We start from the raw sequence: 72,089 nt of genomic DNA, 5'->3' as shown, positions 1-72,089 counted from the left end.
ACTTGTTGCTGAAAAATCTGCTTCTGTTGTATTTGCATTGTATCCTGCTGGTGCTTATAAAGTTGTAAATAATTCACAGAATCCTGATACGTACCAAAGCAAGTCTGACTGGTTTAGCTTCTCTCTGTCCACATCCTTCTCCATTTCCTTCTGTTGCTTGCTCTTCTCTGGCCTCTTGGGATCTCCCCTTCCACCCTCATTTTGCACTCAGAGATGATTGTTAATGTTTCAAGGAGCACTTCAGCTGATCCCTCACTTACCCTTGGGTGATTGTCATCTGCCTCTCATGGCTTATCTAATTTCTCTAATTTATGCCTCACATTTAAAACCTTTAACTGATTCAAACATTTCAGCACTGAGGAAATTTCCAGGGAAATACCAAATAGTAGTTATTATGCATTGATTTATCAGTCTGCTGACTCAGGAGAAATATTGTGTATTTTAAACCCCATACTTTCAAAGATACTTTCAAATGCATATAAACATGAGATTTATTTGGTCTAATGATAGCAATTTATAACCCTATTTGGAAGATAACATTTTTGTTGCAAAGAGATAATGAAAGATCAAGTTTCAATTTCCTCTTTATATAAATGTGACTCCTTCAGATGCTACTCTTTATCATTTATAAAGCCAAAATCTGCTGTATTTTGGTTTTAAAATTTTAGGGTTTTATCACAATAGTAATGGAAGATCATAATTTCGTTTCACAAATCACTCAAACTTTTACCATGGAAATAATTCTATATGGAGATGGGTCAAGAGAAAATAATCTCTCAGAGAAGATTGCTACTTGTAAAGCACATAAATTATAATAATTTAATCAAAAGCATAAAGTAGTCAATCTGAAAACCTATGGAAATATAATAATTCAATTGAACTGCCTGATCTTTCTCTCCTGTGCATATCTTCTCCACTATTGTTAAAAATCCATTACTAATTAATCTCTAATATGGTTTTCCAGGACACAGCCCAGTTGGCCACTGAAAGTATTTTGCAAAGGAGATGAGAAGGGGTTGATGCTGGATAAAATAAAGAGCATTGTTCTCACTCCTGCTTGTCACTGCAAGATAAATGTGATTTCTCCTGGATATAGAATCCTTTATCTTTATGCCCTACTGTAGTGCTGTGGGAAGGCTTGCAATGCTTAATCCCTTTCTCAGATGTGGCTGCACATCCACTGTGAGTATTTCAACTCCAGGAACCTCATCTCAAGCTCAGTGAAAAAGTCCCAAAAAACAACAAGGTTCTTTGTAAAGAAAACATTGCTTTTTTGAAGTCCAGCGTGGATGCAGATACCAGCTGAATTGTCAGCTATTTTGGTGTTGAAACTGGGTTTTGTGTTAAAGTAAGGAAATCCCATATTAATGTCACCAAGGAAAGACCTGATGATTTTGGTGTAAAACAAATGCATCGCATAAGTTTCATTTTACTTTACTTTTATTCATCCTATTATTTCCCCTGTGAACACTTGTGGTACATCTGCCACATTGGTGTCCATGAGCTGTACTAGCAGAGAATTTCCTATCTCACTGTCTCTTCCCTGTACAGTGTTTTACCTGGGCCCAGCCACACTTTTATCTGAGATCTCTCCAGTGCCCTTCAACCACGATTGACCAAGGTGTTATGTTTGAAATGAGCTGCAATAAAAGACTGGCAAAAATTCTTCCCTTTTCAAAGACAGCTGAAACTAGATGGATTTATTGAGTGATTTGCTCCTGGCTATTGATCCTACTCTGCCAGAACTGGGTTAAAATCCAAAGCACCCAAATCCAATGTTATCCTTCAATTCAACTTCTAATGCCTTGTCATTTCAGTTTCCAGGGTGACCCATGAATGTATGATACCTATTCTCACCTAAAAACTTTGGAGCAAGGTGAAAGGGGAATAAAACTTCAAGAAACTTACAAAATACAGAAGAAGAAAATTGACAAAAATAAGACCCAGTGTCCCTGGACAGCAGGATTAACCAAAAAGATATGAAAACTTATGATTAATGTCACTAGGAGAGGAGAAGCGATTTTTCCTTGCAGAAATGATACAGGGAAAAAATATAAACTGAAAAAAAAAAGTAATAACAGAGTTATTGGGCCATTGTTTTCAAAGCTCAGAAGTACAGGCTTTTACCTAAAATGGTGAAAAGATATTTAGAGAGAGAAATGCAGAAAAATCAGGAAGTCTGTAAGATAAACCTTTAAATAGCTTGTGAAGGCTTCAAGCCTCTCGGTATTGACAAGGCATTAAGTGCAGACAACATCCGCCCAAGGGTGCAAAGGGAAGTGGGGGTGGGATGGAGACAAGTCCAGCAGATTTTGTTTCCAACGTCACATCTCCCCCACACTGGGGGCAGACCAAGTAAACACAGATGAGTCAAAGGCGCCAGCAGCTGCCAAGATTGTTCAATAGCAGCAGTGGAGAAAATCCCAAAGTTTGCAGAATGTTGGGAAGGGCTGGAGAGGGAGGCTGGTCACTACATGAAAGTAGATCCAGGATTTCTGCATCCTTGCTCAGCAGCTCCCAGCTCTCCCCATTAAAGGTGTAAGGAACACCAGTAAATCACTTCCAGCAGAGATGTCCAAATGTTGGCAGTGTGAATGTGCTTTGGTCAGCGTGAGTCAAAGCTCACAAACATACACTTCAGCTTGGGAAATTTCCAAATTTAGGAAAAACCTCAGGCATTTCTTTCAATCTCATTGAAATCAAAGAAGAAAAAACATATGAAGAAGAGTTTTATATGAATTCCCATATTGGATCCAGATTAATTTAGTTGTTGACTTTTTAATCAAACAAAGCATTTCTGAACTAATCAATGAAGACATTTATTACTAATGTGAATTTACCACAGAGTTTAATTTTTTTTCCAGATGATTACCTATCCTGACATGACAAGTCCGAATACAGATGCTCAGGTTTAATAACAGGTTACCTAAAAGTGTTCCTATTTGCCAATTGCTTTTTGCAGAATAATAATAATAATAATAATAATAATAATAATAATAATAAAGCCCCAATGGTATAGGAAGTGCTATAAGAAATTCAGACCAGTAATGATCTTGTACTAAAATTCTAAAATACTAAACCATCTCTGACCTCTGAATAATTAATTGTTGCCAACAACCAATTTAATAACTCTAAAGAGCAAGTGACGTGGTGGTGATGCATCCTCAAATCATTCATATGTCTAACTGAACTTTGTCACATAAAATTCATCATTTCAGGTAAGAAGGCAGCCTTCCCACAGAGGCCTTGCATTTTCCTTCCTTATTGACCTACCATTGTAAAGTAGTATCACTGTAAAGAGCACTATTGATTTTCAGAAGGTCTTTAGGAAAGCAGTCTCTTGGCTTCATTAAAAATTGAACAGCTTATTATAGTGATATGTCTAGAAGAGAGCTAAGATGGTCTGCATTAACCTCCAACTGACTAGAGAAATAGGGGAAAACCATGACAAAATGTGTTCAAGTCCAGACTTGGAGTTTCAGACCTAGTCTAGGTTTGACCTCCAGCTCTGCAGATATCTCCACAGCTTCTGCCTGTCTGTGGAGGTTCCTGCATTGCATGGGCAACTCAGGATTTTACCATGAATTTTCTGAAGAACCAGAACTTCTTCCTGTAGTGCCTGGATACATCAGTTTAGCTGGGTTCAGTCCACCTTGCAGCCAAACCTGCTGGTGTGACCCTGCCCTCCCAGGCTATGCCAGGGTGCTGGGGCTGCTGCTGCAGCTGACATTTGCCTCATGATCACACCCCCATCTTTGATACCTAAAAGACAATTCTTGGCAATGTCTCATTTTGGTGTCTCTTGGGGCATTTCAAACCCCAATTTAAGGCTCAGCTCTCACATGTATGTGTAAGCTCCCTAAAACTCTTCCAGAACTCAAAGTCAGATGTTGCAGCATATGCCAGCAGTGATGAACAAGCCATCATCAAGGCCTGTTGTTGGATGCTCAGTTTGGTCATTCCTACTGGGTTTTAGCACCTTCAGGAGTTAGGCAGAGCCTGAGGGATAAGTTCTCCATGGCTTTCCAGAGCTCTCTGGTGTTTAAACTGCTCTGGTGCAGCATCTGGTACTTATAAGAGATCAGCTGAGCTTGAGTTGGCAATTTGGTCCCTGTGGGACCTAGAGTTTCTTGATGTTTATTGTCCTGTCTGATGTATAAGGCCATAGAAATGCTACATAAACCTCAGAGGTAAAGAACAAAGTAAAAGCCTCAGATGGGATTTCTGAAAGTTTAAAACTTTTTCCATCAGGCCATTCCCAGCAGGCAGAAAAATCCTGGCTGAAGAGTAAAGGCTCCTGAAATGAATAGCATAAAAAGACATCTTTTATTATCTTGCTTCAAAGTACAGATCATGACCATTAAGTTATTTGAGGCTACAAGTTCCAGACCTCCTTCTTCCCTCCCCTTTCATCTAACCAGCAGAGGAAAAGGCTGTAACACAGCCTTTAGCACAGCATTTAGCACAAGGTAATGCATCTCTCCCTAGAACTAATCAGAACCCCTCCAACCCCCCCAGCAGACCCCCAGGCAGATTATTTCAGCATCTGTGTGATGTGCACAGTGACAGGCTGAAGACAGAGGTATTTGTCAGCTGTCTCCTTGCTGACCTTTAGATAAGAGCAGTCTTCCCTTCTTCAGGCCACCGGAAAGGAAAAGGTCTGCACTCAAGACATGCCCAAACTGGGAGCAAGCTGCAGCCTTCAGCTTCCCTTTCCCTGTGTGCTGGGCTTCTTCAGCAGCAGTGCTGTGGAGGGTGGGATCCAGCCTCCACCCTGTCTGGACAAAGTCATACTGATGTCATTCCTTGGGTGTCTGATGTATAAAGCTAAAAAATGCAAGTGTCTGCTGTCCCTGGTCACCTGGGAGGCTCAGCTGAGGTGTCCCAGGCTGCTGGAAACACTCCTATCTGCCAGGAGTGGGGGGAAACAACTCTCATCACCCAAAAAGCAGCATCTCAGTATCTCTCTGCCATCCCCACAGGCACCTGGGACAATCCTGGTGGACATCCCTCCTGGCATTCCCAGGGGCCAGACCCTGGAGTGATGACATGTACCCTACTGGACAGAGCATGGCTGTTGGACCCTGCTGGATGCCAGGAGGCACACATACATACACAGCTACTGTGGGTGTCTGTGCCCCAGACCCCAGCCTGCCTTCTGGTGTGCCTGCAACCTGAAACACCCATTGGTTCTCCCTCTCCAGAGGGTTGCTCTCTCTCTCTCTCTCTCTCTCCTGCTGCTTTGCAGTCATGGAATTTGTTGGAAGTTAGCACCTTCAGTGCCTCTGCATCAAATTTGGCTGAAGGTGCTGGGCAAAGGTCTCAGAAAAGGTGGGTCCTGGTCCCACAGGAAGAAAGAGAAAAATAATAACAGGTATACTGATGCTGCCCAGGAAAAAATATCCTGACCTGTATGGCACACAGTAATGTGCCTGGGCAAAGCAGCAAGTTGAGGAGCCAGAAGAGGTCATGTCAATGCTGACATCCAGGTCATGAGGGTCCTTCTCCCTTTCCTCTACCTCCCTTCACCCCAGCTTTGGGGTACATTGGAATTCTCAGCACCCTCATGCAGAAAAGCAAATGAGTGGCGTTCATGGCATTAGCATCCAAGATGGCTCAGGCAGACTGTGGTGAAAGCTGGAGTGTGACTCTATGGGAGCAGATGGTGCTGAGTTATTGAGGCAGAGTAGAGGGCAGGCCCAGAGAACAGGCAATTAAAGGGTTAGGGCGCACCACAGCAACTGTGAGAAGCAGGAGGGTACCAAAGTGCCAGCAGGTTTCTCATGGATGTACACACAAGCATCCCCACTGGTCCCAAAACCAGTGCTGCTTGCCAAGAAGAACCAAAAAAGTGTTAGACTTTTGGCAGCAGCCAACTCTCCCCTTTAAATGAGTTGAATCAATTCCTTGCTTCAGGTAAGTACAGTCTGCTGGGCTCAATAGCAGGAGGGAGGTTACTTATGGAAATACAGAGGAGCATAGATGAAATATAAATTACCCAATCTAATATATTAGCATATTTTTGAGTGATGACTGATCATTGCCTTGCAAACAGCTTGCTACTACATCAGCCTTCCTCAGCAGCAAACATAAAACATGAGCTGTTTGCTAACATCATGTTCAGGTGTTTTTGACTCATGTTTGGAAGCAAGTCATGGATCACCTCCACACCTGCACGAGGCTGAGTTGAACTGGTGGCCATGTGAGGTGACAGCCATCCTCTGAATGCCTCCAGCTGTCCTGCAAGTGAGCAGAGAGGATTCTGTAGGCCCTGGATGTGTCAGTGCAGGACACAACCAGCACAGGCTGGTCGCCAGCTGGTGCTGCCTCTCTCGGCAGGGCACAGAGGGCCACGAGGCAGCTCCTTGACTCCCTGCCTGCTGCCTCCAGCCTTGGCTGGGCTGGGGCTCAGGCAGGTGAGGCTGATCCAGCAGCACAGCCAACTCCCTGCCACCCTCAGGGCCCAGGGAGAGCAGGTGGAGCTGGGAGCACACAGAGAGCCCGAAGCCGTCCTGCTGGCAGCGGTGACTGCTGAGCACCAGCTGCTGTGCCACTCTCCAGCCACTTGTCATCAGGAGGTGACAGGGACAGGAATGCCAGACAGATGGCCTTGTGCTGGGCCTGGTGGCTCTGCAGCCTCCATGGCACTCTTAAGGAAACTAAATGGTGATAAATGTGTCTGTGTGTGCCAGCAGTGACACCACAACCCTAAAGCCATCAGCCAGCACCAATGGCTGCTGACATGAGCCTACCTGGGTGGTGGTGTGCTCAAAAGCCTTTCCTGGCCCTGCTGCTGCTGGAAAGACTGTGAGGCAGGATGGAGCAGGAGATACCCCCAGCTTTCTTTAATAAATGTGTGGGATTGCTTGAGGCACATGTTAGGTGAGATCAGGGCCACAGGCCCCACATCCCATGGCTGTGCCCCCACACTGCACAGCCAGGCCTATGTATGCAGCATGGGCATCTTTGTAGTCCAAGATTGTGGAGGGAGGAATGCTGCCAGTGTCTAGGAGGAGAAAGAAAAGGATGCTTACTGGTTTAGGCTTCTGCACTGCCCTTTGCCTTGGATCTTCAGAACTGGTGTGTTTGGGATCCCTCTGGCCAGAGCAATGGCAAGAGCAGAGGGGGCTCTAGTGACTTCTGAGCTGCCACAGCCTACAGGCTGAAACAGTGTCTGTTTTGCCAGGGTAATCCCCCAAAATAAAGAAGTTAGAAATAGGAGAAAAGATAAAATGTCATGGGGGGGGTTAAGTGTGGGAGTGGAGCTTTATGTGGGGATGTGGAAGTGCAGCTCCTTTGTGGCTGTGCTGGTGCTCCCCAAAAGATCTTCAGGTACACTGCTAAATGTGAGATGTTTAGAGGCCATTTTTCCCTAAAGCTTTCCCAAACATGCCTCTGGTAAGCCCCAAGGCCAGTGATGGCCACACGTGCAGGCTGGTAGGTGCAGACAGCGATTTGCTGTGGCTGCACCCTTGTCTTTACAACACAAAGGAGGGGAACAGCCCTTGCAGGAAAAGAAAGCAGCATTTCCATTGAAAGGTGGGACCAAAGGACGGGAGACAATTTGTGTGTGGCCACAGGCAGCACATTTGAGACAAAAAAGGAAAGCTCTATCAGTGCAACTTTCCCAGACAGACAAGCCATAAATCAGAGCGCCCTTTCCCGTCTCCTGCATCGAGCTTCTCTTTAGCTGCTGCAGTCTCTGCTCATCCATTTCCTCCCCTCCCTCTCCACTGCTTCTTTCATTACCCACTACAAGACCTATTCATGGACATCCCCTGAAACGTCCCATTTGTCGAGGGAATTGCAGTGCTTGCTTTCACTTCCAGCTACTGGACATTCTGAGCCAGGGGCCCAGTTTTTGGTAATAAACATTCTCTTTGTCAAAAAAAAAAAAAAAGGAGAATTAAAGTGCCAGCAAGCAGTGTCTGTCTGCTAGACAGGGGGCTGGTCTGGCCTTAGCCAGCTATTGAGATGTCTTTGTGCCATGTTGCCATAGCTACCCTCCAGCTAAATAGGAAAGAGCTCCTTTGTCCCAGATTAAGACCAGCAGACTTTTGGATCAGAGCCTGATGGAGACTGGGGAAGGAGCTTGTCTGCAGCTGGTGGGACTCTCCTGCATTATTCCTGTGTGTGCATCAGACTGGGCAAAAAAAGAGACAGGGAATTGTTGGAAATACATTGATTTCATATGCATAGATAGATATACACATATGTTCATATACTTTATTTTGATATGTATTTATGTACACAAAGGAGGCTATGGAAAGATACTGATTGAGGGACAGGTTTGCCAGGGAAGAGCTGTAACATGAGTAAAAAAGACTTGAAATAAATACCCTAGGAGCACTTGCAGCACTTGTCACAGTCACTAGGGATAGCAACCAAATCCCTTAAAAGGGGACCACAAGTCCTGACCAAACTGTGTTCTGAGATGAGTGTTCCAGAAAATTCACATCAAACTAGCTGGGCCTTGTGCTATGCAGTGTCAGTGCTGGCCCTGCAGGTCCTTGTACATCTGTTTTTGCAAACTCAGATGTGAATGGATTGGGGCAGCGAAGCATTGACAGACTGGTCAGTAGGGCAGGCACAGAGCTGCAAAACCCCCTTGGAGAAACAAGGGGCATTGGCCTAAATGTTAATTATGATGGGGATTAGTATGCAAGTGATTTTTTTCTGCCATGACTGGATATTTAGCTTGGCACAAGTGAGGCTGGGTGTTCCCACACTGCACTGAGGTAGCTCTAGCTCTGAGTTTTCTTTCTGCCCCTCATCTTAAAATAGCCCCATTTCTTGAGGGTCCTCACACAGCAGGGAGAATTTCAGACCTCCTGAGGCTGTGATATGTGACACAGACTACTTAGGGACTGAATTTACATTAATTCAGAGAAAAAGGGCTGAACCCCCTGAAAAGGGTTGTTTGGATGCTTAGATGTTTGGATGTTTGGACAACATGCAAACAAATCTGGAAGGAACACCTGAAGGCATGGTAGTAAAAGACAAAATATGATAAAAATAAATCCAGGATTTACCAAGGTCACTTGAGTCAGACTGACTTGATAAGAAAATAAAAAAAAAAAAAAAGCAAACAAAGTTCTCCATGGGCTTTTTTAGACAAGGGAAATGCTTTAGATCTAATCTGTCTGGACTTCAGCAACACTTCTGATAAAAGAGCCACATGGGAAATCATTGTTTGTGTTGGAAGAAGCAGGGACTGGTCTTTTAGCTGAAGGTCTGTCAGGAAACAGCAAAGAACAAACACAACAGGTTCTTCTGAAAGGAAAATGATAGGACCAGGGGGACATAATGGATGAAATTACTTGGAGACAGTTTTAGATAGTTCTCTTCTGGAACAAAAACTAAGAAAGAGCTAATGATATTTGCAGACAAACACGGTTGGGAGGCACCGGTGAATCGGGAATAGCAGAAAGGAAAAACACATTGTGTTGGAGAGCTGGATCAGCAGACCTGGAGTGAAGAGTTCAAAGTGCCTGGCATGCACTGAGGCTCCCTCTACACTAATTAATTAAACTGAGCCAGGGCAGGTTTATGAACTGCCCCATGATCACCAGTGAGGATAAATGTTTATGTGCTTCCTGGCACTGTTTGACGGGGCTGAGCAATTCCCTGCTAGACAATGCCCAGGCATGGTTTGGGGATTAGCAGCGGCCAGGGACAGCTTCCAAGGAGCTGTGGGGATGAGGTCACTCTGGTTTGCAGATTAAGAGAGTCATGGATGTGAGCCATGCCTCACCATCAGGCCCTGGCTCACTGTACTGGCTTGCCATAAATGTGGCCTAAGAAACAGCAGTGTTTCTGATCAAACACGAAATGTGCACCAGACAGCAAATACGGTCACAGCTTGCATCAGGAGAGAGGCTTCTGAAAGCATCCTTTTGCTCCTTTACAATGTTTTCTGCGGGAAAAAAGTGTTTAATCATGGGCTCCTCTAGCCCAGAGTCATCCCAAATGGATGGCATGCAAGGAAGAAATATTGGGGGGAACAGCAAACATGTCCAGTGAGAAGAAATTGAGTGAATTTGGCCAGTTTAGTCTGACAAAACAAAAGCTAAGAAGCAATTAACTTGTGCTGTCTACTAATACATCAAGCAGATACACACCAGAGGATGAAAAAAACCATGTAAGCTAAAGCCACTGTTGGCACCAGTACAAATGATATCAGCCAGCCACAGAAAACTTTAGACTTGAAATTAAAAGTCATTCTAATCACTGGAGGAGAGTGCTTCAGATACCACAGGAGAAGCAGGAAGAGCACTGGATGCAGGAGTGAATCTTGGTTTCATCACCTTTTGGGAGGTGATGGCCGCACATCTGGGGATATGTGTGACAGGGTGGCTTGTGACAGCAGAGGCTGGTGCCTTCTGAGAGACTGCCCTCACTGACCCACAAGGACCTCCTGTCCAGCTTCTTCTCCTCCTAAATAACTCACAGGAAAGTGTGGCAATAATGACCACCAGAAGTGATGCTGAGCCTAATAATTCCTACCTTCCACTGAGCTCTTTTATTGACCACACTGACCCTGTGCACATCAGATGAGGTACAGCTGCTCAGGGAAACAAGTGCCAATTGCTGTGCCTTTCCCTGGATTGCTGTGTAAGCATGTGGCTTCCTGAGAGACTTGGCCTCATACACATTGTTAGAAATTAAAACATGGGGGAAAAAATATAAATTAAAATAAGGGGTTCCACAGCATGTGTTATGAACTGCAGCCTGAGGATGGTTTAGAAGGCAAGAAATTGTGGTAATTGCTCTGGCTAATAACTATGCAGAGCCAATTTACTTCTTTCTGCCTTTTCCATGCTTGTGTGTCTCAACTATTAGTAATGTTTTGTTTTTTAAACCAGTACTTTTCAACTGTGGTCTGCAGGTCCTGGAAGGTTTCTGGGCTACTTGGAAGCAGTTGTGCAAAAAATTAATTAAGAAAAGGAAATCTGTGGTGGGAGACCTAAAATTGCTAGACAGAAAGTTGCTGTTGCAGAGCAGTCCAGATCCCTAACCCCCAGAGCTCAGCTGTCCCCAAACCCTGTCTGAACATTTACACTTTGTCCAGCACAATCAGACTGTGACTCACCCAGCCTCTGTGGATACATCCATGGGTACATCCTCTCTAAGGTAGCCCAGAGGTGTAGGGCCCACCCTCAGTATTTCCACAAAACAAGAAGTCCCCGCTCATTGCAGAGGGGTTAAAATGTCCTTTTCAACCCAAACTATTCTCTGATTCTATGATTCCATTTATATGCAACACACAAAGCCTGCAGATGGATACAAAATACATATCCATGTGAGAGAACTTGGAGAAGGGCCTTTGCATGCCAAAAGGCAGAAAAAAACTGAATTATTGTGCCTAGCAGTATCTCCTGTGCTCTCACAGCTTTTCATGGATTTGGGGAGCAGTTGAGAAGCTCCAACTGTTGCAGAGAAGCAAGAGGAGGAGGAGGAGGTGAATGAGGAGGAGGAGGAGGAAAGGCAGCAGTACAGCAGCTGCTCTGTTTCAGTGCTCCTTCGGACACTTGCCTTTTGGCCAAGTCATTCAGCCCCCACATGAAACAGTCATAACTTTGCATAGTTTAGTTTTTATCTGTTACTTAGTCATGACCTGATAACAAAATCAGCAGCACAATTCAAATCCTCCACTAAGAGTATCAGTAGCTCTGAGGTGTCTCCTGAGACACAATTTACAAATCCTTCCCACTTCTTAGGCATCAGCTGTGAGGTTTGCATGCAGATCCAGGGTTATTTAGATCCAAGAGCTTGAATCCATTTCTAATATTTGCAGTTTGAAGCCCTGTGCATGTGCATGTGCCACTTCCCTTTCTCTAAAGCTGCCAATTTGTAGAGTGCTACTGGAATGGATGAACTGAGGGAAGACAAACTGAGGTCCCAGGTCTGGGGCTCAGGTGAAGCAAGTTGCTATCCTTGTCACTGATGTGTCTCTGACAGGGACAAATAGTTTAAATCCTTCTTTACATATCCTGGGCCACTATAAGGAAAAATGTTCTTAAGAACACAGGACATTTAGGCTACAATGATTGGAGCCTTACAAATAGTCCCCACAACTATGAAGGTCTTTTAGGCCTGAAGCATTTCAAAAGCATAAAGACTCCAAAATACTTTGATAGCTTTGGAGGTGAGAACTATGTTCATATATGTGTAGATTTCTTCAGCAGTGTATTTGCATCACAAAAGTTGCTCCCTTCACTGGAGGACAGCAGAGAGGCAGCACATTGTCCTGGCCATCTACAGTGCTGGAATGGTTTGCAGAGGCCATGAAGCTTGCATTGAAGCCCTGGCTTCATGCTTTGCCACCACAATTGGATGCCCAGAGAAGCTGTGGAGCTTCAGCCTTAGGAGACATTCTAAACTTCACAGGAGATGGCCCTGAATCACCTGCTGTAGCTGGCCTTGATTTGAGCAGGGGATTGAACTAGATCATCTCCAGACATCCCTTCCAACCTCAGCTCCTTGGTGACTTTGTGATAGACACTTCCACACGCATATATTTACATCATATATATATATATATATATATATATATACACACACATACATATATGCAACCCCTCAGTGCTAGGACACATAGCTGAGTTGCAGAAAGAAGCTCAATGAACTACATTCCATCAGCTGATGCCAGTGAAGCTCATGTACTCATCTGCTGAGTCTTCATGTGCAACACAGTGTAAACCTCTTTTATTGAGGTCTAAGATCAGTCACTTTACTTCTCAGCTGATGGGGTGAAAGGTACCCCAGCAGTCTCTGCTCCAGAGATGGGCTGGAAGGGCAAACCTGGCCAGCAGCAGCACAGCCACCATGGCTCAGCTGGCATCAACAAGCTGGCAGTATTAGGCTGGATTGTCACTATTGCCCAGGCTCTGAGCCTTTCATATATAGAATCAACTACAGCAATCTGTGTTCATTGGAGCTCTGAGGAGAGGAGGTGAAGGTTTGTTTAACTTAACCTGATAAAGATTCAAACCCATGTAAGGAAACAAGATGTAGGCTGTTCTGCCCCTTGCTGGAGCTGCTGAAGCATGTTTCACCAGTACTTGTTGTGATGCTTCTCCCTAGGACTTTATGTGACAAATTAGCTATAAAACTTTGATGAATAAATAAAACTTTTTAACATATTAAAAAAAAAAATTAGAAATTTTGCACTATGTACAAAATACTGTTGTTTATGGTAAAAGCTCCTAATCTGGATTGGCTGCTGATTTTAAGCAAAACAGGAAACAGCTCTTCAAGAAGGTTGCTCTGCAGCAGTGTGATTATCTGGGAGTCAGACTTGTCACTGAGCTCTATCTGCTTTGTATCACACTGAGACTCAAGCCCAGACCTGAACATCACCAGAACTGCAGAGTAGCTGGAGTGGATGGCTAAGGCTGGGCCAACAAGCCCATCAGTTCTCAAGAGTTTTACTCATTTGGATGTGGTGATCTTACAGCTGCATTTCAGACACCACAGCAACTCTCCTGAATTGGCTGAGCTGTGGGATGGTACAGTGGCTGGCCTGACCTCTGTGATGAGGAAGTTTTCTGCTTACAGGATAGTGAAAGGAGACTCTAAGATGGGGTTTCTGTCCTCATCCAGGAGCCATATGCCCTCTCCTACTGCTTGTCTCCCCAAGCAGACAAAATTCACTTCATCCCTGACTACTTTTACTCTGTCCTAGTGACCAGAAGATGTCTGAGGTCAGCGTATATCTTGCCAGGCTCATACAGTGCCCAGACCCCACAGAATTTGTACTGCAAAAGCAAAGGAAGGTGCTAGCTAGGAATTTGAGCAATATTGCCTGCCTCTAACAAGAAATTTGGCTGGTGCTGTCTGCTGAAAGCCTGTACACATAACCTTCTAGGAGGAGACATTTAGTCAATACACTTGGTGTGGAAAGCAAAATGTAGGTAGGAGCAAGGGATGAAAGCTCTCTTAATCATTGTCATTGATTTTCTGAAATGGCTCCATGTCTGTTCATAAGGATGCGGTGACATTCTATGTTTATTCAGTGTCTGCTCTGGGTGGGAGGAGATGGCCATGCCAATTAAAGAGTTTAATTAAAGCTGCAACCTTTCTGTTCCAGAGATGGCGGCCTGTCATCTGCCAATTTACTTTCATGAATAAGTCATTAAAGCTGGAGCTGCTGAGGACTTATTCAAACAGCTCATGTTTGCAATGCATCTCCCCTGCTTGCTGGAAATCATTGCAGGTGCAATATCAAGGCCTTGAGGTGAAACCCAGGAATACAAGCCTAAATAGATCAGAATTACATCTGTGATGTTTTACTGCAGTGCTGGAATCTCCCAAAAGCAGGCATGTGCTGTTATAGTCCATAGCAAGATTAATATAACTGCATTTCATGGACATGTCACACCCAATAAATCTTCAGGGGCACCCAATTCCATTTTCTGCCTAGTTGCTCACTGTGGCTCTGTATCAGAGTGAAGAGGTGCCCATCACCTCTGAGCCACGGCTGCCTGGGATGCACCAGGTTCCTCAGTGACCAAACTCAGATGGTCCTATGAGAGAGAAAGTGGAAATGACAGCTTATAACCTTGTTTTTACTACCTCATAAATTACTTTGTGTTCAGATGAGTAAGTTCAACTCTGAGTTCAGGCGGCTTTGAACTACTTCACATGATCCACGTGACTCTTCTCACAGTTGGTAGAGGAACTCTAATCTGCAATTTAAAGTATTACTATTTAGATACAGGGAGCCACAAGCCATAAAAAATATCCTCATTTGTTAGAGATTTCTTAGCTCTTGATGGCTATACTGCTGCTTTCCAAAGTAACTGAGTCATCTGTGTTGAAAGACAAGGCTCTTTCATCTGGACCAGGTGAGACCTGAGTCAGCATTTGGGTGCTGCTCATCATCTTTGTGGGTTCCTCCAAGCAATCTGTTTCCTTCACTAACAGGAAGGAACATCCATGGCTCTTCCAAACCAGCCTACAGATGAGGAGAGACTGGCATTAAATGGGGAGTAATGACACAAGAAGTGAAGATGATCTGCTTCCAGGCCAGTCTGGCTTTGTGGGGATTTGCCATAAGCAAATTAGGCAGATATATCACCACTCCAGTGCTGTTGGCTTTTCAGCCTGCTGAATGTCTACTACACTCTGCAGATGCAAAAACCCAGTCATTTTGTGGAATTGAACAGACCCCAGCCCCCTAAAATGTTAGTCCAAAGAAATTCAACATGCTTGTAGATGCAGATAAGACCAACCCCATGGGTTTGTGCCACTATAGATTTGTGCACATATATGTCTGTGCATATAACTACTTAAGCAAACTGCATAATATATTAGGAGACAAAATTCAGTAATGTGGAAGTTGGCCTAGTAATTTCATTGATAGTGATGTTAAAGAAATATTTAAACATTAGAATTATTAAAACTTAAAAACCTTAGGAAAATCAAGTTGGAGGCTGGGAAGGATGTCCACTTCGGCATGACAGAAAGAACCAGACAGGTGAGGTTTTCAAAGCTAATTTTGGGCAGCAACTACATGATGCCCACAAAAAATAAGTGAAAAGTTATATGGCTGAATCTTCTGATCTGTTCCTGTTTTTCTCCTTTACAGCTGTATCTGGATCCTTGAGCCTGCTTTGAAAAACTTATCCAAGCACCCAGGCTCTTCAGAGAACAGCAGAAAGGCTCTGTGTTAGAGGTTGTGCAACACCCGGGCTGGAGAGCCAAAATTCAAGCTGATTCAAGCAGGTACAACTGGAAGCAGTGAGGTGAAACTGAAAAAGAGAAGCTGCAGATTAAATGTCAGAGCTGCTTTTTCCAAAGCCAAGGTCTATTAGCCTGGGGGACAACATCCAAAAAGAGTTACGGAATTCCCATTAGTTGGCCCTTTGAAAGCTTTGCTATACCAATAACACTCAATAATACATTTTTTTGGAACAAACTTATGCTGGCAGAGAATCAGGAGGTGAATTAATAGATCCTTTTTGGCTCTGATTTTTATAACTGCTTGCATTAAATCCTAATACAAAAGGTTATCTTTACAGCAGGCAAGGAAAGGTTTTTCCTGTAGGTCACTACCTGAAAAGTACATGCTGCACATCTTCAAAGTACAGGACATTTTATAATTTCATTTGATTTCAAGTGGCTGGAGTATCCTATATCCAGCTTCAAGTTAATATTTTAGCAAGAATCAATGGCATAATTAAAATTTATGGCTGTCCCTCATCAACAGTTCCATGTGACCAAGTTTACAGCATAGTCGTACTTGGATAAATCATTTGGTATTTATGGATAGCTCATAAAAAGTTGTGAGGAGGACTTATCCACAAGGGATGATGGAGTAATTACATACTGGTATGGTTTTAAACATAAATGTAATTTGTTATTAACGCTGTGAACTGAAACAGGCTTGACTTAAAGGGACAGTGCTATGTCAATAAAAACCTCATGATAGGGCCTAGTGTGTTCTCAGAAGGACATTCCCTCCCAGCTTTCTGACTACTGGTACAAAATGTCAACATGTGTAGAAAGCCCTAACTGTCAGAACTGTTCTGGAATGGTTTCTTTGTCCCAGTGGAAAATGCCAGTGGACATGGATCTCAGATTTAAGTGCCAACAGATGGCAACAGCCAACAGATGGCTGTTTTCCCCTCTGGAAGGCTGGTTGCCTCCGAGCAAACCTGACTGCTCATGGGTAAGATCAGGACTGTCTGGTCAACCCTCTTCAATCCCACAGCTAACTTTGGGACCTTTTTCTGAGTCAGTCAGAGGAGAAGGATGTGTTTTGTCACGCCTTTCCCAGGAGGCTGGACTCTCCTTTCCCCAGCTCATTTCCTGCTGTTGAGTAGCACATGCCTTAGCCTGGATTAATCAGGTGAGAACTACATGGGATGGAGAAAATCCACACTACACCCACCCACGCCAAAGTATGTCCTCCAAAGAGAGACAGCTTTCATTGCAACTACCCCTGCCAGTGCTTGGAAAAGCAGGTGGATTTGAGGAATGCAGTCTTGGTGTTTGCAGAAGAGCGGGACATACTCCCCAGGAGGCACCAATTCCCAAGGAGGTGTGTGGGCTGATTTCCTAGCTCAACTTCCCTCTCTACATGTGAAAACTTGTGTCCCAACCAAAGGCAGAAGTTTGACAGGATGGGGGGAAACAGACTGAAGTTCCACCAGAAGTAGTTTAGTTATTAGGAACAATTTCACCACTGAAGGAAGGAATGGTTGAGTCTTGGAACAGGCTGTCCAGGACAGTGGTGAAATCATCCCTGAAAGTGTTCAAAATGGACATCTGTGTGTGTATGTGAGTGTGTGTGGGTGTGGCACTTGGGGATATGGTTTGGTGAACATGGCAATGCTGGGCTAATTGTCAGACTCAATGATCTTAGAGACCTTTTCCAAACTTAGCAGTTCTGTGATTCTATTACTCAAAATGCAGACTTAGTGCAGCTGGACATTGCACCTCATATTCCAGCCCAGCTTCCCAGGTGTTTTACCAATATCCTGCAGCACAGGCAGATACAGTCTTTGATTCCCAGGAGAAATAATCATCCTGCCATGTAATTGTAGAGCAGCAGCTTATTCCTGATTAATGGCAGTATAAATGAATTCTGATAAATCAATGAGGAGAAATTAAAGATGAGCAAGCTGAACATCACTGACACAACTCATTCATTGTCTTCTACTGAGACAAATGCTGAATGAATCCTGCAAGGCTTTTCTCCACTTTACTCCTACTGCTTTATCATTGCTTCCCTTAAATAGAAGTTTGGGTCTGATAAAATAACAGTTTTGATATCTGCTTATATTCTGATGAGTGTCTTTCTTAAGACACAAGTAAATGAAGATTTTTACTCTGCTTAATATGCAACCCTAACTCCTTTTGTCACAGTGCAAGGATTTTCATGGGGTCACGCTGGCCAAACCGTAATTACAAAGGATTGCAAAACAGGGAGAAGATTATGTTGCTGGTCTTGAAGCAATTGAGGAGAAAAAGAAAGAAACAGGTTGAAATGAAAAAAGCTGGGAGGAGAGAATTAAAGGATGAATAATTAATGTTATAATTTGCTACACTGGAGTAGTCATCTCAATTAATAAAACCTATAATGCAGAACCATCATGTAAAAAATTCCTTGTAAACCTGCTGTGCTCCTTGCCTGTCTGGTTTTGGGGGAGAGGGGCTCTGCTTGTTGGCCAAAGCATGAACAGCTCTAAACTGAACACTTGACAATTTAGTGCTATTGAAAGTGGACAATGCAGGTTTGACACATCAAGTCCTTCCATTTTTTGAAGAAAAAGCATGAAAATGACTGAGCTGTGCAGCCAAGATCTGTGCATGGGCTTTGAAAAGAAAGAGTGCCTTGGAGGTCAGAAGGAGCAGGCACAGGATGCTGAGGCTGAACAGGTCTGATCTCCATCCACAGAGGCTGAGTACAACACTGGTTCCTCTGCAGGCTCCACCAACCACTGACAGAAAACAGTCTGAGAAAATATGGTCATATTTGGGCTACTTGGGACATAACTTGGAAGCACTAGCAGGCCTTATGTTACAAGTGTAAATAATATCATCAATATTCCAGCATTTTTCATTATTGTGAGGCTTCCTCTTTTTGGAAAAGATACTCATTCCAGGTATTTGTACTCCAATAAGACAGCTGTGTCCAGGGCCATGCTGGCCACTGCCTTCACCAGCTGGCCAACTGCCTGCAGCCTTGCTATGGTGCACGTCAGTCTTTTGAAAGCTACAGATAAACTCATTGTATGTTTTATCTGAATTTATTTAAGCGCAAAATAACCTGTCACAAGGAGTTTGAGTTTTCACTGACCTTCGCCTGATACACAGCTCCAAACCTGGCAGTATGTCAGTATATTTAAATCTGGAGTATAAACACAACCAGCCTTGCTGTGCTTCCCTTCCAAAAGACTGTTTAGGTTTCAGAAAGCAGCCATGAGCTGAAAGAATTTGTTCAACCAACTCATTGTGTTCCTTCCCTAATTGCTGCTAATCTGCTCAGAGGAAAGGTGCTTTTTTTCCCCTGTGTGCTGGAGGTTGCTATATCAAGGCTCAAAGCTGCCTGCAGGGAAAACAATCACTTATGAGCTGAAATACACTGAAAGTGGTATTTTGCCAAACAAAATGCATTGCTACTGTCATGCCAGGGACCCTCTCACTTTGCACATATTTAAGCATCCAAGAAGGACTTAATTACAAAGAAGCTCATATTCTTTTGGGGATGTTGAAAGTGTTCTTGGCTGGGTTTTTTTGTTAATGCCCTCATGAAACTGAATCTTCCCTGGCAGCTTTAAAGCACAGGGCTAGTGGCTTTTCTTTCTGTCCCACAAATTCAGTTCAATCTCCAGATATTTCTTGTTCATTTCGAAGCATGTTGAGATTGCAATCTGTTTCCAAGGACAACCAGCTCCCCAGTGGCAGATTTACAGGCTCCTCAAAACAACAATACTCGGTTTCACAAAACACTGAGTATGAGAGAGGAAAATGGAAGCCCAGAAGGAACCCAAAATCTCCAAATTTTACTTCCTCTGGCTTTTTTCAGCAGAGGCAGGGACAGAGTAGTCATGGATCTGAGGCTTCCCTCAGCCAGGTGGAGCTTGGGCTCTCAGCCAGGTGCTTGAGTGTTTCTTAAAGATGGCACAGCAAGATTTGTGCCAGCACTGCTCCCTCTTGACACCTCAGCCCTTGACCAGCATCCCCCAGAACACTGGTTTTGCCACAGTATTATTAGGACAGTGTATCCCATCAGTAGTAAGTTGCTGGTGAAGTTGGGAAAGATGGTGGTGGCTCGATATCTTCCATGCAGTGGTACCTCACCCAAGCTCTGACAGCAAGGAAAGGGTAACTCTCACCTGACTGGTTGCTTGGTGGCTCAAAGTGGGAGTGATGTGGGTAGCCACTGAAGAACCAAGTACATTATTTCCCTGCTGACGAGATGGACTCACTCCAGACTGCTCCCCTGCTGATTCAATATTTAGGCCTTCCTCCTCAGCCATCTTCTTCAGCACTGGCAGGCAGGAGACAGCCCTGTGAGAGGAGCCTGCTGAGCCACCTCCAGGGCAGTGGGAACCTGCGAACATGGAACACCCTGGACAGAAAGGGGAATCCCTTCCCTCATCTGATGTCCATTTGGAGAGAAGGTCAATGGAGAAAATGATCATTTTCAGTTTTGTGGGGTTTTTTGGACATTTTAAAAGAACAAGGCTAATCAAAATAGCCTGCAGCAATAGTTAGTAAAACACTTGCTTGAACCATGGCATTTCCAGAGTATTCTTTGCTCTGAATAACAGAAGCAGAGACCTGAAGCCAATCTCTAATTTTCTGAGTGAAGTGTATTCATTCAGGAGTGACAGACACAAAGCGAACTGTGAAGCTACAACTCTGTATTTCACCAGAAGTAGTATCCTTCCACTAAAAACTTCCATTTCAAAAAGCTGATGTGCAATGGTTGAAAAATGGGAGTTTAAAAATTCTCAAGCAGTTCTATTTTGGATCTTCTCTCTTCCAAACCTTGGGATACTGTGATAAACTTGCGGCCTCTTGGTATCATTTGTAATGTCTTAGAGGCCTCTGGTTTAGAACAAAAAGCATTCCTGGAGATTAACTAGCAGCACTTTGTCAATATTTTGGAGTTTCCACTCAGTGAATACAAGGATTAGTACAATGATCCAGCCAGCTCAGTTCATTGCCAATAAGAACATTATAAATACAATACCAACTAGACATTTTTATTTCAACTTTTGACCTCAAGGTAGCAACTGCAGTAAAGCATGAATACAACTGGCCATGGCTTGTAATGGAGGCCTGAGTTATTTTCCAGCTTAATGGCAGCTGATATATGTGTGTTTGCAATATCTCTTGTGGGAATGCATTAAGCAGAAGAGTTAACTAGTGTCAACTGATGATAATGCCTGGGGCTTCCTCTGGGGAGAGCCCCAGAAATGGGCTGGGTAAACAGCACACAGACTGCAGACACTGTGGCATGTTTGCTGAGGGGACCTTCAGCCAGCAGTGCACAAACAGCCTGGGGAGACTGGGCTCTCCTGAATCAACAGGCCCTCACTCCAGCCAAATGTGAAATTGTTTCTCCTGGATGAGATAAAGGCACTGGCAGAAATGATGAGTTATTAGGTTAGTCGTCAGCAGCAGCTTTGCAAATGCAGCTGAATTCCAGCTGACTCCAGTTAGCCTGGGAAGACTGCACACAGCAGGTAAATGATGTAAAGAGTTGATGAGTCAGGGAAGTATTCTTCATACCTTTTTGAAGAGGTCAAATATGAAGTTTTCACAAGGGGGCCATTCCATTTACTTTGCCATGTACCAGGCATTGTCATCAGTTTATTTTTACCTGACCTTTGTTTTCTTTTATATATTGAAAAGTCTTAAATCTTGGTCTCATTGTGTCTGGAACATAAAGGTCATGTTAACCATTTTCTACCAGGAAAACCTGGGAATAAGCCAGAGAAGCTCCTTGTGCGTGGGCAGGATGGGTGTTTGACACATCTTCATGGGATTCCTGGTTTGCACAAACATCATCAGTGCTCAGCATAGGTCTCAGCTAAGACCAAGGTTCACAAAGATTTATACACCTATATGTAGTAAGATATTACACAATCTCAAAAGAGCTTTGGCCCAAGTCTTCCACATTATTTGGATATTCAGTTCTTGAGTTATATACCAGAGAGATTTAAGGATTTTCCCTGAAGCCTCAGTAGATGATGCACAGTTTGACATGGGAATTATGGCTCAGTTTTGCAGCTTACAAACTGATACAAAGAAATTCAATGGCTTAGGCAAGGTCAAGCAAGAATTCTCCCCAGCCCTGATCCTCAAATCCAAAATATCAGTTGCTGAGTGTGAGTAATGGCTAGGGAAGGGAGATGTCAGAGGCCAGTGTAGGAAAACACAACAAATGAGGATCAGAGCTGTTGAGACTGAGGTGAAAGGAGAAATGGGCTGGGATGAGGGAGATACAGGGAGTAGATGAGGGAGATACAGGGAGTAGCTTGGATAGGATGGGAGCTCCTCAGAAGTGGTAGAAGGGGTTTGTCTCCAGTCCTGAGCCTGCATCCATCAGAGCACCTTGCACATACTTGAGAGCAGTGCAGACTTTGACTAAAGCCAGGCACATCTCAGGGCAGGGAGCTCTAGCCAATATAAACCCAAACCTTTGTTCTGTGAGTTTCTTTAAGCTGTTTATTTATGTATGTAAATGTTTTTATTTTAAAGTTATATATTACTAATTTTATATTTCATTATTTGGTTTCTATGTAAACTTATTATATGTACATTGATGCATTTATTTACATAAACTTTCTTAAGGCAGAAGCAATTTTTAAAGTAGAGGCAATTTGCTGCTGTGTCCCTTCACACTGGGTACCAACTAAGCCATAGAACAGGTGTGGTAAATCCACCCCAAAGGGCAGGTGGATGGAGCTGAGCTTTTCCTGGGCAGACCTGTGATAAGTGTAATCAGCTGGAGCTGACACTGCCTAATCTGGGCTGGCAGGAAGGCCATTTAGCAGCGTGTCTTTGACATGAGTATCTCTCCTCTACAGCTATCACAGAGCCCGGGCTCACTGAGTTTCAGGGTGTGCAATGCAGTTCAGAAGAGGAATCTGAGTCCCTGGGCCTTTCCCTGTGGGAATATGCATGTTCAGAAGGGGGAAGGTGGATCTCCCCCTGCTCAGAACATGAATTATTGATCTTGAGAGGCAGCTTTTCTGTGCTAGGTGGGGGCATGCAAAGCTAAGTAAAGAGGATTTCTTTTATTGTGGTTGTTGCTTTTGCATGGATGTTGTTCTGGCAAAAATATTGCTGTGGGTTTATAAATTATGTGTGTCCAAAAGGAAGGACTGGTAAAACCTCCCTTTGTTCTCATGGCAGTGTTTGCTACAGGAAGATGGATTGGCTGCTCTTTTTGACATGAGCGATGAGGGCAGGATTTTCTCTGGTTATAATTGATCATGGAAGCAGACAATAGGAGACACTTCTCCAGCAGATCTGTATTCACCCTCTGCAGCACTGCATTTGTTACTACCTGGGAGTAGAAGCTCTGAGCTGTGCCTGAAGCTGCCTCCACAGCCTGTGCAGCCCTGTCTGCCCCCTCCCTGGGCTACCCAGACCTCTGGCATGCAGAGGTTAAGTCCACCATTGTATCTCAGGGGTTATTTTTGTGCAGCCTGTTTATCTTCAGTCCCCAGGTCATTAATAAACATCCTTTTTCAAATACTCTGGACATCTGGAATATGGTTTGCTTGTCTTCTGAGACAATGATTTCCTTTTAGGCTGGCAAGGGAAGGGTGAAGACTAAAGCTCCTTCTTTGGAAAAACACCATCTACATTTTTTTCTCTTCTACTCCAATTCATTCACCTGTCAGCTGGGATTGCAGCCTGCTGGAGCATTTAAGCAGGTATTTAACTGCCATGCACATGTACAGACCCACTGGTATCACCTCCCTGTCACCATCACTGCACAATGTTATATTTGCACCCTGAGCACAGGCAGAGCCATTTGGAAAAAAGCAACATCTGTTCCTTTTATACAAGACTAACTACTCACATACCTGCAGCAGGGTAGCAAACCTGGCAATTTTCAGCTCTTTTTACTTCATTTAATATTTGTTTAAAGAAGAATCCAGATTTTTTTTTAATTGTTTTGTTTTAAAGAAGAATAGCCAACACAAGAAGTTCTTCAGATGAGAGCTAGGAAAATGCAGGAAGATTTCATGGGTCTGTTCTGCTCATGGGGGTCAGGTGCAGGGATATGAGAGAGCAATTTAGTTTCTCTCACTTTTTATTTCTTTTTGAAAATGAACCAAATTCTAGAAGTGTCTTTTTCTATGTAATAACCAGAGAGGGATTTTACAGTTCCTAGTCCAGATGGAGCAGGCATCAAGACTTAGATGAAATGCACCCTCCCCTCCTGGCCTTAAGTGTTGCTGTGCTGTAGCATCTGCAGTGATTAGTGGGGTGGTGGGACAAGGCTCCAAGTGCTCCAACCCCTCTATCATCCCTGGGAAATGCAGCTCTGTCTGCTGCCTGTCAGGCAGATCCCACACAGCTCAATGGGCACAACTGCTTAGACCAGCCCCTCATGATGGGTTCCACTTGGCAGGGGAAGTCACAACACTAAACTCAGATGGAAGATAGAGAAATATTAGCAGCCAGAACTTGGGTCTTGGCCTTTCCTCTGTGACCTCGTTGAGGCTGGAAACTCCTGTGATGGGAACTCTGTGTCTGCAACAAGAAGTCATGATCACATCAGACATGGATTGAGCTGGTGTGGAGCTACTGTCAACATTGTGCCTCAGTTTCTACCTATAGAAGCTTTTTCTTGAAACATTTTAATGAGGCCTTTTTGGGCTTGTAGCAACCTGTTTATGAGCAGCATCTAACAGAGCATCTGGCTAATGATCATCCATTGATCATTCATTAACCTCTGCTAAATACAAAGACTGAAACCTCTCATTTGCATGCTCTGCAGATGTCTGCCATTGTTGTATAATGCCATTCACACGTTTTGCAAAATTAACAACCTTTTTGGGCTCCCCTTCACCCCCTAAGGCCAAGAGTGAAAGGAGAAAACCCTTAGTGAGTCATCTCCAACTGAGCCCTGCTGGCACAGTGTGGCGTCAGAGGAGTGGTGTTTTACAGACCTCAGTGGTTGCTTTTCATCACTCTTTGAGAAGGCACTCTCTCCCACAGAATTAAGGCAGGAAAATTGTGCCTGGGGCTGGAGTGAGGTTAGGGGTCAGCAGGCAGCCCCACATGACTCAGGGCTGAGGAATGTGCAACCAGACCCTGCTCCTGCAGTGGGCACAGTCCTCCCACGCACCACTCTCTGCTCAGCATGCATCCATCTTCTCCAGGATGAGCACTCTGGTCTCAGCTTGGCTAATTGGAGCACCTCCTGGGGCATGCTGCAGTCCAGAAATGGTTCCTAAGGCTTTCCCAGTGTTATTCCCTAATGTATGGAGCAAATAGAAGAGGCACTGGGTTTGGGTGGTCTCTTAGTCAGGTACTCCCATCCCAGAACAAGTGATGGGTGATGAAGGCTGCAATGGAAAAGATACCATCAGACCAGCTATTTCAACTGGGAACAGTCAGTTATCAGTGGTTTGTAGCTCCAGACAGTCATCCTTGTCTCTCATCCCTTTCAGTCTCACTGACAGAGGCTTCTGCCACCTCAGTTCCACCAGATTCATTTGGCCAGCTGTGTAAAATGACCCAAGTTTAAGTAACCCTGTCGACCTTCTAGAGAAAGGCTGCTCTGTGCTCCCTGCAGAGAAGAAATTCCTGGAGATGATGATGTAAGCCTTGGCAGGTCAGAAATATGGTCTTTCTTTCCACAGCTTTTTGCCAGATCACATCTTTTTTCACTGTCTCAAAACCAGAGAAGTATTAGTGAATATCATTTGCTGATAATGCCACAGGGGTTGGCTGGTTCTCTTACTCTCTAGGAACTTTTTGTGGCAAATGCTCACACCAGTGCTAACATTAACTTAAGCAGCGTGACAGATGATGTAAAAGGAACTTTCATTACCTTTGATTCCCAGAGGTGCCCCAAAACACCCAGGCTCACCCAAGGCCTCTTTCAAGCTGCACTGTGAAGCAAGGGCTGGTTGAAACACAGAGCCTGTAACAGCAGCTGTGTGTGCAGGACCACTGTGGCTCTCCAGGTGGGAATGGAGGGAGGCTGGCATCACTGATCAGTGCATCACTGAGAACAGAGGGGAGGCAGCTGGTGAGGTTTTGAGAGTCAAGGATTGTGATACATCCCTTTTTTGTCTGCCATGTCAGTGCCCCTTGAAAAATGTGCATATGAACCCAGATCATGTTTGCACTGGGATGATCCCAAACTAAAATGATCTATACACAATCAGTAGGGGTTTTGTGTAAAAATGCCCACACAACCACAACATGCCTGACTGGTGCTCCTCACAGCCTCAAGATGCTTTGAGATGCTGCAGTTTTTATTACCCATGGGCTTAATGTCCCATGATGGATCCTGTGCTTTGTGCTTGGAGCTCATGTGAGGCACCTGGGTGCAGCACAGCCTCCTCTTCTCCCACCTCCTGCTCTGGGTCTGCATCCCTCCTTCAGAGCCTCCCTCTCCTGCCAGGTCCTCTCCTGATTCCAGCTTCCCCTGTGCAGACACACCACATGCAAGAGGTGCAATTCCAGCCTGGCTGCAGTGCTTGTGAACTGTGACTGCTTCACAACTGGAAAAAGGATTACCAGGAACACCTCTCATTTCCTGTGTATACCTGTAGAGGTATATATCCCCCCATTTGAATAGAAGAGACAGCTCCACCCCCTCTGTGGGACTAGAAAACTTTTCATTGTTTCTATTTTCATCTGCTGTGAGCTTGGCTTGCCCAGGATTTATCTCAGCTCATAATGTGTTTACAATGAGAAAACTCCTGACATGCTATTTTCCAACTACCTAGGCAGGATCTACCACTCTAGAGATGGCAAATGAAGTGCAGGATCTCAAAGAGTATGAATTTCTGTGGCATCTGAATAAGAAAAGCCCTTTTGCAAATGATACATTTGGCTTTAGAGTTCCAAAATCCTGCAGACATCATGGGTCAAGGTTTACTGAACAAAACTACTTTTACTGGTGATTGCTCAGGCACATGTGGAGGAGACAAGTTTTCACTGGCTTGTTAGGGGAGGAAGTCTCCTCTGTACAGAAATGAATCAGCAAGGCAGACAGTTTATGGTCCTTTGGGAGTCTGCAATGGCTTTGAATTTTAGGGAAAACATAACCTGATTCCCTAGAGAAATCAATACCCAGTCCCTTTCAAATCTTTGACTGAGGTCTTGACCATTTGCAGTCCTTAAGTATTTTGCAGGACACTCCTCTCAAGAGCTGCACCCTTAATTAAAGTCTCATTCCCATTTCAGCTTTGCATTCCTGTGCTGTGTTCCTGGGCTCTGCACTCCAGCTTGGAGCAGCTCTGTGGCACCTTTACAACCATGCCTTGTTGTACCACCTGGCTGCATCTCATCCTTGCAGAGAGATTACTGACAAAGTTTCACAGGTTAATATCATGAGAGAAAACCAGCCTGAAAGAGAATTTGAGAGGTCACTATACAGATCCCTTGCCCCAAGACAAGTTTGACAGTACTGAAACTAATCCTGACAGGTGCTTCTCTAATCGGTCCTCAAAAAGACTGGTGTGAAGATTTCACAGCTTCCCTTGGGCGTCCAACTCCTTGCTTCAATATTTTAGGTTGAGAAAGTTTTTCATAATTTCTAACTGAAGTCTTTGCTGTAGTTAAAATCCATAATCTCTGACCCCTTTCCAGGCACAGATGGATTATTCCCTTCCTTTCTAAGGGCATTTTTGCCTTGTTTCAAACATTTATCTTGCCCTGGCAGTCACCTGTTGCCCAAACTGATGTTCCCCAAGTCCTTTGAATCTGTTATAGATGGATAATGAGATTATTGGCTCTCTCAATTAAAAGATTACTATTGTGTGAATATTAAAAAAAGCTTTAGTGATGTATAGTTATGTTATTGTAGTTTAGATGTCCTCTGTTCTCCTTTCCCCCCTGTATTGTGACCATCAGACAGCCAGGGTTGCCTAGGACAGGTACAAAGAACGCTGCACACCTGTCCCTTACCTGAGGCAGCTGGGAATGGAAAAGCTCAGGGGGTTGCTTAGGGGGTGAGGCATGGCAATGCCTGACCTCCAACCAAGTTACAAGAAAGCAGTTTCCACTGATAAATAGCAAAGAAGAGCTGACTGACAGACTTTAGGAGGGGCCAGAGTTAGCTGATGCAACCCCCACGAGTATAAAAGACTGAGCATCCATCTTGAAGATGAACTGGCCACGTGGTATCCATGAGGGGCAGTTCCCAGCACTGCAGCTATTTCCTCATGTAGTCCTTTTGTTGTATTTTAGTCAAGGTTTAATAAACCTTTTTAAATTTTCAAAGTGAGCAGTTGTTTCTCACAATCCACAAATTTTATCTTCTGGACCTGAGATCATTCATGCTGCTCCCCTCTGAAGCTCTTCCAGCTTCTCCTTCTGCAAGTGCAGTGACCAAGGTGCATACTAGGCCCCAGCTAGGTGCTGATAAATGGCAATGCTCCCTCCACCTGTCATGGGGATCAGTCCTTGAAGAACAAGGTGACTGAGGGATGAGACTGTGCAGAGCTGTCACCACCATGAAGAGGCAGCAGACATCCTGCACACCCACCAGTGCTGCAGGTGTGAATAAATGCCCTCAGCATGTGAGCCACAACCACAATGCCTGCGAGCACCTGTTGGCTGTGGCACATCCCCTCACCTTGCTCCTTGGCTGTTCAGAGCTAGCAAATTAAAATGAGCACTGAGGCATCTGAGATTGTGCCTAAGCCATAGGAAGCCAGGATTTAAGAAGCTTTTATCATTTTTGCAGAAATTACATTGGTCTGTGGCTGTGTGGGCATGGAAGAATCTAAACAGCTCGCTCTGAAAAGTTCTTTCATATTCCTTAAGAGTGAGCCATGCTCTCACACCCAGCACCAGGCTGAGAAACACAGATTGGTCCTTGTGGGCCCTGAAAAGTCACTCTGCCTCTCTGCCTTGGTACTCCCAAGAGCCTCAAAGCAAAAGGAACAATTATTGACTAGCACTGCCAAATGAAGAGAAGCCCATGTAGCATTGACTAATGCCATCAGAAGATGGTTCATGCCAGTGGAATACAAAAGCCAAAAAACGTGCACCAAGTCAGTTCAGGGAACAGATCCACCAGAAGGCAACTTTTGTTTCTTTTCCCACGAGACCAGATCTGTTTCTTGTACAACTGCAAGAGCCCTAAAATGTCACAGGAAGCCTGATGGGAATGAGGGGGTGGAGCCTGGGCAAGGAAGGTGAGAATTGCCTGCCGCTGACTGTGACTTAATGCTGCCTATGTTTTTGAGATTTGGGTGATTCCCACCTAAACCTCCTGCTATCTCCTCTGAACCTCTTACCATGTCATCCATTATAGAAAAACGGGGAGCACGTTTCTACAAGGGATATAAGTGTCTCCTGCATTCCTTTAAGGAAGGGTGAACACCTGCAAAAGCCCTGCTCTTCTGACACACAGGTGCATAGCAAAGCAGAATTCCTTTTCATTTTCAAAGGATTTTAGGATACAAAAATGCTGGTAAATTCATTTACATTAAAAAAAAAGTCCAATTTTGTAAAGCATATGCAAAGTGAAAAAATAAAAATACCATGTCAAAAAAGCACATATTTTTTAGGTGCCTTATTTCAATAATGCAGCAGTCAAGGCCTCAGAGTAGGCAAAATTCCCTTTTAAGGATCTCAATGCTTATGTATTTAAAAACTAAAGAACTCTCACAATTGTGCTTCTCGAACTTCAGTCTTAACTACACTAGCGTAATTAATTTATTAAGCCATGAGAGAATTAATTGCATTAAAAGTACAGGCTCCATGCTGTCTGACTATACAGTAATTGCCATTTCATTTGACTGCTAATGGACATTTTCTTCCTAAATTTTTACCTAAGAAGGTAATGAATTTCACCAAAAAAAAAAAAAAAAAAAAGCAGCATACTTTTGGTGGAATGCATCAGGTAGGTATCAGACAGAGAGGTCAATTAAGTTTTTACTTTCAACTGTGACTGCCAATGATTTAAGTTCTGAAGCCCTCAAAGTGCTGACTGTGCTTAGGTTTCACATGATTTCCTTGGCTCTGCTGCTTTGAAAGGCTGGATGAGAGCCAGTGAGAGATGTTTCTTCTCCCAGTGCTTTGGCATGTGCTCCATCCAGGATCTCCATCCTTACCTGGACAGGATCCAGCCATCAACCTTCCCATCATCACAGGGCAAAGGATGAATACTCAGCCACCTGGCTCATTTGAGGACTTTGGCATGATGATGTGTTGTGGCATTACCTGAGGGACACTGCAGTGCACTGACCCTAAGAAGGGCAGATGCAACTCAAACTTCCCCAAAAGTGGGGAATTTTTAGATCCAGAACTTCAGCCTGCAATGCTACCTTGCCCTAGGGCATCAAAACCCCACCAGGGCCTTGTGTTTTATCTTCTGAATTTCTGCAGTATCTAAGTGGGAGCTGGCCCAGTGCTGTGTTCTTGGTGGAGTTGAGCAGATGGATGTGTAACTCCTCTTTAGCCCTGAAGTCTGGGAGCCCTCCTGGAGCTGCAGGACCCTGGGGCTAAGGCAGGAGTTACACATCCATCTGCTTGGCTCTCTCAAGACATGGATGCCATAAGGCTTCTCGAGCACCCTGAGCACTCAGGAATCAAACCCAAGAGCACTCCCTCCACAGAGAGCTGGCAGAGCTCAGCTCAGGACCAGCTCAGGTAACAGCACATGCAGAAGCACTTGTGCTTCAAGGACTAAAGTCCACACTGCATCACTCCAAGAATGTGTCTTGAGTCACCTCTCACTGTCACCTATCCCTCTATCCCCTGTGAGGCCTGGACCAGGACCCATCTTTTGCTAAATGAGAACAATTTCAATTTCCAGAAGTTGGAAAACTTGTTGAAATTACTCTGCACTCCTGGAGTAATAATGAATAGCATTAAAATAGTATTGCAGACAAAATTTTTTTAACTAGTCAGTTTAGGGGAAGCCAGTGAGGGAGAGGGGAGTTGTAGACAACGCCTGCTAAAACAATGACAGGCTTTGCTGACACCTTAAAAATCACTTCTTCAAGAGGAGATGCCATGTCACGGCTCAAACCACAGTCCACTTTCCTTTAGGCACTATAGGGACATCTTGGCCTGTGACTCCAGCATTTGTTGAACAATTTAATGTGATCATCTGCTTGTCCTAAAAGACCTTCTTGTGAGTGATTGAGAGATTGCCTTTTCTTCTGGTATGTCTGTCCTGTGAAGCCCAACCCATATGTACAGCAGGTAAACAAACATTTAAAGGTGTTGAGAAGGTAAACACACCTGTAAAGGTGGTGTGCATTTCCTAGCAGAAACTGCCCCCAAACAATGTTTTTCCAATGACTCAGGAGAGAAGGCCATTAATTTCATGTCTCTAAAAATAATCCTGACCCCTGCGTGCTTCTGCTCACTGGCAGCTCTGTGTTTGCAGGGTGTGGAACCACCCTGTGCCTCTCCAACAGCACTGGGTGTGCATAGGGCAAAGTGCTGCTCCTCTGCACCCAGCTGGCTTCAGTGTCCCACACCTCTGCCAGCCTTGGTCACACCTTTTGTCTTTGTTGCCACTTGCCATCACAATTCAGACCTGGGCTACACAACAAATCTCGTGCAGGAGTGGTAGAAATGCAGTCATCCAAAGGGAACAATGGTCTGTTCCAGCTGGAGAGCCCAAGCAGAAAGTTTATGTTGCCTGAGCTACAGCAGCAACTGGATTTCAAAGGCCACTGGACCAAAGGATCTTCTGATCTTTCCCTTACTGTGGGCTGGGTTATTTCCTCCTCTCCCTTTCTTCCAGGATTGCTTCACTGTGCATTGCTGGGCAACATTCAGTCTTATGTTTGGACATTGCACAACAACACACACGTGGCATGGGGTTGTCACTGAACTGCTGGGATTCTGTACTCAGGCAAAGGGATTTCTGGGCCCTAGCAATACACAGCACATCAGTAGTTACACATTCATCAAACTTCACAAGCTGGCCTGGGATGTTTCTGGGAGGGAAATGAGAATTTCTGATTTCAATGGGTGTATGTTTGTTTTGGGTTGTTTTGTTGGGTTTTTTTTTTCATTGAGAGCACTGGAGTAACTTGTACTCTTATCTTACTTTTTTAGTTTGGCAAGGTAAAACATTGAATTTACAGCTGGTTTTTTATTATCCAAAATTCAGATGAATTAAAAATTTAGAATCCAGCATATCTAAAAACATTGCTATGGTATCAGAGCATTTCATTTAATCACTGAGTGCTGTATTCATCTCATATGTATTAGATGCCTACAGCAAGGTATCAATATCTTCCAAATTCCTGCTCTCATTGTACAATGCACAAAGACAAAGAGTTGTTTTCATGTCATGGTTCATCAGGTTTATTTCAGAGCCCCCAGTAACCTACTTACAGCTCTGCACTGTCTGTAAGAGGATTCTTGGCAACTGGGACTAGACTCAGCCATCTCCTTGCCATAGTCCAGCATCCTTGCAGATTCATTCATGTATCCTTTCCAGTTTCTAGCTTCTACTCCAAAAGGGTCTTCTGTAGGTCTTATGGCATGTCTGGCCAGTCCTGTCTGGGTATCTCAGACTTCCCAGAACTCTTCAAATGGCACGAGGATCCCAGGTTTTAACTGTGGTTGCTCAGATCACACATTGGCTGGTTGAGTCTGATCACTACATCCAGATAGTCCCAATGCTTAAAAATTTGTTGTAGATGGTGGCACAACTGTCACCTCCCAGCAATGACCTGCTTTGAGTTAGGACCATAATTAAACTTCATTTCCCCTTGGTTGCACAGTGCTTTATGGGAGTTACAGTTTATGAGACTGCATTTGAATTTGGCTTCAGCATCCAGCCACTGTTTCTTGTCATGTCTTTCTCCATTAGATTTAAAAAGCTCTTTAACATTGCAGCCTTTTTATTGACTGTAAATTGAGTTGCCACTAAATCTTCCTTTATAAATCAAACTGATCACTTTAAATCTTTTAACATATTTTTCCAGGTCTACAAAGTATTTTTTAAAATTTCTTCTGAATATTGGCTCCATTTTATTAACTCTTTCCAGAAATGCACATGCTAAGATGCAGGTTTCCTTCTACCAGGCACCTCAGAGGTACACACACATAAGTGTGAGTGCATCATTCCAAGCAGTTCTCAGACAGTGGGGTGAGACAAGCCTCTCTGGAGGGCAACACTTCTGGTTTGAATTGGTTTTGCATTAAGTGAACCACCAGTGTCTGCAGGAGGCTGCATCAGTCACAAAGCACAGCGAGCCTGAGAGCACAGGGACGTAGATGGGAAAAACATGGCAAGAAAAGTCTGCCAGGAAAGTGCCTCTAGATGAGATCTCTCCTTCAGTCAGACCCCACAGGGGAAATAACAGGAAATTCCAGTGGAGGCTGGACCCCAATTTTCATACATGGTCAGGTTAAACTGAGAGAGCTTTGACTGAGATGTGAGTCAGACTCTCTAAAAGTGACAAAGGACAATAAACCTGGAATTTAGGGAGTGTTAGTACTAGATAAAAACATGTGATGGAGACTCATTCTTTGCAATTTTTTTTTGCAAAAAAGATTGCAAAATATTTACAAGAATGTAAAAAATGCCAACAAGGCCCTAATGCATTGTGTCAGCTTTTTCTCACCCAAAGTTTGTTGATGTTTAACTTCAGGTGCCCATCTAAAGCTGCTTTAGGTCCTCTGGTTAACATGATGCTGTGCTCAGAGGTACATCAGCTGCACACATGCTGGTGCCACCAATCAGGAAACCAACCCAAAATTTCAGGAGGACAGGAGTGAATGGTGAGGGAGTCAGGCAGTGAGCAGGAGGAACCTGACCAACTGGCCATTTACACTGCTTTGAGCCCAAGTTCCATGAACAGAAACAAACAGGAGCTGTGCCACTGCAGGCAGCACGCGTGGTGTGGAGTAACAACACATCCTAGGGAATGGTTGGAGAGCTTCCCTTCCCTTCCCTTCCCTTCCCTTCCCTTCCCTTCCCTTCCCTTCCCTTCCCTTCCCTTCCCTTCCCTTCCCTTCCCTTCCCTTCCCTTCCCTTCCCTTCCCTTCCCTTCCCTTCCCTTCCCTTCCCTTCCCTTCCCTTCCCTTCCCTTCCCTTCCCTTCCCTTCCCTTCCCTTCCCTTCCCTTCCCAGGAGCACAATGCCAGTGCTGGTGTCCCTCCTGCTGGCAGTGCCAGTGACCAGAGCCCAGCCCCCATGGTGATAATTTGCACACAGCATCAGCACTTTGGGGGCTGAACATTAAAATATGTGGCTGATGCTGGTGATACAATGAGAGGATGATAATTTTGGTTTATGCCAGTTTTAGCTACAGACTCTCTGTTTGCCATGATGGAGGAAAATACCAATTACCCCCTGCAGGGAGGATAGATTACTTGATGCTGCATCAGTCACTACCACTGCTAGCAGGATAGCACAAACTCATTTCCCAGAGGTCTCCAAACAGCTGTCAGAGAATAATGACTTTCAGTTGCTACTAGCCTGCACCAACTCTGAAGTGGTGACCTAGAGGCAAAAAGACTGAGTCACATTACAAATCCCTTCAGCTTTCAGATGTGCCTCAATTTGTTCTCTAACACCAAAAGATTTAATTAATATGGATTATCATTTTTCACAGCACTTCTCATTTGTGCAAAAATTGGTCTAGAGACCAATTTTCAAGAACTCCTTGTCTTTAGGAATTTTGCCTGTGATATATATGAGCACTCTTCCTATCAATATTTTTTATTCTGTTTTAAAGTTTCAGGAATAAAATCTAACTACTCAAAACAAAAGTAAGCTTCCTTAATAGAAAAACCAGTATTTTTACATGGAAGAGAAGGTGTATAGATAAAATTACTCAGTAATGTATTATCAAAAGAACAAGACTTCATACTAAAAAGAAGCAGTTGTAATGACATGTCAGGATTTCTAGATTCCCCTCAGATTCTCACATCCCATTTCTGCTACTTTTTATGTTGCAATTGAACTGAAACATCAATTCCTTGGGTTTGAGCTTTATTTTTCATTTCTGTCTGTCCTCAGTGTCTGGGGTCAGACTCACTTCTCATTTATGCTGCTGTATGGAGAAGTCTCTCTGAAACTGCTGAGACAAAGCAAAAAAATGTGAAGAATCAGGTGTCCCAGCTGCATGAAATTAACTCAGGTGTTATTTCCCCAGCAGACAGACTCTGATCATGGCCATGCTATACTTGCACCACTAAAACTGTGGTCAGAGTCTGATAGATTTAGCATACATAGTTCATACCCACATCAATAGATCATAGTGACAGTGATATTTCTGTCTTGCAGACACAAGAGAGGGCTATTGAAAGATGAAAAATGAGAAAATTTGTTTCAAAATAATGAAACTGTTTACAAACAAGCAGTTTTTACGAGGCAAAGAGTAAACCTAAAACAGTGTGCTTCCACTATGAAACCTAGACAAAATAAAGGATTAGATTTTTCCATTATATTAACAACTATGTTCCAACCAGACTGAGAATTTACAAAAGGATACTGGTGCTTTTTGTGGGTGCAGTTGGCAACTGACTGTGGTATGGATGAGGAGAGTCATGTGCTGATATCAAAGGAACAGCAAAGGTTCACTCAGGAAGCCTTTTGGGTTTAGCATTGCTTGATCTTGCAATTCTGTCCCCAGTGATTTTCATAATCACCAAATAAGAAGTGAAAACCTTAATCCTTCCAGCAGCACAAATCCACTAGAGGCAAATCAATTTAGAGAAATCTCTATGGAGGTAAATGAGCCATTCTCTTCCTGCATAGTTTGTGAAAAGAGCTGGAGGCACTGACAAAAAATACCTTTCTGCTTCAGGAATAAAGAGAAAAGGTCAGAACAGCCACATATTAACCAGAAACCATAGTTCTGTTGCAGAAGAAACACCAACAGCCTCCAAGCAGCAACCAAATAATTCACAATTACAGGCAGAGAAGGCAGAAGAGGAGCACCTGAACATCCCCAAGACATCTGGTAGGATTCACTTCTATTCTTTGGCATGTCTACAACACAAAATTCTCTTCCTGGGCCAGCTACTGCAGCTGCCTCCTGTGGCCATCCACAGTGTTTCTACACCATCCCAGCTGCTTGTCCTGGGCATTATATTCCCATATTCCAACCTGGGCCACCCAGGGCTCTCCCAAAGGCCTGGTGGGCTCAGAGCAGGGCAGTAGCAGTCACTTGAGGGCTACCTCACTGCTTCTGAGGGCAAGAGCATTTTGTGTCATTCTTTGCCCCTCATCTTCAGTGCCAAGGGATGATCCCTGGTATTTTAGTTTTCTAGTGCAGACATAGCCTGAAATCTGCATCAGTGCCAGTCACTTTAGGGGTTCCCTTTACAGCCAGGAGAAAGAAGCAGGCACTTTCAGGGTGTGATATCAGAGCTGTTGCAGACATTAGGATTAGGGGAAATGCATCCTGAAGTGCCTGTATTTTTCCATTGACTATAAAAACACTCTAGACTCTTAGCTCACAGGCAGAAATTTACAGTGTGAACATCTGGAGTTGGTTGGGCAATTCCCACCTTTCCTGTCAAACATTCAAAAACTTTTTCCATAAAGACACCATGACTGAGGACTATACCTCTAGCACACTTGCAGAGAAAGATACTTCCCCTTATTTGTTTACTAAATATTTCAAGTAGAAATTTACTTCTCTAATGAATAAAATAAGGACATATTATTAAATTGTATATTTAAATACAATGCTTAATTTAGAGCTAATGCAAAGCTAGTCAAATAAATGGAAATGTTTTTTTGGTTAGCATAACATGGTACAGAAAATGGTTGCAAATATCACTCACTATTAAATAGCACAAGTTCCCAAAAACAGTACTTGTAGGGCAGTCCCTGTCTGACAGACAGGTGACCTGCATCACCTGCAGCTTTTCCATGTCAAGTGAAGCTGGAGTGACACAATAAAAACTGTCTGATCCAATATGAAACCTTCCTGTAAAAAGGTAACTAATTAAAATGATATGAACATGATTGAATCAGTTCACTGAATTTTTAGCAGGTCAGCATTTTGCATGTCTGACTGCAGTGATTCTTGAAACACATACCTACAACTTTTCTGTGTTCCCTGGGATGCTCCCATTGAAATTCTCAATGGTTCAATGTAGGGGAAAATGGACCCAAAACATTTTCAAAGTACCTTCCTTAATCCCATTTAAAATATACAAAATGACACAAAATTTAGCCTGAAGTACAAATTTAATACTTGAGTGCTGTAGATAACTGGGTTTCAATAAGTGTAGCTCAGCTAATGCTGCCCTACATTTTATCACCTTCACAACTTTCTTCATCACAGTCAGCAGTTTAAGCATTCCTGTGGCTAAAGTCTGCTTTAGGTGCTGAGTATGGACATGATTCAGTGCTGATTCAGTGAATAATGGTGTTTTGTAACTTGAACCTTTCTCTGATGAGTAATTTTCTGTAGGAGTCCTTCGGTGAGGTGAGCAGGGAGTTCCACACTCTGCAGCTCATGAACCAGTGTGGACTCGATTGCCCTGACAACAGTGTGCGGAGGAATGGAGGAATGGAGCTGGGAAGGGAGGCTCCCCTTGCTTCCAGTGGCCAGGAGGAGCATGGTGTTGGTGACTGTGAGCACCTCCTCCACTGGCACAGCCTGACTCAGCTGGGCTTTGTGCTGGGACAGCCTGCCCTGTTTTGTGGGCCTTCTCCAGCACAGCAGACCATCAGTGAGAGAGCCCCCAGCTCACTTTTTCCTGACCATGGGGCATCAATGGCAGATGGAATAAGTGTCTGGGCTCATGGATGGCCTTACTGAGGTTCCAGTTAGATGGCGTTGGACTCCCCTCTGGCACCAGCCCCGACCGTGTATCTTGTTTTCTTTCCAAAGGCAGGAAATCTCCCACCTCAGGATTCTCTTGGACAGGATGGGTGATTCACTTTGTGCTCCACTGCCCCTTCCTCAGGCTACAGCTGGGGAGTTTAAATAGAAAATTGTCTCAGACAGATTGAACACTGGGGAAACCCTTTTATGACCCAGAATATGCTCTCCACACAGTATTTGTTTCATTGCCAGGGGCCCAGACTTCCTGAGCTCCATCCCCTCTTCCCGCCAGCCTCCAGCCTGCCTGACATCAACAGTGTTTCCTTGCATGCCTGGGATGCTTGAAATCGTTGGGGCTTAACCGGGAAACAGCCAGGATTCAGGGAAACAAGGGTGAGATTCAGTTTTCTTTCTGATAGGAAGAATTTGCTGCAGGACACCACTTTGTTATGCACGAGCTTTGTTTACTCCCCATTTTGCCAGAGCCCACTTGAGGCTCTGGCTGCTGCAGTCACTGAAGCAGATGTTTCCTGCTCAGATCCTGCTCTGTAAGAACCCACGAGAGTAGAAGATACTGAGTTAAAAATGGGATTGCTTAACTTTGAGTTGTGTCTGGCAGCCAAAGACCATAGAGGTAGCAGCACAAATGCTGCCCCATGGGTGTGAACAGCACTGGTGTGGGCACAGAGCTGTTGTGTTCCCTGCAGCACCAAGAGCCCCCAGGGCTTTTGTCAAGCCTTGGGTAGGATCTGCTACACTCCCAGAGTGAGGGTGTCTCTTCTATGGTGCTTTAGACTGATATTTCCCCTATATAGCTTACTGAAGCTAAGTCATTTGGGCCATGTCTGATTTAGGGAATAGATAGGACCTGGGCACAAGCCTGGAGGCTTCCATATCAATAGAATATTAGCTCTGTTGCCAGCATGGTTTTTGTCCTCAGACCATCAAACGCTCTCACAAGCAACTGCTGCACAGGGTGTGAAATATGGACTATGCCCACCAGGCAGGTTCTCTGTGTCTACCTTACCTGAGGTGGCCTCAGGATGGAGGGGAGAGCACACCTGGCTGGAGAGAGGATCAGGGCTTGTTAACCTGCACAGGGAGCAGTTATGGCATGAACCTGGGGAGGTGCTGGTGACAACTGACTTATGTCAGAGATGATCAACAGCAGTGCTTTAGAAATGACAGAAGCAGATTGGAATTGGCATCCATGGCTGTCATGTCCTGGGAGCAATTTGTCTGGCCAGCAGCGGGTAGGCAGAACACAGCCAGACAAGAGGTCTCAATTGCTCTTGTATTAAGAGTATCTTCCATAAATGCAGATTTCTAACATAATAACATGCAGATGAAAAACAGTCTCTGGAGAGAAACAGACTGGCCTGGCTTCAGCTTTGCATCCTGTGCAGGTTGAATGACTCCTAGAACTGCAACAATGAAAGCCCAGTTTTGGCCCTGGCAGCAATGCTGCTGGGGAAAGGTCAAAGGACAAACACATGTGCAAAAAGCAGGCACTGATCCACACCAGCAAATGGCCTGCAATGATAGTTCCATAAGAAGGTTTCTCAGAGCTAACTGGGCAGACCCCTGATTGGGTCAACACAGGTCTAGCAATGGCTCTCTCACTGGGTAGGAGTTTCTCAGAGCCTGCTGAACCTCAGTCCCAGAGAAACACACTTGGAGTGTCTAAAATGAGCCGCTATTCTCCTTTTCCAGCCAGGTTTGTAAAGGGAGGTCTAATCTCTTTAGACTTCTTGAGCAAAATCCTCTACCTGTCACAGGTGCAGCAATGCTCTTGCTCCAGGTACCACTGAGCCCTGCCTGCACACTTCAGAGGGCAGTGACACCAGCCTAAACTGCTTCTAGCAGTCTGAGAGACTTTCCTTCCTCCCCTTATAGTTTCTGCCTTGCTCATAGCACCTGGCGATAACACAGCAACAACTGTTTGGTCAAACCTGCCCAAACCTACGTGTTTACTGCCTTGCTGGCCTTACCTCCAGCAAGGATGCTCTGAACCCCAGTCCCCTGCCTCCACCTTGTCACTCTCCCAAGAAAGGAAAGAGCAGACAGCAGGTCAAGTCTACTAGTGAGTAAGAGAAACATGCTAAAACAGCCTGGTTCTCTGTCACCAGTAACAAAAAGAGAGGTGTGGGAAGCTTGCAGCACTTCTGTTAAGTAAGCAGGACAAGGCAGAGCAGATTTCTGTGTGGGAGCCACTTTTCTCTGCTTTGGAAATGTTTCTTAATATCTGATCCATGCCCTGATTTTCCTCCTATTGCCTTTCTCCTTACCCCATCTCCCTTTTCCACTTTCCTCCTCCACCACTGGTGAAAGTATCGTGGAACAGGCTGATGTGTGTCGGTCTCTCATGGTTTATTTTGTCTGAAGTGTCATCCTCCTTTTATCAGTCCATCACAGACATGTTGGCTGTGACTCATCAGCACAGACCCATCAGTCAGCCTCAGCCTTGGGGACTCACACTCAGGTACTGCCAAGGAAGAGTGAGCCTGGTTAATCAGAATTTCGAAACAAACCATTGGGCAAGAGGTGACCCAGACAATATTTTCCATGCAAGCAATGTTTTCCACCATGGGTTTCTCAGATAAAAAGCAGGAATTGCTTTCAAACAGATTGTAGGGCACAGGTCAACAAAAATGAGCTGCTTATAATTTCTGCTGTCAAAACAGTGTATCTACGTAGATCTCAAACAGCCTTGTAATCCATGGTTATCTTTTCCGTGTTTGTTTTCCAGCTGAGACCTTAAATAGCTTCTTAGATCATACCACAGTGCAGGGCACGTGTTCCAGGTCCTGAGTGCTCTCTTTGGGGATTGAACCCATGTCTCACCAAGCTACCACTCCTCACCAGCCACTGTATTACACACTGGAGTGTTTACCAGCCCAGGGAAGAAAGTCCTGCCCATGGCAACATTCAAAGCATCATTGGTGATACTGGTACTAGGCCAAAGATACCTGCAGTAGGTCTAATGGGTTCCTATTACTAATTTGTAAAGAAAAGGTCTATCTATCTATTTGTAAAACACATCCATGTTTTGGAAAGTTCATTTTACAGGAATAGTTGGCACAGCTCAAATTTCATTTATCCCAATGAGACCAGGGTGCTGTCCTGGGAGAGGTGGCCATACATGAAGGACACTAACAGGGATCTTGGGAGATCAGTCTGTTCCATCTGCCACAGACTGCCACAGGCACATCCCTTAATCTCCTTCCCTGAACCTTCCCAGCTCATAAATAACAATAGCATTATCACTTTCTACTTACCTTGTCTGTGTAGACTGCAGGCAGACTAATGCTATGTATTTCCTCATGGCAAACACCAAAGGAGTGATGCATCAGTGCCCCAGCAGAGGCTATAATGGAAGTAAATATGAATAACCTTGTGACCTGGGAAACTTGAGATATGCAGGTTTAGTCAGTCAGACAGGGGATAGCAGTAACCCAGCCTGCAATAGCACTCCCCTCCTTAAAATGAGGCTCTCCCCCACACCCCCAGCTGCCCATGCTGATTCCTGTTTGATTTCATGCAGTTAATTTTCCATTCATCATTTCTTTTCTATCTTGATTCCAACTTCATTTAGGAAACCAAGCTTGATACAACTGTGAAATATATGAGGGCAAGTTCTCTGATGGAATTTACTGACTGCTGAATTGAAGCAGACTATACCTACATACACCAGACAAATCAATGCCCCCTAACTAACATCAACATGTATTAATTTCTGTACCAGGAATGCTAACAGCAAGTTTCGATGTGGTGAAAAGCAAATATTGATCTGTTTGCTTGAAAATCGGATTAGGCTCTGTCCATAGGCAAATATTCCTTTTAGGAAGTAGAGGAAAGGTTGTTTCCCCTTCCCCCTTCTCAAAGGCAGCCAAATCAAATGAAAATAAAAATCTGTTTGATACCTAGTAAGTTTTTAATTAAGGAGAAACCAAATGTAAGGGAAACAGAAGCCCTAGGGAGCTGTCAAATGACTTCTGGTAGTTTTTTGTGGCAGGAAGCCACGAAGGTTCATAAGGGCAGCCACCCATTAGTGCCTCTGCTCCTTCTGAATGGGGAGAAAGTGCTCCTGAGTGAAATAAGACCAAACCTCCCATGAGCAGGGGCAAAGGTACTCAAAAAATCTGTCTGAGCACAAGCATTTCACATTTTAGTCTTCAATTTGCACTTCAGCTCTGCTGCCTCAAGGCAACCACTCCCAGCACTGACATGTCCTCCTGGTCTCCCAGTCATGTCTCACCTGGAATGAAGACACAGAACCAGAGGACAAGGAGCCCTTCACTTGCCATCACCAGCATTTCTCTCTGTGTGGCAGTCTCCTGAACCCAGAAACCGCCACCAAGGCCACCTCAAAGCTGTCACAAGATGGGTTGCTGGGGCCTCAAGATGCACCAGGGGAGGCTTAGATCTGTTATTAGGAAAAATTCCTTCATGGAAAGGGTAGTCAAGCCCTGGAACAGGCTGTCCAGAGCAGTGGTGGAGTCACCATCCCTGGAGGTATTTAAAAACTGTGTAGTGTGGCATTAAGGGACATGGTTTAGTGGGGGACTTGTCAGTGCTGGTTAATGGTGGGACTTGGTGGTCCCAGAGGTCTTTTCCATGCTGAATGGTTCCATGATCCCATGGTTGTTGCAGGATGGAGGCAGAGCTGTGAGCTGCTGGAGGGCACAGGCCATTCCAGCACGCCTCCCCCAGTTGTGACTAATCCCTCGTGTCTGCACAGGGCAAGAGCAGCTCACAAGAACCTGATGAGCTCTTGGAGTGCTCCAAGGGTTACTGAAGGGAAAGACTGCTCAGGAGCTGGCCAAACATTAAAACTGGCCAGGGAAAAGCAACCTCTTGTTTGTGCTTTGTGCTGATTTTGCACTGCTGTTCATTTCCAGCCCAGTATAAGGTCTCTTCACTCCAGATGCCACACACCTTTATTTTCACCTCCATTGGACTAGGCAGGTATCAGCCTCTTGGCCTCCAGAGGAGGTGGTTCCCAGTTCCCAATGGCTTCAGGAAACCTCTCCATCATGTCCATATGTCACAGGGAACTCTGTCTTTCCACCTCTGTCCCTCATCGCAGCAGGCCAGTGAAGGATGGGTAGGCACACATCAAAACCTCCTCAGGCAGGAGTGGGTTACCCGCCAGGGGTGATTTCATCCCACTTGACAGGGATGAAAGGCTGATTTAGGATCTGAAAATGAAGTCCCAGGGAATGCAATTAGTTCAAATAGGCTGCTAAATATCTCAGCAGCCTTCAGCTAGCAACAGCAGGTAGCAAGCTACTCTTTTGAACATCTTCCATGTGATTAAAACAAATCTCTTGCTTTTGCTCTGCTTATTTTCCTTTGCAATATGGAGGAAATCTACCAAAACTGGAGGCAAATGCGCAGCCTTAGCTCGGTTATGCAGAGAGAAAAAATTCAGCTTTATGTCATCTTCTCACTCCAGAACCAAGACACAAGTGTAGTCAGAGGTTTGCTATTCCAAGGCTGCTCTGCAGCCACCTGGGCTGGTTCCAGAGGGACTGGTTCCCAAGATTAAAATCTAGTTAAAATGAAAGCAATTACATTTCAATTATTGAGGAAGCATCTGAAGGATGTTTCATATTCTTATCTCTAAGCAAGGACTTGAGGTGCGTATCAGTGTTCTAGTGAGGATCAGGTTTTGCTTTGTGCAGCACTGAGCACATGGATTTCACCTAAGAAAGAAACAATTGGGCATAACCTGAACAAGCCCCATCTTTAACCATGTGTTTCCTCTGTTTGCTCAATCTTCCTGCAGAGAGAGGCACTTGATATAGGTGTAGACTAGATAAGCAAAGGGTTATTTCCTTCATCATTACATCGGGAAAGATGACAATTTCTCCTGTGGAGGCTGTCTCAATGAGTACTCTTTTTTCCCTCATCTCCCAGACCACATATTATTTTACAAGCTCACATTATAAAAGGTTAATGGGAGAAGCAAGCACTGACAGTCATTTTCACTCCCCTGGAATGATACACTGCATTGCTGCGATTCAGTTCAGTGTAAAGTTTCATATAACAGTAATACCTGCAGAAACTAACTGCTTTCAAAATCTTTTATTTCCTTTTTTGTTTTGAGCAAAACTTTTTTTGTTTTTGACTCTTCTTTGGTTGAACTTTGACTTGAATAAACAGCAACATCTGGAATTCAGCAAAACACACCATAAAGGGAATAATATGTCCACAGCAGTTTTGCTGGAAAGGACAAATCCATTTATTACTCAAATGAAAAGTTACGATTGCTAAATGTCAGATGGAATTAGAAAAAAATATTGAATCCTCTGTGTGTGTCCTTTGTGTCCTTGCCAGCTCAGTGTGTATAGAAAGCTGTTCCTCTGTTATCACTGGTCTGTCTTTCTGCTTTTTTCCATTGCTGAAAGCCTGTGAGGATTTTCCTTCTGCAGACCCACCAGGTCAGTCTTTTACCTTTACAATGGGGCAGAGCTGCAGCTTTTTCCACTCAAATATGGAAAATACATCAGAGTGTCTGTGATCAGATCATGCTCTAATCAAGTGGCATTCTTCTGGCCCCTGGATCAGACACTCCAGGAAAGCCCCAGGGATGCTGGGAACAGTTGAGGATGTGCAGGCAGTGGGGTTATGGAGGGATGAAGGCACTGAGCACTTCAGGAAGGGAATGGCAAGTGGCATCTCTCTCTGTCTCCCTCCTCCCAGCTGAGCAGCCACAGATGTTCTGTGATGGTGACAGCACAGGACACCTGAGCCCCAGGCACAGGGCTCAATTACAGACCAGATCCATCTCTCTTTGCTTTGTTTTCCAGTGGGTAGCTCCTGGTATCTAGCACAAATTCACTTTCTTTAGAGCACGTGTTGAGGTCAGGGAGTGACGGCTCCCATAAATCAGCAGAAGCCAAACACATTAATCCAGGAACAGAAGGAGGTATTCAGCTAGTTCGGCAATTTTTAGCTTAGAAGCCTGGTCCAAGGGTTGAAACGCTGCCAGTCTGGAGAATAAACATCACTCTCTGTTCCTTTTCACTTTGTACCAGGAGGTGTTTGGGGTCTTTGCAGCACAAAATCAAACTTAGGGAGGTGAGACAGAGATTGGATTTATTTGCACAAGGTTCGGGTGGGCCCTGCTTCCACCCCTGCTTCTTCCAAACATCTCATATGTGATTTCAGATGTGTTTCTGATGGCCAGACCCCACAAGAGGCAAGACCTCCTCAGCCTTAGTGACACTGTTGTGTGTGGGGTCAGATAACTTTTAAGCATGTGACCAGTTAGTTCAAAGCTGGGTATCCCTGTCTCTATTTCAGCTGGATTTTGCACACCATTTAACTGAGGGCACATTGGTTTTGGCCCAGACCATGCTGCAGGTAGTGCTGCCCTCCTTGAAAGCCCAGGTCTGAGCTATGGGGTGATGCCCATTGCTGCTGCTGCCCTTTCCTTTCACAGCAGTGGTGACGTGCAGAGCCTCTTATCGCTTGTGAAATCAAAAGCTAAACAGATTCCAGGCAAGGTAATGTGCTAGTAGGCAGCATTTTGGGTAAGCAGCATAATAGTTTATGTAAATAAGTGAGAGGTTTTTCCTGTTTATTCTCCTTCCCCATGAAGAAAGCAGAGGTTACATCCATAGCAGCAAACTCATCCTGAAGGTCCAGGTGTGCAGGTTTGAACCCTGAAACTTGATCACAGATGCTGCTAAATTGGCAGCACTGACATAGCTCAGGGCTGGGCCCCCAGCACGGCCCTTGCAATCCCTGGGAACAGTTTAGGATTTAACAGGGACCAGAGGCTCTTCCCAATTGGCTGTTTGAATGTAGGCAGCCTGACTGGAGATGTGGAGATGCCACCAATGGGCAGATAACCTGCCTAAGGCTGAGGAACACCTCCTGGCTGTTTAAATTCCCCAGTGAGGATATTCCCTAAAAGTGTATGTGTGTGTATCCTTGGGAGAAGTGCGACCTAACAGCAGCTCTGCAGAGTAGAAGTGACAAATTCACAGAGGCCTGAGTTAGACTAGAAAAAAAGCAACACCTTAGACTGTAGGTAAGTAAAATTACATTAAGCATAAAGTAACCCTCACCATGAGCAGGAACCGCTTAATAGGGTGAGTTACACTTTGGTTAACCACAACAATCCCATCTCCATGGAGTCTGGAATATTGTTTTAGCTACCACAAGTACCCATGGCTGTGCTTGTTTAAGATATCATTTCCTGCTGCTGGCACAAGTTCAGTCTCAGCAGAGGGTGTGAGGGACCCTCCCTTCCCTGGCTGGGGGGGCCCCTATCCCGAGGCCATCCCCACCTGCCACCAGCTCCAGGAATGAGTGCCTGGGAAAACAACTTGGTTTCCTCTGGCATGTTATGGCTCTCATCCCTCCAGCTGCACAGGACAGGTAGCCCAAACAGCAGCACAGTGGTTTTGGCTGCCTGCCTGCTCAGGGACGGCTCTGAGCTGGGCAGTGCCTCCTGGACAGCTCTCACTGAGCCACCCTGCCCATCATGTCCCAGAGCACATTAGGACTTTCTCTTGCCCATTCCCCTTCCCATGTTTGTCCCTCTCACCAGCAGCACTCTGTCACCATTCCACCACCCATGCGGGAGTTCTGTCAGCAGCAGCTCTGCCCCATCACTCCGTCCCTGCAACCCATGGGGCAAACCAGGGCACTGGGGCCAAGCTTCAGCCTGGATGTGTGTGGGGGGAAGCACACACACCCCAGCCCCCATCTCTCACTTCTTCTGCTTTGACAGATTTCCAGGACTATTCCTGGTGCAGACCGGGGATGCTCCTGGATTTTTGGCAGCTTTTCAGTCGGGGGAGTTGTTTCACACCCGGCTCGAATGCTGGGATATGTGTACAGTACCAGGAAAATGTAAATTTTTTATAAAATCCTACATATGAAGACAAGGTTTCACAACAAGAAGCATGGAAATGAGGTGGCTGGCTGCTGCCTGCTCCCATTCTCTAATTTCAGGAATCCTGTTCCTTGCTGAGAAGAAGGAACACATATTTTAGATTTTACTTTAAACTAAAATAGACCCAGGATATAAGTGGGAGCATGGATTGCTCTCAGTGTCCTTCAGAAAACAAATCTGTGAGATTCCAGTGAGAAACGATGAGGCAGTCCTTCAATTTCCAGTAATAAATGCACAGCCCATATAAACATATGGTGCTATTGGGACAGAGATGCAGCAGATATAAATCCTCAGTGCCTGCTTGACTTCACGTTTGGTATGTGCCTTGCATCCACTGACACATCACATCCGGCCAAGGGCCACCATAAATTTTATGAGTTTCACATTCTCTTAATCCTTTTTCTTACAAGAACCCAGAGGAATGCAGCATTTTCCCCAGTACATGCAGTGTTGCTATTTTTAACTCTGGACCTATCAGGATGATTTTTGATGTTTTTTCCCCCCCTGAAATCTCAGAATAGTTCAACCAAGTGAAAAACAAATCATCTTTCCTTTCTTTATTTACTGTGTTTAAGTACCAGGGCTGAGGATGTGGAAACTATCCTAATAATGTAGTCTCAGATCATCCTGGATTCTCATAGACAATTTATCTACGACCAGAAGGACAGCAATCCAGTATCCACTCTGTGATCCATAGGGAGCCATAAAAAGCCTTGCCTCACAGAAATTAATGTCTGTGCTCGATCACTCTGCATAAATAACAGACCAGACCCGTCAATGCCCTAAATTTGCAGAAATTCACCCATCTGCAGTCACTAATCTCATCTGCAGAAAGGCACATGTGCTCTGGGACTGGCAGTGCCACTGTGCCCACAGTGAGACCGAGCAAAGGCAAGTGTCCATAATCACCCTGTTCTTCCACACTCACACATTTCCATATCATTCACCTGTTACAGCTGTCACTACTCCAGAGTGGGCTCTTTGCAGAAGGAACCTTTGCTTTATTCCTGGCTTGCAGAGAGCTTGGCACCAGAGGAGCCCATCTCTCCAAGGACAGGCACTGCAATGAGAATAACAGCAGTGGTTTGAGTCCTGGCCTCCCTTCTGCTTCCTTACGTATCCATGCACATACACACGCATGCCCAGACTCCCCAGGGCCCATTAGCAGCCCTCAGGAGGCTGGATTCTGACCTAACTTACAATAATTTTATAATGACTAACAAAATTTACCTTGGTAGAAATTGCTGCTGATTTATATGTGTGCCAGAAACAGGCACTGCTGGAGTTAGGAGTGTGTGTTTATTCTTTCCAGGAGATGAAGAACAGAAACAGGAACCTCAAACACAGGCATGGAGGAACCAGGGGCAGCCACTTCCAGTGGCACACTGGGAGAGATCCCTGTGCCAGCCTGCCTTGCTCTTGCCATACACTGTTGGATGCTGGTCACACTCCTGCTTCTCCTGTTCCTGCAAGGGGCCAGGGTGTGCCCAGACCCACCACCCTCCATTGCCATTTATTTCATTTCCAGGGCAGAAGGTTTTTTTCACTTCAGGATTATTTTTGCAACTGTAGGGATATTTTTTCCCCAGTGACACACTGTGATTTGTTCATTCCCAGAAGAAGTAAGGACCAGGTTTGCCACAGGTTTCCCTGGGGCAGAAGGGTGTAAACCAGGTGGGAAGAACTGATGGCTTAAAGAAAATAGAAGAGGAGGCTTCATCTCAGTGGCACGTACCAGGCCAGCAAGATGAAACCCTCAGGCTGTGTCTGCCTGCTTTTCAGGAAAGGTGAAGGCACTGGAAATTGAAATTGGGCTAGCTGAATGAGGAGGCAGAGCCTCTGGCCATAGCCTTGAGGTATCCTGTGGAGGAAGAGCAAAGATTTCCTACAGCCTGATCCTTCACTCCAGGTGCTTCCCAGCAGGGAGATCACACAGCTTCCTCCCCTAGGGCAGAATGAAAGGCTGCAGTCATGCCAAGATGCCACAGGTGGCTTCACATGCCATGATGTGCCATGAGGTCTCACAGAGGGTTTCCCACTCCACCCACTCCTACCTTCCCCCCTGCCAGCCCCAGACCCCACTGCAGCCATACCTGTAAGGGAGCAATTGAGGAGCACCTGTGAGCCCTGGCTCCCCCAGCACCTCTCCAGATCCCACCCCAGAGCAGAACTCAGCTAGAAAGGTGCCAGCTCAATGCATGCAAACCAGGCAGCCACAGCCTGAGGGTCTCCCCTTGCTGGCCCTTTCTGTGTCACTGAGGAGCAGCTCCCCATTCACCCCAGCACATCTCAGGTAGAAATTCTACCATTACTGACTAATTAGGAGCAGATGGGACTCACACCAATCAAACTGAGGAATCTCAGCAGACGAGTTCCCAGTGCTGTAACAGTAGTAGGTCAGATATACAGGGGAATATGCAAAATTTCTGGTTGGGAAAGGAAGGTTGAGAAGGAATAAGATCACTTACTGCTGCATCAGAGCATAAAATGGGATCTTTCTTCTTCCTTTCTCTTGTGTGTGAAAAGTTTTAGATGCATTTATCTGTAGGAATATAATTCTGCTTGAATGCCTTCTGCTTTGTCTGTTTCCTAATCTAAGTGGAACAAATTAATTTTAGAAGTCCACAAAGAACCTTTATCAGCTAAAACATCCTCAGTGTTCTGAGATAAGGATTTATTCTAGCAGTTTCAAAACTGTCTTGCTGCCTCTCCCCAGCGTGGGGGTTTCTGGACTCTAAGATTTGGTCATAAATTGTGCAAGTGCTCCCAGCATTTTTAATTAATGTAAAATTTGCATTTTAATGAAGGGGGTGATGGAGCCTTCCAGCAACAGAAACAATTACATATCGACCTGATGAATTAGCAGCAGGATTGCTGCAGTGAGCAGGTTTAGATTGGTTTTGAAGGATTCAGCTGTGGTGTCCCAGCTCTGCCCACACTGAATGAGCAGAGGTGAAATACCCTGGAGCAAACCCCAGGAGAAAGCTCCTGGGAGTCCTGCTGATCTGGGCAGCTCACACAGCTGTCAGATTCACTCACCTCTTGGGATTTGCTCAAGGAGCAGAGAGGGGAATGAGAAAGGAGTTGAGGTGTCTTTCCTTCTTTGTTCCTAGCTCCGGGTCCTGGATGCTCTCAGGGAAGATCCAGGACTGACCTTTCCCTAACACTGGGTATATGAGAGAAGATATTCTGCACTGGTTTGTGCTTTTCCAGATTTTCTGCCCTAAGCAGGATCAAATGGCAATTTGGCTCAGTTTCTCCATTCAAATCAGCATGAGATACAGAAAGTTATTTTCACCAGTTCTACAGACCCTTCATCCTGTAAAGCAATTTTCCCTTTTTCCAAGTGATGATGGTCTGCATAGCTGCATTTCAATTTGTAGGGCCTGCTTGAAAATCTCCATTGCTTGGCAGTGCATCAAGAGGACAATTGTTGGAGTGTTTTTTGTCTCAGGGAGCTTGTCTCAGCATGCATTCCTCAGTGCAGGGCCAAAGCACTAGAAAATGTTTTGCATCCAGGAATTATTTATAAAGCAAAGAGGAAGTATAAGATGACAGGAAACATTAAGACTTTCCAGCCTGTTGAAGAGAGGGAAACATAATAGGGTTTCCTAGCAGGTCTTGCTGGTTCACAAGATATTTTATACATTTCCTCTCTCCGGATGCTATGCAGTAAGAAACAAATGAGTGGCCTGGAAGTGTTTTATTTTGTTGGGTTTTTTCATTTAGACAGGGATAAATAAAATCTCAGTCAAGCTGAGAATTTATTTCAGATCATCTCAATGCAAATTCAGTCTTATTTTTTTTGACCACTGTCCTCCCCAACACATGGACCCCAACAACAGCATGAGCTGTACTTATGCCCAAGTCCTTAGGAACAGCAGAGCAGATGTGGCATCACAAGTGGCTCTGGATCAATATACCTGACTGCCTCTATCTTGTTATGAAGTAAAACACAGGGAACAGGATCTCCCCAAGTACTGATTAATCTCCTGACCACTGACTACCAGAATAGAAGGAGACAGAACCAGCAAGGGCAGCTAAAGCAGGACATTTTATCTGCACATTACAGCAGGAAGAGCTTTTTGGAAAATCTCCTAAAATGATACCAGAGTGCTGTAACTACTGGAAGCAAGAGAATCAGGCAGATTTAGCCAACCACAGTAAAAGAGTTTTCCTAGACCACCCTTTGAGAAGACCTTTAACTCCTGGATGTACTGCATTTGCTAAAAACTCAGCTCCTCTTAGTCTAAATAGCAGCTCTCCCCACCCTCATTTCTGTGGTCTTGACCTTGTGCGCAGCCTGTGTGGTTATGCTGGTATTATCTGATTCATTCCTCTGTGCTTTCACTGCCTTGTCTGCTCACTCACCCCTTGTTTTTCCACTGCTGGGGTTGAGGTGCATGACTGTCTGTTGTTATTGTGCTGTCAAATGCCATCTTGAGCAAACCTGCCTGCCTCAGATCATCTGTACCTCGCAAATCCTTCCCAAATGGGGATTTGCACAGCAGGTAAGAGCATGCAAGGAAGGCAGCATGGGCACATGCAAACAGAAGAGCCCCTGTGACCTGCAGCCAGGTCATTACAGAAAGGGAGGCAGCTGGCTTGGGGGTTTATATTATGCTTAAGTCTCACATTAGGTGCTTGAGTGTTGATTCTTTATTCTGGGATCTGTATCTAGAGCATCCTTGGTCCGTACTTGGTGCTTTTTCCATTCTTCTTGTTCTATTCATATGGGCAAAGAACATTTTCCTACTTTATTTCTGTCAGGTCTAACTAATTTCTCCACTCAGCAGTTCTCATTTTACATCTTCTCTTCCCTGCCTCTGACACAGCTATATCTATTTGTCATCTTTTATTTTCTTTCTTTCACTGAACCTCATTTGCTGTCTGCTTACCCTAGCATTGCCCTTCCCTGTGTATTTTTGTCTTTGGAATGCCATTTCTGGATAGTTATAGTATCTGTGCCTTAAAGAAATCCATCTTTTCCACCCTCTAGGCTCTGAGCTCCTCAGACCAGGCAACTTTGTTAGTCCCCTTAACGCTTCAAAATCCACTCCTTTGAATACTGGCAGCCCTGGCAAAGGATATACTTATGTTTATTCTTCATGCAGCAGAAATTAGACCCCCTCACAGTCATGCAAGCTGAGGCCATTTCCTAAAGCTACTTTTTTCTCAGCCACAGCATGACCAACATTAGATACTGAAAATCAGACGACTCAGTGTCTCCAGTCTGATCATTAGTCAATTAAATCCAGAACAGACACCAAGAAATTCTGCAGCTTCTTAAGTCCTAACTTAGAAGTAGTCCCTGTGATTGAAATTTAGAAAAAAGAAACATAAAGAGAAAGGGAAAAATTCCTGGCTGTCCTCCTGAGAAGCAGCAGATGCTCTGAAGATGAAAGCAAATTCTTCAGTCTAACTTGCAGATTTATAAATTTAAGTGAGTTTATTATATTATTTCTACTTGACCCTGTTACCCCCGACTGGCCTCAAATGTCAGGTGCCTCTAAAATCAAGGAGTTCTTCAAATCTCAAAACTAATTATGCAATTGGGTCCTTGAACTTATTCTGTCCTCATGGGATGTAGAAAAAAACCCAAGACAATTTATTGCTGCACATTTCTTGGCATTAGAGGGTTCTTTGAAATCTTGTAGAGATTTTTCAGTTTGGCAGTGTAGGGGAACTTATTTCTTACAATAAATGAATGTGAAAATCACTGGTTTCTGCAAAGACCTGGTCATTGTTTTCCAGCTTTGTGCTTGAGGATTTGAAGAAACATTTAAGGAGATGGACACTCACAAAATGATAATTAAAAACTCACTAAGAAAAACATGTATAAAGTATAATTTTAAAATTATCTGATTTCCTGAAAAGTCAAGGGAGGGCAGTTTTTGTGAAATGCTCTATGTGTGCCCCTCACATATAAAATCCAACCTTGAAAAAGACAACCCATAATTGTTACTAGTGCAAAATTACCTACTTATCATGCATATAACATGTTTGTTTGGCTTACAAAAGATGTGGTACATTTAGAGGAGCAATTCTACTCAGGGGCTGAAGTTAGCTTTCAACCTGTGAACCCCCACCAACAATAAAACTTCTTAGGGATAAACTCTTCTCTTATTTTATGTTGTATCACTCTATACACTCAGAATTCATCATTAGCCCTTATGAGAAAATGGCTATTTTTAATCAAAATAAAGGAAAAGTCACCATCCAATCTTGTTACCTGATGAAAAGGGGAAAACAGAGATGTAAGACATTTTGTGAAACAGTAGATTTGCCCCTTAATATGAAGTTTCAGTCATTTCACTGCATTCATCATAAGATACATGCAATAACACTGATCTGCTTGAATTTTGTCTGTTTTTTCAGTTGTAGACATATTTATCTTGCTGACATATATACAAATCCTCCTCCTTCCTGGTGGGACATGGACAGAGAAATGCCCAGGTTCAAAACTTCTGACATTTCTGTGGGACTCTTTCTACTGCTTTTTGCCATTTCTCTCCCAAAAACTCATTAATGCAGAGCCTACAGCTCAGTTTCCTCTCAGTAAATAACCCCTAGTGGAAAGGACTGCCCTTCTCACTTGCACACAGGCCAGCCCAGCAGTCTGTGCAACCTCTCTGGATAATCTGTTCCAGGAATCCACTGTCCTTAGGGGGAAACCTCTTCTCCATGTGTTTGAGCCTCTCGGGAACATTTTGTGACCACTGTCTCTCTTCTTGCTGCTCCACACCCTCACAAAGAGGATAGCTCTGCCTCCTCCAGCACACACTGGTAGGTTGACATCAGGTCTCCCAAAAAGGGGTTTTTTTTTCCCAGACTGAGAACCCCCACACCCCTTAGTGTCTCACAGGGCAAGTTCTCATTGCACTGGGGACATTTAGGTGCAAAATGCTCCCTGGCTGTGCTCCTAAAGAATCTTCCAGAGAGCTTCAAATCCCAAATTTGCTTACCATGAAGAATTGTTTAAATTCAAGACCCTGAAATATTTATTTTTTATTACTAAATCATATCATATTCAGGTTATATGGCAACGTACGCAAGCTATTTTTGTTGGTAGGTATCAATAATGGTTAAGAAGAAAAGCTGACATATCCCAGTGTAAAATATGTTTGAGCAGGAAAACATAGGTTTTCCACATTTATATGTATTTCTGAAAAACGAAATGTATTTGCTTTAAAATTAAAAACTGGAATTAAAAAGAATTTCAAACAAATATTATACCTCAAATTTGCAACTGCAAAAAGCAAGTCAGTTTTTGGTTATCATTAATGTAAGAGCGTTTTTTCCCCCACTAATAGGCAAACAACTTCCTTGGGGGAAAAAATATTCTAATTTTTAATCTATGCACTTCTGTGAATAATATTCATGGCAAAAAGGTGGGGGTTTTTCTAGCTAGCTTGTACAGAACACATGATCACTCCCACTGCATGTCATAAATTTGCACAGTGGAGCACTCTTGGCAGTCTTCTGATGGGACCATTTTTTAAACTATAATAAGTAGATCTCCTCAGCCTCTCCTCCAGTCCTGTCATAAATCTATCACACCAGCCCCTGGCTTTCCATTTCAGCCCACACACACCTGCCACATCCCCTTATACTTTCTCTAACGTTCTTTATTTGTGCATAGCAGCTTCTCTCTGGAGGATCTCACAGCTTGGGTGTGCAGCTCAGCTTCCCATGCAGCAGGGTAAGTGCCAGTGAGGTTGTGCTGGCCAAAAGTTGTGAGAAGCAGCACAATTTGCACAACAAACTCTTCTTCAGGTGAGGTCCCCATGGCAAGGAAGTTGTCCTGAAAGAAGGAGCAGAGGCTGCTAAAGCAGCTGGTGTTCCTCAACCTTGCCCAAGACAGGAATGCAAGACCAAGATCATAACCTTGTACATATCTGGCAAGAGTTTCAGCACTTTCTTTCCACATTTGAACTGGAGGCTGCAACCCTTTCACTGCCATGCTCCTTTGGGATCGAAACATTCCCCACCTCCTCTCCAAATTCACCTTCCAAATTTCTTACAATATTATCTGTTTCTTTTTCTGAGTCTGGACACATCATGCTATAGGTACAATAAATTGTGTAGCCCTCATACTGAACTGACAACCCTCAGAGTAGAGCCATGGCCTTGTACCTCTTTTAATCACCATGCTTTCTTTGGGGCATGACCAAAACTTCTGCCATCAGAAGTCACATTCAGAAATGTTTAATTCTCTGAGGGTTGCTCTCACACCTCCAGCACAGCTGACACCACAGTCCTGTGCAAACTCCTGCCTCCCCAGCCTTGTCACATCCCAGCCTTCCTGGCTGCCACAGCCACAGTCTTTGTGCTGTTCCCTTGTAGAGCCCAGCTGGGCCACAACTGCACCCCAGCTCCCACAGATTTTCTGCTATAGATTCAAGACCTGGAGAGTTGTAGTACCTACTACTTCACCTTCCCATGCCCCAGCTTAGCCAATTCTCTGCAGTGCCACATCTGCTGGGCCCCAGGAGCTGCAGCACTGCAGAGTGTCCAAACCGTGTCCCACATGTGGCCAAGCCCCACAGGCAGATCCATGAAGGCAGTTCTGTGGCACTGTGATCTCTCTATGCTAGCAATCCACATGCTAACTGCAGCCCTTTGACACAACCAAGCAGCCACCATTGTATACCTACACCCAGAAACCAAAGGAACTTTGCAGGAAACTCATCCTCTCCTTTGGAATCATGCAGAAACTAATCTTCTCCCTGGGAATCATGCAGTGGAGGCTTCCAGTGAGGGCTTCAGGGTGAGAGTGAACAATGTGCAGCAGACTCCTGCCTCTTGCCACTGCCTTTGCCCGGGCACATCACCCAACATCTTTGAGACTCTTTGGGAATGAGCCTAGAGAAGGCTCCTCAGCTGATCATGAGCCCAGTGCACTGAGCCTGTGGCAGAAAATGAACAAGAAACCCAACTCTTGACAAGCCCATGAGTTCACTCTGAGCCCTCAGTGGGAGTCATTCCTCTAGAGTGCAACAGAGCATCTCCTCTGCCCTGACTCAGGCTCCCACAGCATCAGAGATGAATCACATCCTCAAACAGCTTCTCTCTGTTCACTTTGCTGGGAGTCCCAGACAGCTGGCTCTAACACAGGCAGCAGCTCTGCAGATGTCCATGCTCAGATATTTGGCTTCCCTGCTCCCGGTCAGCTGCTGGAGAGAAGCAAATCCCTGTTCCTTCCCATCCCTTCAGCATCACTAGACCTGCCTAAAAGAGAACACTGAAGCTTTCCTCCTGAAAGGAGGCATCCAGGACTGGGCTCCAGCTCTGTGCTAAGTCCTCCACAGCTGCTTTTCCCTTGCTTCTTCTGCTTCTGCACCACAGAGGGACAAGAAGTGGCAGTGCTCTGAATGGGAGGCTTCCTTCAGAGGTGGAGTCAATGCCCTGCTCAGAAAAGTCAAAGAAATGTCTAAATTACCAAGTGCTTGTTTAGCACTCCATGGCCATGAGATTGGGAGAGGAGATGAGGAAGATACTTTTGAGCCACTCTCCTCATTTTCCAGCTCCTTAGGTTGTTCGTGAGACCCAGCTGAATCCTAAGCTTTAGATTTTCACCAGGAAAAATTAGGCTATTTTTAATACCAGAATTTTCCATGCAATTTGGTAAAAACTTCACGTTGAAAATCAAGTTTGGGTAACCTGCTGCATCCTGCAGGTGGCCACAGCTCAGCACTTGGATTTCTGTGTGGTACCTCTTTGACAGCCATGGGGCTGGTCTCCCCTGATCCCTTCACATGCCACCCCATGTGAATCCATGTCCTCTAGGAATGTGTTTCTCATATTGCAGTGCCTTGGCCTCAGAGCCTTTATTTGAACAGACAGCTACAGCTGGGGATTTTTGTCTCTGCACAGACTTTGAACAGCTGCCTGTGGTTCCACCCAGCCCAGCTCCCACCCTCTGGTGGGAAGCACGTCAGGCTGGGAGGAACAAAATAGCAGCAACCCTCGGGGTGTCATGGATCTGCAGTGGGAGCAGGATACAGCTGAGCTGGGAGGAGCAGGGAACCAGCTGCTGAGCTGGCCAGGCCAAATGTGGAGCTCCCTGACTGTCATCCATGAAAAATGGAGGCTTTTTATAACACAAACAGAAGATGACCCTGCCTGGAGAAAGGCTGACGACATGGGAAGCAGTTTTGTGCACCATGGCTGCTCCTCTTTCCTCTTTCTGTGTGGGGCAGCCCAGGGGAGGTCACCAAGGTGGGTGTGCTCCATTACCCAGATGTGTTCATGGCATTTGTAGATGGGCATTGAGCACAGATGATGGCATCAGTGTAAGAAGTTTTTACCACTTGGAATTAAAGAGTCCCAGGAGACTCTGCAAATACAAACTGTGCTCTTCCAAGGATGTGGCTTATTACTGGCTTAACCCCAGTGGTTCAGCTGCCAACAAACAGTCCTGCTCTCCCACTGTCCCACCCCTGCAGTCTTCTTCTCCCTCCTCATCAGTTTTGCTGAGGGACACTGGAAGTTTTGTGGAATGGCCTTTCTGATATGGCTGGAAAATAGGTTTAGGTCAGGTTTTAGGGTTTTTCAGCTGAGCTGATTTTCAAGCCTGATCACTGACCTGACCTGATATACTGAGCAGGCACAAGGGCACTGAGCTGATCCAAGGAATGGAGTTTAAAACACATGAAAAGAGAACATGTCTGTGCAAACAAGGTCCAGGAGCAGACAAGATCTCATGGTTACAAGCTGGCACAGCTGCTTTTCCCATGCAGTGCCTCACAGTGTGTCAGTTTGCTGCTGCTGCTGCTGCTGCTGCTGCAGAGGATCACTCTACAGGAGAAGACTTTCTCTTGGAGAACCATCTTGCAGGCAAGCCAGAGCCTGGACTTTGTTTTTTTCTCTGGAGAAATGTAAAATCTAAATTGCTCTGAAGGGGATGAGAAGATCATCCCCTGGATTCCTTGCAAACATGATCCCAGACACATGAAGATTTTTTCCCTCTGTCCAAAAACCAGTAGAAGAAATTCAAAAAGTCTCTGTGGTTAAGCAGAAAGCTTACCCACACCCTTGGGTACAAACCAGCACATCTTCAGAGTGAGCTGTTGTTCAGGTGTTGTCCTTATCGTGGAAAAAAATCAACAATGGTTTTCTCTCCTCTCCCACCTGCCCAACAGGTCTTCAAGGAGAGGAGAGAAAACACACCCAGGATCAAAATTTTGTGTTGCAAAGGGCACAGTGATTTGAATCATCCTGAAATTTCATGTCTTCACAAAAGTAATGTTCTCTCAAAACTACTGTTTTGCTAAGATGCAATTTTTAAATTCTAAACTGTGATATCCAACACTGCAGTGAAAAACAAATCAAAAATCCCACTTAAAAAAAAAAAAAAGTTTTATTCTGAAGCCAGACACATCTACATAATGTGAATCTTCTCTTTTGAAGTAAAATTTCAGGCTAAATCAACATGGCTTTACAGTGTATTTTAATAGCAAGTGACTCTTTACAAATGCAAAATAATTTCTTAGCAAGTTACACACCAAAACTCAGGAATGTGGGAAATCCAGATCAGAAGCAAGCTGAGAGTGTGCCTACTTGGGTTCTTTGTTAATTAAAATGGATTAAGTCTTTGCTGTGGACTGGAGATTTCTCAAAGGTGGGGCAGCAAGGTGTTGTCTCTGGTGAGATTAGGAAATCTCTATTTTCGTTTCCACTGCTAATACCCCAGACAATATAAATGTGCAGAATGTGATCTGGTAAAAGCTTTCAGTCTCAGCTGAGGCTTTGCATTCCAGCTGTCAGGTTTTCACTTGTTTACCTTGGAGCCTGGCTTCAAGGGATACGATGGAAGAAATAATTGGAGTGGAGTGGCTGCCAGCAAGAGAAAAAAAATGTTTCAATAAAAAGTATTTTATTCTGCTATGGATACTTATATGAACAAATGTCACCCTTGAGTACAAACCAGAAATAATCCTAGGCATTTCTCTCCCTCCCTCTCTCCCCATACCTCCCCTGCAGCAGGTTTCATACCACACACAACATCACTGCACACAGATTTCTATCACTGTTTCACTGCAATGGGCCCCAGGAGCTTTCAGAGCCAGGACTGCTGTGCTGTTCCAAAGGCACTGGAACAGGGAGCTCAGGAGCTGAAACTGAGCAGGGACAGGGGGTATCCCTCTCACAGGCACCTTCCTCTCCTCCTCGTTTTCCCTGGTCATTGCTGTTGCATCCTTGCCCCGGGGAAAGGCTGAGCCCTGGAGCTGCCCACCTTGCAGATGTACCTGACACCAGCCCCCAGCCCTTGCCCACCCCCTGGATCAGGGGGGTTTGCTTCTGTGACTTGTCCAGTGCAGAGATAAGAATAAACCCTGAAACTCTAACAGGACCTCACACTTTGAACTCTGCTTCCTTCCCTGCAGCAACCCAAATCTGGCTTTCACAAGAGACAAAAGGTTTTCAGGCTGTCCAGACCCAACCTTTGAAAACAGGTTCAAAATCAAGTAAACTTCTTATTTATTAATAGCACCTCTCTTAACAATACCTTCTGGAGGAAGTTCTGTGTTTATGTGCTGACCCTGTTGTCAGAAAGTCAGAAACCTAAAGTCTGACTGCAACAGAAAGTCACAGGGAAAATATCCCTAAGCTCTGTATGGCTCAGGCTGAATTTTGCTGCACAGCCCTGCTTCCCTGTGCCCCCTTGGCAGCTAAGTCCATAAATTGGATAAACTATTTCAACTGGCCCTTCAAATCAACTAACTAGCTCTATAGCAAGTCATTAAATTAGCCGTTAAAAAATTTCTCCTCCATAAATTAGATGAGAAATCCCTGTCACTGCACATTTTCATTATTACCTCCTAAGAGAACTTGAGCTCCAGTGAAGATGTGGCCAGTCAAACCAGCAACCGAAAGCCCACGTGAGCATCTCGTGTATCACAGCCCCGATGGGAGCTGGGATGTGCTGGGAGTGGTGAGCAGCACCCCCAGCCAAGTTGGTTTTGTCATCTCCAGCTGGGAGCTGCTGCCTCTGTGCCAGACAAGCCACTGGAGGGTGGCTCCATGCCTGGTCCTGGGCTGCAGGAGGAAGGATGTCCCTGGGGCCAAAGCTGTGCACAGGGTAGGACCAGCTCCTGACTTGGGGAGTGACAGTGCACGACCTTCCCACACCCCAACAGCATCCTGGAGCTGGTAATGGCTCTCCTGCACCTGCAGGGGTGATGGGTCAGTCAGCTGTGGCCCAAAAGGTGATGAGTTTCCAGTCTGCTCAGCTCCCTCACCTCTCTCCCTGCAGGAGCAGTGAGGCCAGCACAGGCAGCCCTGGTTCAGAGAGGTTTAAGATGCTGTGGCCTTTGCCATCATGGTTGCTGTGGTGTCATTTGAAAGTCTGATCTGTCCTCCCCAGTCAAGTCCTGCATGGGCCAGCAAGTCTGCCCTTGATGATTGTGTGGAAAGCCAGAACCCACCATTTCTGCCTGGATCCTCATCTTTTTTTGTCTGCTTTCTTGCTCTAAAGCACTGCATTTAACTTTGCAAATTTAACCCTTTAGGTTTCTCATTTGAACATGATTCTGCAAGTCAGTGTCTTCACTGATAAATTCATGTATGAATTTCCAGTTCTTTTACAGCTATCCTTCTTACCTTGTCCTAACAGGAGGAATGATTAATGACACCAATGTGATCATGCCCTTCTTCAGTGATAAATGACTTTTACATCAGGTATGCAAAGATCTGGGGAATGCACAGGCCAGTGTCCCACTGCACATTGCAAAATAATGACAAAAATGAACTAAGGCTCCTCTTTATCACCAACTATCCAAGTCAACAAAGTTTCCTTAATTAGACTGTTTGGTTTGATGTTTGTTTCTTAGCAGGAGGAAGTTAAAAAAATTAAGCCCCTGAACACCAATGGTGAGTATAAATTTTGTTTTTCTTGATGTTGCTGTTGTTTTCCGGCCACATTTTTTACTGCTGAACACTTCCTGTGCAGGATTTCCACCAGACTTCTTGTGTGTTCTTGCCCCAATGTGCAGCTATGTTCATCCTCCACTGAAGACAGATATTCTCACACAGAAACAATCTGGTTTTTTAAATGCATATGGTGGTGTAGCAAAAGCACATCAGGATGATCTTTATGGAGTGATTCATCAAAGGCCTAATTCAATATTTCAGAAATATTGTAAATTCCTTATTATTTCAGATTTTAATATTCAATAGGCAGGGTCTGCTGCAATTGACATGTCCATAAATGCTCAATTGACCCCTCAGTGCTGCTTTGATTTCACTGATTTGCTGGAACATGGTGTTTGTGTACACAGTGGAATAGAGTGTCAAAGCACTGATTTATGCCAGATTTTTACTGCTTTAATTAATGCCATGCTTACCCTCTGGAATGGCTGGGAGCTGATGGGCTATGGGCTCCTTTGGAAGGATCCTAATGTCTCACCATGGGTTCTCCCAGGGCTGGGAAGGGGCAGTTGGCTTTCTTAGATCCCAGCCCAAACTGTAAGAACTACCACAGAGTCTCCTCTTCGCTCTTTTTGGGCCATAATTTGGGATGTGAAGCTTGGAAGAATGCAATGTTTCTCAAAATCCCTTCAAAGTCAAGCCCAGTGTGAGGCACTCCCAGGCAGCATTTCAAATAAGCAAAGCATGAGCTTTAAGTGTGTCAAAATAGCCCTTCTCCAGAAACTGCAACAAAAAAATAACTCCCACAGCTGGCTGGTCCCAGGCAGAGCCAGCAGGAAAGGCACGAAAGTGTCCTGGTGACACCTGAAGGGACCTGCCAGGGTGCTGCCTGTGCCAGGCTGGCTCCTGGGGTGCAAAGAGCCTGTCAGCTCACTGCTACTCAGAAACTGAAATGGGAAACTCCAAACAAGCACAAAGCAGCAGAGCAGTGAAGAAGAAAGCTCCTTCCTGCTTTATCCAAACAGAGCCAGTTGTTGGTGAGCCCAAAGGGACGACAGAATTGCCACCGAGGCTGGGATCTCAATTTGTCAGCTCAGATTATTTGTGCATAAATCCCATGAAGCAGGGGGCATTCCTGCATGGTGCTGGGGGCTGCTTGGCCTGCTCAGCCACCAAAGTGCCTGCCAGGGTTTCTGAACACACTTTGCTTCAGCAAAATGGCTTGGCCCATCCCAAGGCTGAGCCCCAAGCCTGGCATGGTGCTGTGCCAGCCAGGCACCCTGTGACCCCTCATGGGGGTGGTAACAAAAGCCACCTGCTCTTAGGGGAGAAAGATGAAACCACAAGTTCAGAAAGATGTAACAGCTTGAGTAGGGAGGGTCAAGCCTTTTTAAGTGATCAGATTAGACAGAAGCAATATTAATAAAAGGTCTGATACTGGTAGATTTAAAGTCACTGTATAAAGACTTGCTGATTTGAATGGGTGCAAGGGAGAGCCCTGCAACAGCAGGGCTTGAGGGGACTCTCCAGGCTTAGACTCCGATGCTTAAAGCTTTCAGGTCTTCTTCAGGCAAGGATGGGAGGCTGTACCACGTCCTCTCCATGTGTCCTTTCCAACCTGAATTATTCCCTGGGTCCATGAACATGTTCTGAATGTGCAGAAGAACTTCCTGAAGTTTCTAAAGTTGAGAAACTGATTGTTTAAGAAATGCATGTTTACTGTGTCTTCTGGTGAGTGTCCTTTGCTGAGGCTGAAAATATCCCAGTTCAGTTGCTGGCACTGCCTCAGACTTTCTGTGTGATCCTGAAAATAAAAACATTCGGACTAGGTGTCCCAGGAACACAGCATCCTTTCTTTGCCAGGAGCCTTTTACCAGGAGTTCTGGGTAAACTGCTGAACCACTAATCCCTATGCTGCACTTTTAGTGCCCAAATGTTCAGGGATGAGAGCAACACTCTCTTCCTTCTGCTCTTTGCCTGTCTCTGAAGCTGAGCCCTGTTTTGTCTCTGTGTTTTGAAGTGATCCAGCACAAGACCCAAGTCGCACCAAGCCCTTGTTGCACTCAGCTGCAAACTCCTCTCTCCTCTGATTGCCCACAGGCACAGCACCATGAAAACATTGCCTTCTGTCACTTAATCTGTCACTGAGAGTAAACCCTGGAGGATAAATTCAAAGACTGCTTGGTCTTTTTTTTTTTTTTTTTTTTTTTAATGCAATTCAGAAACATGTTTCCACTTCTCTTTGGTTTTGAAGATGTTTTCACAAAGAGAGGTAGCACACAAGTCAGGCAGCAGTTTCCTCTTTACAGGTGCATAATGTCAATCACATCCTCCTGCCTGAACTTTGTCCTCCTGCCTGGCCTACTGACAGTGCAGGATTTACTGAGGATGGGAAAGGAAAGGGGCATGAGATAATCAATCCTCTGGCACAACTCATGTGCCCTCACTCAGCGCTGAGTGCCTGTGCCAGGCAAAGTGCAAAACTCTTCTTCCACCAGAGACAGGGGTTAGTTTGTTGTGATTTAGAGAATCCAAAGGTTTGTGCCAAACCCTAAACCCAACACTTGTGTTGTCACTGATACCATTGCAGGAGGGAGCCAGAGGCATCAAGCAGTAAATTCAAGAGAATTAAAACCATCTGCTGCCCAGGACTGCCAGCCCTCATGTCCCTGCAGAGTCTTTTGAGGCAAGCAGTTTCAATATCCAAGTTAAATTTCCTTGAAAGCCACCTAAACCCAGCCAGCAATGCTGTCCCTCTTGCACACAGCGGGAGGTAAAAGCCAACTGGAGCAACAATTTTACTGGAAATTCTAGATCTTTCTAGGACACTTCAAGAAAGTCTTGAGTTGGAAGGGACTTTAAGATCATCTAGCTCCAAATCCCTTGCCATGAGCAGGGACATCACCCACTAGATCAGGTTGCTCAGCCTGGCCCTCTAGATCTCTGGAGAGCAGTCAGATCCATGCTCATGACCAGGGAATGCAGACACAGATGTATACTCACATCTTTTGGCTGGATCAGAGTTCTCACATTGGTTGAACACCTGTCCTAAGGAATCTCCCATCTAAACAAGCATCCATATGAGTCTAATTTTCACAGCCCAGTGATTAATGCTCTGCATTCAGCATCTGGTATTCCAAAAGTGGACAAAATGTGACCAGAGACAGTGATAGCATAGTTTCTTACAAAGGGAAGGGAAAGAGACCTGATTTATTATTTATAATCTAGAGGCAAACACCAACAAGGGGGCAATAAGATAATTTTTCAGTGGACTGCATAAAGCTGAAAGTGTCCTCTTAATCTCTTTAAATTCCTGTGAGCTGAAAATGTTCCCATCTCAACAGCAGTTTTCTCCAGAAGCCAGCTAGTTCTCTCAGTGCCTTTTGCCAATAGCAGCTATAATTACATTAAAAGGATGATTTGCAGAAGCAGAAGGAAGAGAACATGTGCAGAGCAATGTTACACAACATTGTAAGGAGTTTGCACACTTCTGTTGTCCCAGCAAACCTCTTACAATGACAGTCACATGCTCCTGTTTTCTCTCTGTATTTTGGAGATAAGGCAATTTTGAATTCTTTTGTGTGATTATCTCCTAGATGCAGAACTTTGACTAATTGCAGCTATTCAAGGGGAGCTCGATGACCCCAAAACAATTCCCTGCTATGAATGGCCATTGTGATCCCATAAAAACAATGGCACGGGATGTCACACATCCTTTCCTGAGTTTCAGAGAGGGATGCTCAAATACAAGAACTTAAAAATCAAACATTTCTATGAAATGGAAGTGACTGCAGTGTGTGCTGCCATTCTCTTGATGTTTAAGTACATTTACCTCCAAATGCTGTCCTTTCTCCCCAAGCCTGAGCTGTAATTAGAATTCTACCTTTAAACCTGAGTGCAATTTGTAGGCTTAATAGGGCATCCAGCAGCAATAATGGCAGTAATTACAAATGTGCTCGATGTTCAGAACTAAAGAAAAATACACTAAAGATGAAAAATGCCATCACTCAAGAATTCTTTTGAAACAACACAGGCAGAAATGGGCAGGTTTGCATGGCTATAAATATCAGCAGCACAGAGCTCACATTATTTAGGGCACGTGTGTGATGAGGGCTCTTCTGAAAGACGCTGGGCAGCGATAAAGCTTGAGAGCACAAGCAACCTGGGAAATATCAAAATATTATAATCTGCTGTGGAGACACACTGCTTTTCTTTATGGCTTGCAAAAATATGCTGGAGATTCCAGCTGCACTCAGCTGCAGGAGCGCCTGTTTATGGCAAAGGGAGAGGAGGGAGCAGGAGGAAATATTGCTAAAGGAGTTGGCAATGGGTCAGCATGAGCAACTTGGTAGCAAGTTACTTTAATGGCATTGTATATCCTGTCCTGAGAGCCCTGGTGAAACCTCTCAGGGAACAGTTTGTAACAGCCACCTTCCAGTCATCCCACATGTATCATCAGGATCCAAAACACACAGCAGCGTGGACACAAGACAAACTGGTAGGGATCTTGGTAGTCACAAGTTGTTCCTTGGGTCCTTAGGAGAAATTCTGCTTGAATTTGGCAATGTCTTGAACACAAACTGTTCCCAATAAGCCATCAGGAGACCTAAATTTCTGTTTTTCTCATCTGCCCTCCAAAGAGCAGGAGAACAAACTGAATATGTCTAAACAACAAAGTACTGTAGCTCATCTCCTTATTTTATCATTTTTAATTTAACCATTAACCATTTCTCTGAGTAGCTCCTCTCAGACACTAAAAAACTTGTACCATAATAAAACTGGGGGGTTTCCCATTTTTTCAACCTGTAAAATGAAGAATGAGAAGGTAGAACTTCTCTGATATTTTTTTTAACCCCAAGCTGCTCCTTTTTCCAGTTATCACATCATACAAGTCCAAGCTGTGCACCCAAGAGGTGCCTGATTCCAGGCACTTGGTCTCAGCACTACCACAAGGAACAAGCCATGTTGTGGGATTCTGCAGTACTTTCCTTCCTGCCTGGGGAAACAAGGTCCGGAGCTGAAAACGTGACAGATGGTGTTGGTGGTTGATGAAATTAAACCACAACCTTGTTCTGCAGAAGCAGGCAGAAATCTAACATGTCTCTGCACCTTGGACAAGTCAAAATTAAATGTTTTCAGCCTCAAACTGCACAGTGGTTCTTCTCTGATGCTGTTAGCAGTTTAGGCATTGAGGCTGGAGGTAAGAGAAGTGTTTCTTGTGATATGCAACCATTTCACATATTTGAGAGTGGGAGCACAACATGCCTCTGAAACAGCACTCATCTCATGGCCCTGAAACAGCACTCACCTCCTGGCCCTGCTCTGAGCACTGATGCTGGAAGAGCTCTATGCAAGCTCACAGGGCAGCTGCTGCAGAGCCAAGGCTCCAGGTATGGGTTAGATGGAAAAGACATAGGACCTACCCAGATCATCCTCTGCAGTCCCCTAAAGGCTGCTTGGAAGGGTGGATCAGCTGTCTCTGCAGGCAGCAAGGCTGGAGGAAAGTCCCCTGCTTGAACACACCAGGTGGGTTAGCTATTCCCAGCCCACAGGGGGGTATCAGGCCTTCCCTTGTGTCCCTGGGAAGTTTGGATGCCACTGGGCTGGGAAGCCCTTGTGTGCAGAGCTGGCCCTAAAGCCTGAATGGTGTCCCAGCTGCTCTCCCTAAAAGTGGCAATAAAAGTGGCCTTAAAAGTGGCATTAGGCTCAATTTAGTTCCCTAACCACTGCCCAGCAGTGCCCAGTGCTATTAAGGCACCCTTTGGCCTTTGCTTCCTTACTGCTGCAAACTCTGTGCCCATCTCACAACCACAGCAAACATTTTGGCTGATTAAGGGCATCCCACATGGCACAGAGTGTCTGTATTTCTGCTCAGAAACCAGGCTGATAATACCCAAATCCTCACTTTTTAAAAAATATTGTCATCCACAACACAAGCTCAAACTTACAAGGTAGATTGCCTGTCAGTTCATGTTTCTGTATGCAGGATTCAGTGCATGTGGATGAAGATATAAATACATGCCCAAGCTTCTGCAAACATTGGCCAGGAGAGCAGCAGCTCTCACCAGTGATTTCTGAATCTCAATTTCTAAATATACCTTGCCCATTCACAGGAGGAACACGGTTTGGCACCTCCCAAGGGGGAACACAGATGTTTGGCTCCCAATCCCTGGAATTTCTTGAACTCCTGAGTACAAAAGGGTAGAGGTCAGAGGTTGAGCAGCACTATTTATTTTGACTCATTTTCTACCAATTGTTCAAAACCACGCACAGATAGGGCATTCCAAGACCCACAGGGTCTGCCTGCATAGCATGGCAAATTCCAGTCATTCCTCCAGGCTGATGGGGGCTATTCAAGCCCCATTGAGGTAAAGTGGATCCACCAGCCCTCAGTCTGCTGGGGAAGGACCTGTTCCAGACAGACCATTGTGTTTCAGACAGACCATCCCACCCCCACAGAACCAGTCCTATGCTCCAAGGGGAAGGAATCCTAGGCCTCAGGAGGTGTCTCACCTGCCAGGAAGCTGGGTGCTCCACAGAGACAGCCCCAGGGAGGATGTGCCAAAGATTTCTTCCTTTTCAATCAGGACCACTCAATCAGGACCACTCAAGAGAGAGAAGGAGAGAGGAGACATTTGCTGAACTTCAAATATTCCTTTTTATCATGCAGATAGACTTCCATTTAGTTAAATTAAAGGGGGTGGTGAGGGCACTGGAAAAGGTTGCCCAGAGGAGCTGTGAATGCCCCATCTCTGGAAGTTCAAAGCAAGGCTGGATGTGGCCCTGAGCAACCTGAAGATGGCCATGGCCATGGCAGGGGGATTGGAGCTAGATCATCTTCAAAGTCACTTCCAACCCAAACCATCCTGGGATTCTGGAAATTTCAGAATAAAAAGTCTCCCACACACCCACAAAATAGAAGGTGTTTTTTAGAACTAGGTCCTCAGGCTTCAGGCAAAAACCCCTGCAGCCCTAACAAAAGAGCTAGGATCAGCGCTGTCCCTTCTTGTGTCACTCTCCTAAGGGCAGGTGGCTCTTCCCACGAGGATGGGGACTGTCCCACAGCTATTTTCCCCAGCCCAAGCAGTCACACACATGGCTATCAGAGAGCATCCAGGGCACTCACTGGGATGGGCACCCAAAAGCTGCAGCTGCTCTTCTCTGCTTTGCCCCAGCCCACATGGAGGAGCAGCCAAGTGCTTCATCAAGTGCTTTCTGTGCCACCAGAGGATCTACACTCACCATGGGTGGTGAGCATGGGGCAGTTTCATCTCAAAAAAACCCAAAAAAAACCAAAAAAAAAAAGAAGGAAAAAAACCCTAGAATTTTCTCAGCTGCTTTTTCTGTAAATATATTCTGTACTGAAAACGAAACACTGCAGGAACAACTTCAATGGTTCCCGAAAGAGCAGGTCAGGGTGGCATGATTGCTGTCCCTGACGTTATTGCTGCTTAAATAATGGGAAAATACATCACAAATGCTGGCTCATCTCTCCATCCTGCTCCCATGTCACCTGCAAGGGCCACACTTGAGCAATATTTGTCACATGAAAATGTCCCCAGTTGGGAGGAAATTCCTGCCACAGAGGTGGCACTCATTCTGCACTACTTTCAGGTATTTCTGTGGTGAAAAGAGACAGAGATCTGAGACATCTGCACCCTCCAGTCTGTCCTGATCACTCAAAGGCTTTGGAGACCAGAGGGGTTCATGCATCAGCTGCAGCCTTCCCTTATGCTAGCTCTGAATCACCATCTGGCACTGGGTGGTTTCCAGCACCTGGGAAACATGAATATGGATCAATGCAGTCTTTCTTCCTCTCCTTCCCCCTGTCCCTGCCTTGGGCATGCTCTATGCTTACATCTGCAGCTTCAAGGGCTGCAAATACCAATAAAGATCTAAGCAAATGAAAGCTTCAGCCTGCATTCTCATTGAATGCAAACAAGATGGTTTTAGAAACAGCCCTATTTAGTTTGCTTACATGTTCTCTGCTGATTTAACCTCTCACAGAAGTTTTTTGGGTTGAGATGAAGTGGTAACGTTCCAATCTGGTATCTCCTCCCTTTTTATCCCCAGCCCCGGGATGGTCTCAAATGCACTCTCATCCAGCTTCCTACTACAACAGGTAGAAAATCTGTTTAGAAGTAGCAGCAAGAGCACAATCTCCTCTGTGGTCATTCCTGCCATGCCTGCTCCAGGTCAGCACCACCAGGGCAAGCCAGTCTACCTAACCTGGGCTCCTACAGCAAATATTGAAGTGATCTCAGGGCATGCTGCAATCCAAACAAGTCTCCATATGACAGTTAAAGCAGTGCTTTGTCTTAGCCACTGAATTAACATTTTGAAATTTAGATGTACCCAGGTCTCTATTTTTTTTTCCTGTATTTCTACAATACCTAGCCCAGAAGCATTCTTGTTCATCCATGATGTTCTCAGGCATGGTTCCAAAACAAACAAGAAGTTACAAATCAGCAATCTGTGTCATCCACTAAAACCAAGAGGAGTGTGGCTTTGTTTCCAATGGAGCAGAAGCACTCTCTGTATCATTTCCAGATCAAGAAGCAGACTCCAGGAGGTCCAAATTCTTTGGCCTGGCTACCAGAGCTCAACTGGCTGACTGTAGGGGCACAGTATAGCTGGGTTAATAGTTACCATTCCTGTAAAGAAGTTTAGTCACACAGTGCTGTTGATGTCCCATTCCCACAGCAGCAGCAGCCCTGTGAGGATGTAGCTGGCACAACATCAGTCAGCAGGACCCTGCAGCAGGCAGTGCTGGTGAAACTCCCTGCAGACAGCAGGGAAAGGCTCTGAACAGTCCTTTGAGGCCATGCTGCTCATGATACCCACGTCTGGAAATAAATAACTGACCATCTGCACCTCCAGTTTGTCTTCACTCAAACGGTGCATCCCTCCTTACCATTGTACCCATTAATTTGGACCCTGACCCAATGGAGCATTCAGACACCTGCCCCAGCTCAGCCACTGGTCCTGCTGGAGCAGAGAGGTGGGGTGATGGCAGGACAGGTGCCAAGTTCATCCCTGTGCATTTGCCTGTGGATAGTAACCACTTTTGCAGGAAGATGGTGTCCCCTGCTCCATTTATCCCCAGGGGGAGAGCTGTGCAATCTCTGCTCTCCTGTGTCCTCAGTGCATCCTCCCTGTCCCTGCTCCCTGTCTTGGCAATGCTGGCAGACTTGTGGACTAGGCTGGATGTGCCCCAAAGTGCTGGTGTGGTCTTGCCATGGTTTAACCCCAGCTGGCAACTCATCCCCACACAGCCACTTGCTCACTCCCCCTGCCAGCCTGATGGGGAGGGTAAAATTGGGATAAAGACAGATTGGTACGGAAAGCAAAAGCTACACACACAGGCAAAGCAAAGCAAGGAATCAGTTTACCCCTTCCCATGGGCAGGCTGGTGTTCAGCCATCACCAGGACAGCAGGGCTCCATCACACCTGACTGTGACTTGTGAAGGTGACCACCATCATTCTAAATGTCCATCCTTCCTCCTGTTCACCCCACTCTACATCCTGAGCATGATGTACATGCTGTGGAATATCCCTGGGTCAGATGTCCTGGCTATGTCCCCTCCCAGCTCATTGTGCACCCCTTGCTGGTGGGGGGAGATGAGGAGCAGAAGAGTCCTTGAGGCTGTGTAAACCCAACTCAGCAATAACTAAAAAATCCCTGAGTTATCAGCACTGTTTCCAGCATGAATCCAAAACACAGCCCCATCCCACAAATCCAAAACACAGCCCCACAGCTGCTGTGAAGAAAATGAACTCTACCCCAGCCCAAACCAGCACAGGTCTCTACCCAGGGCTGTTTGCCACTGCTCTTTCATGCCCACAGCCCTGTGCAAAGGCAGTGGATGGGGCAGGCTACAGCCCAAATCTGGGAAGGTTGTGTCCTGTGTGAGTCTGGTCAGTTCTGTGAGTGTCACAGATCCAACAGGTCCACAAATGCTACCAGCAAAAGAACAAGGACAGGTTTTTCTGGCCCAGTCCCAAGTGAAAAGTGGAAGCAGGGGCATGAAGCAAACAGACAAAAGGCCTCAGTAGAAGCTGAGGATGCTCCATCCCTCAGAACAGCTTTCCACCTCTGAATAGATGAAGTCCAAGTGCAAATATGGTCCTGCTCAGGGACAGATGATAAGGATTGATGCCATAAGCAAAGCAACAAGATCTTAAATCTCTTGATACAAGTGTGGGAAGCCACTCAGAGAAGCTAGAAATCATGCAAAATGATGGGGGCCATGAACTCAGGAGCTCAGCTCTGGTCTGCTGGGATTGCTGTCATAACTCCAATCTTAGCACATCATCTGTTTAAGGAGCTAGGAAGGGGGAAGGAGTGCAGGGGTGCTGTTATGTATCAAGTGTACATACCACTGCCAGCAACCTGTCACTGGACCATGAAGAGCCACAGAGTCAGTGCATGAGGGTGTGGAATGAAAGGGAAAGCAGTGAGGGCTCTTGTCTGGACCATCAGGACTGGGGAGCGGGAGAACAAAATGTCTGGACCAACCCTCAAACTGCCAGAAAAGATGCAAGGGAGAAGCTGTGATCCCCAGCTGGGGCTGAGGGTGGCTGCTGGCTGTCAGACATCTCTGTGTTTATATTCCAGCTGCCTCCCGTGGAAAGTGCGCAGAGTCTGGCATTTCAGAGCAAATGTAAAACAGCAGGGACTTTGATTCACAGCTAGGATTTATCTAGGTACTGCCTGTAGTCTTTGTGGTAAGGCTCAGATTTTACAGTTCACTGCCCCAGGTTGTGATTCATTGTGAGAGAGGCCATTAAAAAGAGATTTACAGAAGATACGAGAGAACTGCCCAAATTATCCACTAAGGCTAAGCAGTCATTTCTCTCCAGCCAGAATTAAACACCTTATCCTGGTGAGTCCCATTTTCTTGCAGAAGAAAGATGCACAGATGAGCATTGTGCAGCCAGACTGTTCCTATACCAATAATATGAGCAGGGAGAAGTCTCTGCCTTGGCCCTGGTGCTTCACACACCCCTGGATCATCCTGCAGAACTCTTAGCACAGACTCCAGAACAGCTTAACCCAGAGAAGAGTCTCCCCAAAGAGCAGTCTCCTCATTTGGAAAGGAAGAGATGTCATCCTCACAGAAGTAAGCTGGGCCATGATGTACACATCACAATAAGCAAACAGGGAGCTTGCTGGTTTATTTACTCATTAGTACAGCCACAACACCAGTCACTGGAGATCTGGTTTAGGTTCCTCTAGATTCACATCTTCCATCACTATGGAGGGTGCAAACTACATGATGTGGAGAGATAGGACACACTTTGTCTCTGCTGCTGAAGGGGTTCTAGTCTTACAAAAGCATTACACATTTATTGAAGCAGGCACTGAACACCTTATCCACTGACTCTTAGACTCATAGCACATTATAGCTATTACTGGCCCAAAGAAGAATAAATTGTTTCATATAAAGTGAAAGATCCACAGAACCCCAATATTTAGAAAGCCCCACTCTAGCCTCAGACAGTCTGATAGCTAGGCTGATCTCGAGGGCTGCCTGAGAGACCTGCCTTTACTCCTTCATCCCCAGACAATGACCCTGTCCCTAATCCTGGAGGCACATGTTGGCATTTGGCACTTCCTGACCCTGCCACTGTTGGCCTCACACTTCACCCGTGCCCAGGAGACCTCATTCCCCTTAGACCAGACTCAGTGTCAGCCAGGTTGAGGCAGGCTGCTATCTTTGTGCCATGCACATCCCAAAGAAGTCCAAAAGAGCTGTAGCAGCATTACTGTCCCATTACATCACTGCACAGGGACACAGGATCATTTTCATATGATATACTACCAGCTAAAATAGTAATATGAACCCCTTGTTTCATGTACTGAG

The sequence above is a fragment of the Agelaius phoeniceus genome, chromosome 3, assembly GCF_051311805.1.
Source record: "Agelaius phoeniceus isolate bAgePho1 chromosome 3, bAgePho1.hap1, whole genome shotgun sequence".
In the NCBI taxonomy this organism is placed as follows: domain Eukaryota; kingdom Metazoa; phylum Chordata; class Aves; order Passeriformes; family Icteridae; genus Agelaius; species Agelaius phoeniceus.
Note: the sequence above shows the minus strand (reverse complement) of the source record.